Source organism: Vicia villosa, linkage group LG4 (genome assembly GCF_029867415.1).
Source record: "Vicia villosa cultivar HV-30 ecotype Madison, WI linkage group LG4, Vvil1.0, whole genome shotgun sequence".
Taxonomy (NCBI): domain Eukaryota; kingdom Viridiplantae; phylum Streptophyta; class Magnoliopsida; order Fabales; family Fabaceae; genus Vicia; species Vicia villosa.
Genome location: NC_081183.1, coordinates 18,823,061 through 18,895,149, shown reverse-complemented (window position 1 = coordinate 18,895,149; position 72,089 = coordinate 18,823,061). Strand labels below are relative to the sequence as shown.

The window sequence follows — 72,089 nt, the reverse complement described above, 5'->3', positions numbered from 1 at the left end:
GGTCTGTACTTCATCAAAGGATCTTCAATCAAATCATCGCCAATCTGAAGCGACAAGCACAGTTGGAACTCAAAGTTGTTTAGGGGGAATAGTGGTTATTGCTTTCAATGTAGCCTTTTCCGCATAATTACCATTTCCAACTTTTGTAAATACTCCATGGAATCACGCCTTTAGCTGATTTCCATCCTATTAAATAAATTTGAGCCTTGTGCCCCTTTGTTTGCAATCTTTAATTTCTTTCAGCTTACAAAATGACGCTTTAATTGTGTTATTCGCTTTTGAAACAAAAAAAGAAAAAAATAAGTTTTAAATGAATTTAATTTACTTTTCTTTTTCAAAATAAAAGCGAAATTTTCCTTTGAGTTGTGAACAACGGAAGGAACATCAGCAGTCGTCTCCATAGGATGAACAAAAGGATTCTCCCTGAAAAATTGTTGAGACAACGGTATTCTTGTCCCAGAAAAGAATTCTTGAAGCAATTATCCCCAGGGAAGAAGCTCTTCTATCCCTAGTGAAGAAGGTCTTTTATCCCCAATGACGAAGATTTTCCATCTCCAGTGAGGAGGTTCTTCCATCTCAATGATAAAAGATGTTTATCTTCCCCAGAGAAGTTTAAAACATGCAACACCATTTATCACCTGTGTTATCTACACCGTGTTAAAGAACATTTGCCAAGTATCTGGTTGTATTGCGACGTCGGTCCCTCTCCAGTATATACTTCTTTGTCTGTCAGTATCGTCAACATGCATACTACATTCATGACATTCATCATTCATCATATTTACATCATTTATGCATTCTTGCATTTTTCAATGTTTGCTTTAAAATCACTTGTTTAGGATATATTTATCCTTAAAAAAAAAAAGAAAAAAAAAGGAAAAAAAAGAAACAAAAATGGGCGTGTCATCTCTCCAAGTAGGTTGTCACCCATAAGCAGAAAAGAATATCATTCTTTCTCCAGTTCCCCACTGAGATCATTCCTCGTGGAAGAAGGTTGCTTTAGTTTCTCCTCTCAAAACGAAGGAGAAAATCCCCAGTTGAGTTCATTCCTCATGGGTACAAAGTCTTGTTTGACCGTTTCTTTCCAATTCATTCTTGGTTAGAACCTTGTCTTTACCAGAGATTCAAATTCCGATTCCTCAAACAGAGTCGTGAAAAAATAGACAATAAGCAATAGCCTCGTCATCTGAGCAGCTTATGTCTCTTTCAAAAGTTTTTTCCTCTCAAGGAAGTCAATCATGAAGACCATTTGACAATCAGGGCCTTATTACTGTTCACAAGGCTGAATAACCAGTAATTTCCCTAGCAAGATCTCCAGAATCATTTTATCACTTGGCTGATAATTGATCATGTCTTCAAAACCACTATCACAAGGTTGGTAGTCGGTAACCTTTTTGTTCTGGTTATATTATTTAACATGTCTGTCACCATGCTGATAGTCGGTAATATTAACCAAAACTTTAAAACTCTTTTACCTTGTCAAGTCTATCACCATGCTGATAGTCGGTGATACAGTTTCATACCTTTCACCTTCGCATTATTAACAAGTCTATCCCCGTGCTGATAGTCGATAATGTCGACAGGTAAGCTTTTCTTACAAAGCTATCATTCCCCGGTGAAGCATACACTTGCTTTCCCGAAAAGAAAAAACAGATTCTCTTCCTAAAACGGATGGAGACATCCTTCCCGGTCTCTTCTCCCCAGTGGAGTCAGTTCTTGATATCCCCTCGGTAAAGATATCCTTGCATCATTCGCAATTTTGGTATCTTAGGTCCAAAATTCGCGTCTTCTGATATTTAAGTCTCTTCCACCCTATCAAAACGAAGATTTTCAATCTTCATGTCTCAGGTTGAAGAAACTTAAATAGGGGCATCTGTCATACCCCAATTTTTGACCTAAGATACCACCTCATATCATTTGCATATGCATCATTTGCATCTCTAACAAATTGCATAGCTTGTGTTTGCTACTTGTGACTCAGCAGGGTTTAATCTGGAAATCACTCATCAGTACAAGTAACAATCAGTTAGGGTTTTGTTCTCCCTTCATTTCAAATGAATTATCTTCATCAACAATCAACATTTGGTCCTCAGAAATCCATCTCAACAAGCTCAGAGGCTCTGAATCAACCAGATTAGGGTTTTGACTGAAGATAGCATACTCCTGACTTTTGCTCAGAGATTGACCTAATGACTTGGGACATGACCTCAAGACCACAAGTGCATCATTTTGACCTAATCTATTGACTCAAGACATCTCCTACACAAGGATTGATCAACAGAGAAATTTCAAGTCATCAGAATTAGGGTTTTGAACTATCAGGGACTGAAATCAGGGATCACATTTGGGAAACCCTAAAAATCCCCAGGAAGTCAATCAAAGGTTTCAATCATCCTCAAATAATCCCTATGACAACATCCAATGGAAATTAAATTTCAATTCAAGATCCACAGTCATCAATTTCATCTGGTCGACAATTAGGGTTTTTGACCTAATTCATCTGAACAGCTGACTTTTTAATCAGGACAAGATGTCACAACTCAAACTATGATTCAATATCCTCTAATGCCTCAATATGATCCATTCATACCATTCATTTGGTGAGGATATCCTGTTTCATTTGAAATCTCCAGAAACGTGATTCGTCTGAAAAAGTCAACTGTACAAGAACACCATTGACTTCTGGGGAATTTTGGTCAACCATGACTTTTGAAGTTAAAAATCATCAATATATGATATATGAAGTCATTTGTTCAAGAAAAATCAAGAAAATCAATCAAGAATCAAAAAGTCAAAGTTTGACTTTTCATACTTAGAAATATTTCTAAGTGTTTTTCAATGGTTTTTTTCCAAACTTTGGAAGGGAATTTCTCAAAATTTCACCTACAAACTGAAAAAAACTTCCAACATGAAAGTTGTAGATTTTGATCCAATAAACAACTTTGACACATATAATTTTTTTCCATAAGATCAACCATTTAAGAGATATGGAGCTTCAAAGTTGGCATCTTATGAAAATTTCACTTAAAACTTCATTTTCTTCAAAGTTCATGGATCTTTTTCACCCATTTCCTTAAAGGTCTTGAAGACACTTTCAACTAGGCTTTTGAAGTGTGTAACATGAGCTTTCCAAAATGTCCAAGAGCATGAAAAAATATGGAGTGTAGCTATGGTTTTGAATTTTGACATTAGTGAACTTTTCACTTGAAATTTCAAGCCATTTTCACTAAGTTATGAACCATTTTGCCAAATGATCCAAGTAATGATGCATAGATGCAATAATTGGTAGATATTTTCTGATTTGAGATCAGAATGGAAGAGGATAAGAAGCTTGAGAAATAACCATGGTTAAGTCACTTTTAATCATTTGCATTTAATGTGAAAGATTCCATTTTATCTCTTAAGCCAAATCATCATTCTTGATCAACTTGCAAGAGCTTTGTATTCAGAAACTTTGGCCTATAAATAGAGGTTCAAATCACTCTTCAATTCACACCAAAACCTCACAATTATAGGTTTTCTCTCTTCTTTCTTGAATTGCAAGTTTCATAGTTTTCAAAGAGGTAGAAAACTCAACCTCCAAACCCTTGAAGTTATGGCCAAAGTGATGGTTCTAGCAACTCATAAACATCATATGGGATGTGTTTGAACCACTCACACACCCCAAATTACCCCAAAACTCAGATTCACTCTTCAACCTCCACATGAACACATAAAGAGCCTTATCATGCCAATTTTCATTCCAGATCATTTCTGTACAAATTAACACTTCCCACACCTCACATATATCACATATGAACTATCCCAACACTCATCATCAATCAAAAACTTCAGAATCATCAGGCTCGATTCACACTTGGTTCTACTGCAGATCGGGTTCCATGGAATGATCCAGATGTTTTTAATCCACTCCAAGCATCCAGACATGTTCTATAATCATCATTGAAGCTGTTCAGATCGAGCAATAACTTCTGTAACACCTCTACTGAAGAATTCAACCTCCACTTTGGCCGTTTTTGAAGGTAAGTCTCATGAACTTCAAACTCTATCATGCACGCATCATAAATGAAATATTGATATACCATCTTGTTTCTGCACACATGGGGATCATTAACCCTCAATCAATTGCATCATAACTTGCACATACATCATTTCACGATCAAATTCAGTTTTAGGGTTCTTCATGTTCATGTGAAAATTGATAACCTTAGAGCAAAAATAAATGAAATTAAAGGTCATCATCATGTTCCTCGTCCAAAACCGAGTGAGATAGACCCTTTGATCAATCAAAACAACACAGATTTGAAGAATTTCAAAATTCAGTTAGGGTTGTGTTCTTGGCGCGTTTTTTCGTTCAAAGAATTCAAATATTTGTTTTAAAATATAATGCATTGGAAGCGTATTATAAACAAGCCACAAGCGTGGCTCAGTTGGTCCATGTTTTGGTTAGCAAGCGTGGGTGCGTGGGTTCAAGCCCTAGGGGAGACAAAACCAATTTTTTGCAACCTATTTTCTTTCATTTTTTAACAAACTTCACCAATTAATTTAACCAATCAAAATTCATTATTTTCACTTCATTTTTTTTACACTCTTTATTTAATATACTTATTTTGACAATATTAAAAAAAATCACAAAAAAAGATTCATTTAATATTTTTTTAATTAAGTTTAAAATGACATGTTTTTAAGTTTTTTAAATACTTTTAAATATTGTTTTTTACTTGATTTTTTAAATCTAATCACTTGTAAATATTTTTGGAGCAAACCCTAATCATCTAAGTGTTAATTAGAGACAATCTTTTTGTTTATCTTGATTAATTTGACTCCTTTCAAAATTCAAATCATTTTAAAACAAGCGATCACGATTCATTTCAAAGACAATAAACCATTTCTTTTTGAAACTATTGATTAAATCTTTTTAATTGATCAATTGATTTTCAAAAATGATGTGGGGCCTCTCGAATATTAGAGAGTATAAGACCCACTCTTTTTTCTTTTATACAGTTTTTCTTTGTACAGAAAGCTCTTTCAAAACAAACTTTCAAACAGTTTTTTCAAACAATGCGTCTGTAAATAAACAATCAACCATGTTTTATAAAATAAAACACGGGCCTCCACGTAGGTATAAGTCCCAAGCCCCTTTTTACATACCCACTCCAGTACATGAAATTAGGTATTTCACCGTACGCCTTTTGTACATATTTCAATCTGTTTTTTTTTTTAACTTTGAATAACAAACCAAAAACGAAGGTTTCTTTAAATCTTCCCAAAAATATACCACGGGCCTCCATGTAGGTATAAGTCCCAAGCCCTTTGTGAATACCTGTTTACATAGCTTTTGAATAAACTCAAATGGGCCTCTCCCCGAGTATGAGTCCCGAGCCCCCGTGTATGCAAATGGATCATGCTTACAGGTATATTTCCTTCATAAACTCCATTATATACACACACTTTGTCATATATAACTGTTCATATAACAGTTCATATTTGTTCATGTACTTGTGCATATTTGTTTGTACTTGTTCATATGTGTGATATGTGTGCTTGTTCCACTTAGTACAACACTAGGTACCCCATAGCCTCCTATTGGGCTTCGTGCAAAGAATCTCCACTAGTTTAGGTTAGGACATAGAGTATGGTTTCCCGGTGAAATCGCTCTAAGAGCTCAAACCAACTATACCATGCCTCCCCTTGGGCTTTGTACAAACGAGTGACCCTCCCATAGCCTCCTCTTGGGCTTACAATGCAAGGACCCTGGATTGTCCCTCCCATAGCCTCCTCTTGGGCTTACAATGCAAGGACCCTCGGATAGCCTCCTCTTGGGCTTCGTACAAGGACCCACGGGCTTCTTATAAGCATCCCCAATATCCAAATCAAATACCCTAGGAGATTAGACATTTTTCATCTCTATGCTAGGAGTATCTCTTCTATATCATCACAAACAATCAATCAATCAATCAAACTTTTTTGCCACAAGGCTGGCTAATCAATCAAACTGTTTTACCACCGTACTGGATGATTAATCAAAGTTTTTGTCACAAGGCTGACTTCATTGAAACTTTTGCCACAAGGCTGGCTGATTAATCAAAGTTTTTGTCACAAGGCTGACTTCATTGAAACTTTTGCCACAAGGCTGGTTAAACAAAAACATCTTTATCATTCTAAGCACCCTAAGTGGCATGGCCCCGGGCTTACAATGAAAAGATTTTCAAACAAATCAAACAGATGTATATGATGATATAGATTAGATACATCTAGCATTTAGACGACATTTGTCTATTTTCCTTTGCTTCCACTAGCATAAGTGGGAACTACGATTGCTCTGACTTTCTCAACATCCCTTTGAGAATACGTAGGCACAAGGTCGATCCTTGGCGAGCAAAACAAAACACAAAAAAACCATTCAAACCTTAGCACCCGTAGACCCCGAGCTACAAATGCTCTGATTCCCGCTAAGGGATATGTATGCAGAGGATCGCGATGATCTTTGCGAGCATAATCAAACAAACACCTTAGGTCCCACCTCTTTCTCACAAGAACCTCTCAATAACATGGAATGAAAAACAAAGCAAAGAAACCTATAGAGTACTATAGATACGTTGGGTGCTAATACCTTCCCTTCGTATAACCAACCCTCTTACCCAAGATCTCTCCCCCCACTTTTAGGTTATTGCAGCTTTTTTCCTTTTCCTCCTTTGGAAATAATAAAAAGTTTGGTCGATACAAAAGAAAAATCATTTTTTATGAGCACTCGAGCCCAAAGAAGGCATCAGGTGTCTTATCCCCCAAAAAGAGGAACAAAACGATTTTTCGCCCGCGACAATAGGGAAGTGTTTAAACACCCTACATATCTGTAGTACTCTACAGGAACCTTCTCTGTGTCATTGTGATTGTGTTTGCCGCTAATGATTGGGAAAGTTTCTCCTTTGTGTTAGGAGAAGGAATTGAATTGATTAAAGAAAGACAGACAGACAGACAAACTGACTATTTTTGGTATTTTATTAGCTCGCTGAGATTCCTTGTGAACCTCATGCCTACATATCCCTAGTGGAAGTCAGAGCTTAATGTAGTTCGGGGAACTAACTAGGGAAACTAATGATTTTTGGTGCCTTGCTTGAAGCTCAAGGTTGAAGCTTTGAATTAAATCTCTGTTTACAGTAAAGAGACATGAAATCATCTTTACAGAGAGGTATTTGTACTATTCTACCACAAACATTTAAAGGAGTGACAGAATAACTGAATTCATTTCATTCAAGAGGGGGACCTTACTTGTGTAAGTGCAAGTATACCAGTCAAATGCCTCTTAAATGAAAGAAAGATGCTCATCCAAATTAGGGAAAGTTACCACATGTCTGGGTTTTACTGCCAGCTCATGCCTTTCAAAATCCTATATGGGAGACTTGATTGAAATTGAAATTGAAATTGAAATGTTGAAATGTTTGTTTGTTTGAATGTGGTAGAGTAGTAAAAATATCTCTCTATAGAGATAAGCTATGTCTATCTATTGTATAAAAGATTTGACTTTAGCTGGCTTGTATGAGGCCCAAGCTTGAGGCTTTTTGATTGATTTATTAATTATTATTGACTCTTGGAGATGACTCCACTGGAGATTAATTACAGGGTATTTTTGTGTTCTGTACAAAGCCCAGAATTGAGGCTGACTCTATTTGGAGAGTGTTTATTTTGATGGATTTTTATTTGGTGTTCTGTATAAAGCCCAGAATTGAGGCTGACTCTAGCTAGGAAAAACATTATTTTTTGCCTTGTACAAAGCCCAAGGTTGTGGCTGACTCTTAAATAAACTGAGTATGGATGACTCTATGGGGAAAAGATCCTAGGTGTTAGGAATCTTTGACACATGAAAATATGGTTTAATCTGCCTTGTACAAAGCCCAAGGTTGTGGCTACTGAATGATGAAGAACTCACTGGGGAGACTCTATTATCTGCCTTGTACAATGCCCAAGGTTGAGGCTGACTCTTGACAGGGGAGTTTTATTGTTTGGTGCCTTGTATGAAGCCCAAGGTTGAGGCTAACTGTTTTTGTTGGTTTTGACTCTACTGAAGAATTTATTTATTAAAAGACTGTTTTTTTTCTTTGGAAGCTAACCCTTTCCAGGGATTTTAACTCAGCTGGTGAATTTGTCTGTTAAAAAGACTGATTTTATCATGTTTTTGGAGGCTGACCCTTTCCAGGGGTTTTGACTCTTTTTGGGGAAATTATCTCCTAAGAGAATGAATCTTTGGTTTTAAAAGACTGATGTTGGAGGCTAACCCTTTCCAGGGGTTTTTATTGAAATGATAGATTGATTTGGAGGCTAACCCTTTCCAGGGATTTTTATTGAAATGATTGGCAGAAAGATTATCTAGTGGAGACTTCTTGTTTAAAGCCCAAGATGAAGGCTGACACTTACTGAGGATAAGCAAATAAGGATCCTAGACTCTGCTAAGGAAGATTGATGAAGATAAGGGTGACAGAGACTGTCCATGTCTCTCATTCAAAAAATGTACTCAATGTGAAATTGAGACAAACTTAGCTTGTTTAAAGTCTGGTTTAAATTGGAAGAAACTCACCAGGGTAGGCTAAAAGGTGACTAAAGACCTGTTCCTATGATTATAAGAAACCTGATGGGTCCTTGTATACAAGCTCAAGAGGAAGCTGGAAATGCTTTTAGGAAGCCTGTGGGTCCTTGTACAAAGCCCAAGAGGAGGCTAATCGAGGGTCCTTGTTATAGCACAAGAGAAAGCTATGTAATTTTGAACTTATTTTGGCTCTAAGCAAATGGGTAAGAGGTTTCACCGGGAATAATTCCTCTTTGGGTGGATGTGTCCTATATTTTGGATTCTAAGGTTTTTGCCAAGATGTTTCACCGGGAATAATTCATCTTGGGGGTTTGAACTACAGATCTCTAATTAGGAAAGAGCCTTCACCGGGAAGACATTCTCAATCCTAGGTCATATTCCTATAATATATATATAGTTTAACTGTCCTAGGGTTTACACTCAAACGTAGTTCCAAACTAATATATGTACAGTTTATATTTGACAGTAATTTAAATGAAGACTGTAAATGGAAAGCTTGTAAAGCCTAACTTGGATGGAGTGGAGGCCTTTGAAGAAGTATGTACAGAGCCTCAACAGTAATTAGTGGATGACAGTTGAATATATATATGATAAACAGTTAATAGTTTTGAAAACAGAAGAAGTGAAGATGGACAAAGGTCACATAGGTATCTGAAGAGTTTCACCGGGAATAATGCCCTTCAAATACCAGAAGAATGTTTTGAAAACAGAAAGAAGATTTTGAAGATACAGTTTTGAAAACAAGCTAAGAAGAGAAGGTGTTTGGGACTTACACTCTATTACAGGCCCAGTACTTTACAGTACTGGCTATAAAAGCAATTTGAAAATGATTTGAAATGATATAAGGTTTTGTTGTTTGAAAACCTTAATCATCCGTTTAATCGGAGACTGATAACAGCTTTGAAAATTGACAAAAGTCAACTTAATTAAGGTAAAGATAAAGATCTATGCCTAATTAAGACCTAAGCAATTAGGGTTTTATCATAAACTTATTCACAAAATAATTAGGTTAAAATAAAATGAATATATATATTTTAAAGTATTTAAGAAAACACTTAAAACATACTATTTTAAACCTAATAAAAATGTATGAAATAAATAATATTTTTTATGATTTTTTTTATTATTCACAAAATAGATATATTAAATGACAAGTGTGTGAAAAATGGAGTGAAAATAAATTAATTTGATAGATGAATTAATTGTGTGAAGTTATGAGAAAAAATGAAGGAAATTAGTGGTAAAAAAATGATTTTGTCTCCTCCAAGGTTTGAACACACGCCCTTTAGGTCACACACCCAAAACCAACACCACTGGGCCAGCGCGCGTATGGTGATAGTAAACTGACTCCTTTGCAACTCATATGTTATTCAAGTGTATAGAAGCAAAAAAAAGAAAATGAAATCAAAAGGTCTGGGGCGAGGGGGATTCGAACCCCAGACCTTGGGCACGCGCAACACACAAACACTCCTTACCACTGGGCTATAACGATTTAGTCGTTAATGAAACAGGTATCAATCAAAATAAAATAAACTTAACCCTGAATTTGAAATTTGCGCGCCACCACCACTGTCATCTTCAACCTCTAGCTTTGAATTTTTGAAAATCTGAACTCTCTCAACTCTCAACCATTTGCAACGATGTAAACATGAAACTTGTTCTAATTTCACTCACGATTCTGAATATGTAACTAACATAAATTTATATTAACTACATCTAACTAATTTACTAAAAAACGTGAAGAACCCTAAAATTTGAAAATCAAATTAAATGACTATACTGAAAGATAAATGAATGATGATAGAGGGTTTTCAATCCTCTGATGATGCTGAACAAGATAGAATCGAGCTATATCATAAAGAGTGCTTAAATTAAAGAGGTGGAGTTCAGAAACTTACCTCTGAAAATGGAGGTCGTGAGGATGATGGAGAGCAACTGGGCTTGTATGAATGATCCCAAAAGCTTCCTTGGGACTCAGTGATGCTAACTGAATGCTTATTATAACCTTAATCCTCCTGAATTGTTCTATGGACCTCCCTCGATTTGAGCTTCAAGTGAACATGGAGAGTGATGATTCTTGAGTTACAGATGAGCTGCAGCCATCTGAACAGCTTCACTACCTCCTATGGAACGTGCCTGGATGCTTGGCTTTGTTGGAAACCCTCTGAATTGCTCTATGGACCTCCAACTGCAACAGCTCCAAAGTGAGAGCGACAATGGCGTTCCTCCACTTACAGAAGTGATCCAGGTGCTTGGATCACCTCAAATTAACCCCTTTGAGATGTTAGAATGCTTACTTTCCAAAGATAAGCTCTGGTTTGAAGAAAACGATTCTTCTTGCCAAAGAACTTTGAAAAACAATAAGCAATGAGAAGAGAAAGAGAAAGCAAGGAATATGGTTGCTTTGGTGTGTTTTCTGAATGAGAAAGAGCCCTCTATTTATAGGCAATTGGCTCAGAGCAATTGAACATAGCAAGCTTGCTTAGTGTAGTCAGTTTGGTTTCTTAGCCAAGAAGAAAATTTGAAAAGATCCTAAATGCAATGATGCATTTTCGGGCTAGCTTCCCCAACCATTGATCTTGTATGATCTAAGGGAACATTTCTGATTCAGAGGAGAGTTCTAATTGGCTTAGAACAAGATTCCTTGATGATTCATCATTTGCCATAAATTCAAAAATGCAATCATTACATAATCACATGCCTTTGTTTTTGGGAATCTTCTCTAATCCTTATGCAATGATGAATTTGGATGTGTGGTATGGTTTCAGATGTATTAGAGGTCGTGTAGCATCACTTAGTGAAGCAAAATGCACAAAATTGCAAAGTTTCAAATTGTACATGACCTATAATTTCACTTCATGAGGCCAACTTTGAACAAGCATAACTCTTAGCTCAAAATGAATTTGGAGAAGGTTGAACACAATTTGGAAAGCCCTAAACATCTACTTCAAATCATTAGTTTGGAGTTTCTTCAGAATCCTTTGGCAAATTTGTTAAAAATGAGGCCAAAGTTGGAAGAAAACTAGGTTAAAACACTTAGAAAATTTTCTAAGTGTTTATGACCTAAAACATCAAAATTTCCAAAACTCTTAAATGATTGATCTTTTGAAAAAAGTTCCTTTGTAAGATGTTATTTTATTTTGCAAGATCTACAACTTTCATGTTGGAAGTTTTTTGAGTTGTGTAGGTGAAATTTTGAGTTCCCACAATGCCCTCAAAAACCCTAATTCCCGACTTTTTGCTCCTTGAAGATTCTTTTTGAATTACTTTGGTCAAATGACTTTAATATCCATATATTGATGATATTGATCCTTGAAAGTCATGGTTTGACCAAAAATCTCAAAAGTCAAAGGTGAACCCATACAGTTGACTTTTTCCTAATAAAGTGAAAATTTGGACTTTTGTGTAGAATCAAGATCTTCTCCTCAAATGAGTGATGTAAATGGATTATATGGAGGTAGTAGAGGTTCTTGAATCATGTCTTGAGTCTTGAATCCATGCCCTGATTAAAAGTCAACTATCTTGGTGAATTAGGTCAAAAACCCTAATTGTCGACCATATGAAAATAATGACTGTAGACCTTGAATTGAGGTGTAATGTCCAGTGGATCTTGTCATATGAGTTATTTGAAGATTATTGATGTCTTTGAATGATCCCCTGGGGCTTTTTAGGGTTTCCCAAAGGTGATCCCTGATTTTAGTCCTTGATAGGCTCAAAAACCCTAGTCTAGTGACCTGAGTAAACCTGTACTCAGATGACTCGGTGTCTAATCAATCATAGGTGAAAAAATGAAGCTCTTGAGTCTTATGATTGTATTAGAGACTAATCCTTCTATTGATTGATCCTTTGCCTAAGTTTTCTTGTCTTTGAACACCCTTGATTGAATGCCAGATGAAGAAATGACTGCTCTGGGTACTTGTTTTGACCTGATGAAAATCCTAAATATATGTCATCTCAGGGGGGTCAAAAATTAGGGTATGACAGATGCCCCTATTTAAGTTTCTTTTATCTGGAGGGAGAGAGATTGATATCTCGATCTCTCATGCGTAAAAGAGACTTAAATATCAAAGAATGCCCGAATTTTGGGCGCTCCTGAGATGTTGTAATTGATAAAATCCTTGCGTGACTTGATCCCGTTGTCGTACTTGGCGGGGGATGAGGAGACAAACTCCTGTGGAAATACTTGATGTGGATTCTGGCGAATGGATGGCAGTGTAGGATGCGCAATCCATCTTCTTTAACTAAGTGTCGATACTTAGAAAAAGGTAAACAACCTCCCCTTGTTTCGGATGTCCATATCTCGAAACTGGTCTCAGTTGTGTTTGGACAATATCTCAGATAAAGAGAAAATTTCCAAAGATTTGTTTCCTCATCAAACTTCTCATCAGCACTTGGAGATGAGATACCATTTGACGGTAAATAAAGAAACTTCAAAAGTTTGTTTCCTCATCAAACTTCTTACCAGCACTTGGAGGTAAGATACCATTTGACGGTAAATAAAGAAACTTCAAAAGGTTTGTTTCCTCATCAAACTTCTTACCAGCACTTGGAGGTAAGATACCATTTGACGGTAAATAAAGAAACTTCAAAGGGTTTGTTTCCTCATCAAACTTCTTACCAGCACTTGGAGGTAAGATACCATTTGACGGTAAATAAAGAAACTTCAAGGGTTGTTTCCTCATCAAACTTCTTACCAGCACTTGGAGGTAAGATACCATTTGACGGTAAATAAAGAAACTTCAAAAGGTTTGTTTCCTCATCAAACTTCTTACCAGCACTTGGAGGTAAGATACCATTTGATGGTAAATAAAGAAACTTCACCATCTTCCCTTTTGACTTGACGTCTTTGAAGGATCGTCACATGGTCCCGCGCTCTTTTGAGGGGCTAATGACTTTGCTTGAAAGCGGACGAACTATTTTCGGGGTGAAAACCAACATTCATCGACTGATGCCGGGGAACCAACAAACTGTTTTCCTAAGAGGAAAACTGCCATTCGTCGACTCTGAGGGGAACTAAACATCCCAGAAACAGACAAACTCTTTGAAGAAATTGCCATTTGTCGATCTCTTAAGTATTTAACAGACAAACTGTCTTTCCTTGGGGAAAGGCTGCCATTTGCCAATTGCTAGGGGAACAAACTGTCTTCAACTAGGAGACTGCCATTTGTTGACCCTGTCGTGAAAGAAAGTAAGCAAACTGTCTTCTGCTGAAAGAAACTGCCATTTGCTGACTTTGTTGAGGAATCTTTAAGCGAAACGAACTGTCTTCATGAAGAAGGTTGCCATTCGTTACTTTTGCTCGAAAAAGTAAGTGAACTGTCTTTTGCTGAAAGAGACTGCCATTCACTGACTTCGCTGAGGATTATTTGTCAATCTGCTGGGAGATTTTCTTTGACGAAAAGTGGCATCTCTTGACCCTGCTGGGGAAATACCAAATTGTTTTCCAGGAGGAAAAACTACCACTTGTCAATTATGTCGAGGAATCCATATTTCTTAGAGAAGAGAACCGCTCATCGACCCTGTAGGGAATTCCAAAATGCGAAACAGACTATCTTATCTGAAGGAAACTGTCGAGTGTCGCTCTGCGGGAGAATCTCGGCTGAGGAACTCCAAAAGTGAACAAACTATCTCTTTGAGGGAGACTACCATTTGTTGACTTGCTTGGGGAGACCCTTGTGTATGAACTATCGTCTTGAAGGAAAAAGTTTCTCCAGAACTTGCAGGGGAAACTTGAGTCCATACCTTAATGACTCGGGCATTCACATGATCAAAGCCTGACTCGACTATGCAGTTATGATGTAATGTATGCATGAATATTATGACAATTATAAAATGTAAAGTGAATGTGAATAAAATTGTCGCGGATGTAAAATCCTATGATACGACTTGAATTCTTGTTGATCAGAAGATGTCCTCTTCTTGCAGTTCGAACTCTGCCGGGAATACCTGGTTATCAGTTGTCCGCTGTCCGAAGTGAGTAATATGAATTGAAGTGAAGATCCGTCATCGGGAGATGTTCACAAAGCGACCTCATGGGGAAATTTTGATTCCCGGAGTCTCAACCGTTCTCGGAGCAACTGTTTGCATTCTTCCTATTGTTTGTAAACCTCAGAAAGAAATTTCACCTTTATTTTTGCAAGTAAATTCATTTTATTTTATGAAAACATTTGTTTCAAGAAAATGACTGTTTAAATTTAAAATGCATTTCAAGAAACTGAAAAAGACTAGATTGCAAAGGAAAAGCACAAGGCTCAAATTATTATATATGGAATGGTAATCAGCCAAATGCTTGATTCCATGGAGTATTTACAAAGTTGGAAATTGGTAATTTTCGGGAAAAAGGGCTACGATGAAACGTGACGACCGTTATCTTTCCCTTCCACTCCGAGTTGCGCTGTATTCGTGCTTCGTAGAAGATGACCTATTGCTGATGAATACTCCGCTATGGACTTTTGGATGATCAAGTTTGTCCTGAACACAGTTACTTGCCATATATCCCTAACTTTTGCGTAAACTACCCCTTTCGGGTTTTAAGTCTACCGGGATTGATTATTATTTTTTTATGTCTCTAACTTTTGCCTGAATCGCCCTTTCGGGTTTTCGATTCACCGAGACGCTCTTTTTTGCCTAAGTCGCTCTTTGCGAGTTTTCAACTTAGCGAGCTGTTCTTTTGTTTTATTTAGGCGAAGTATTTCTTGACTGCGTCGACGTTCACAGGACGGGTGAATTCTTCTCCATCCATAGTCGTGAGTATTAAGGCTCCTCCTGAGAAAGCTCTCTTGACCACGTAGGGGCCGTCATAATTGGGAGTCCATTTCCCTCTCGAATCTGTGATAAAAGATTGAATCTTTTTGAGTACAAGGTCGCCTTCTTTGATTGTGCGAGGTCGAACCTTTTTGTCGAAAGCTTTCTTCATTCTTTGTTGATATAGCTGACCGTGGCATAAAGTTGTCATGCGCTTTTCTTCGATTAGGTTCAATTCATCGAATCTGCTTTGACACCACTCGGCTTCTGTTAATTTTGCCTCCATCAAGACTCTCATTGATGGTATCTCAACCTCTATTGGTAGGACTGCCTCCATGCCATATACAAGGGAGAAAGGAGTTGCTCCGGTCGAAGTACGTACTGATGTACGGTAACCATGAAGAGCATACGGGAGCATTTCATGCCAATCTTTGTAAGTGATGACCATCTTCTGAATGATTTTCTTGATGTTTTTGTTAGCTGCTTCTACAGCTCCATTCATCTTTGGTCTGTAAGGAGATGAGTTGTGATGTTCAATCTTGAATTCTTCACAAAGCTCCTTCATCATTTTGTCATTCAAATATGACCCATTGTCAGTGATTATCTTGCTAGGAATGCCGTAGAGACAGATGATGTGATTTTTGATAAACCTGACGACAACTTGTTTTGTAACGTTTGCATATGAAGCTGCCTCAACCCATTTGGTGAAATAGTCTATGGCTACCAAGATGAAGCGATGTCCGTTGGACGCTTTTGGCTCGATCATTCCAATCATGTCGATTCCCCACATGGAGAAAGGCCAAGGGGAAGAGAGTATGTTGAGAAGAGATGGTGGCACATGAATTCTATCGGCGTAGATCTGACATTTGTGACATCTCTTTGCGTACTGGTAGCAATCTGACTCCATCGTCAGCCAATAATATCCTGCTCTCAGTATTTTCCTTGTCATGGTATGTCCATTGGTGTGAGTACCAAAGGAACCTTCATGTATTTCTCTCATGAGTACTTCTGCTTCTTTTCTGTCAACGCATCTGAGCAGAACCATGTCGAAGTTTCTCTTGTACAGAACATCTTCATTCAGGAAGAATCTACAAGCTAACCTTCTCAAAGTCTTTCTATCTTTCTTTGACGCCCCAAGAGGGTACTCTTGTTTTTGAAGAAAGTTCTTGATGTCGTGATACCACGGTTTGCCGTTGATGAATGCTTCTACTGTGAAAACATGAGCGGGCCTATCCAGGCGCATAACATCGATCCGAGGAATGTCATTCCAATGATTTATCCTAATCATGGAAGAGAGTGTGGCTAATGCATCAGCCAAGTTATTTTCTTCACGAGGAATGTGATGAAAATCTACCCTGTCGAAAAATGGTAACAATCTTCTTGCGTAGTCTTTGTAAGGAATTAGCCCTGGTTGGCGTGTTTCCCATTCTCCTTTGATTTGATTGATGACCAAAGCAGAATCTCCGTATACATCCAAGTGTTTGATTCTTAGATCCATGGCTTCTTCGAGACCCATGATGCAAGCTTCATATTCGGCCTCATTGTTTGTGCACTTGAAAGTTAATCTGGCAGTAAATGGAATATGGGTACCCTGAGGTGTAACAATGATTGCCCCAATTCCTCGTCCATAAGCATTGACAGCTCCGTCAAAGATTAAACCCCACTGGGATCCTATCTCAGGTCCTTCGTCGGGTAGTGGCTCGTCGTAATCTTTCATCTTGAGGTACATGACGTCCTCGTCCGGAAAGTCGAAACTGGTTGATTCATGACCATTGAGTGGGTGGTGAGCCAGGTGCTCAGCTAGAATGCTTCCTTTCACAGCTTTCTGTGCGTGATACTCAATGTCATATTCTGATAACAACATCTGCCAACGGGCAATTCTCCCAGTTAAGGCAGGCTTCTCAAAAATGTACTTGATTGGATCCATATGAGAGATCAAACAAGTAGTATGTCGAATCATGTACTGGCGGAGACGCTTGGCAGCCCAGGCCAAAGCACAACACGTCTTCTCGAGCATGGAGTAGCGGGATTCACAGTCAGTGAATTTCTTGCTTAGATAGTAAATGGCATGCTCTTTTCTCTTCGTCTCGTCTTGCTGTCCAAGGACACAACCCATGGAATCTTCTAAGACGGTTAAGTACATTATCAAAGGTCTTCCTTCCACTGGAGGAGACAAGATGGGTGGTTCGAGCAGATATTCCTTAATGCTGTCAAACGCTTTCTGACAATCGTCTGTCCAGACGCAACTTTGATTTTTCCGTAGAAGTTTGAAAATAGGAGCGCAAGTTGCAGTCATGAGATATATGAATCTCGAGATGTAATTCAGACGTCCAAGAAATCCTCTAACTTGTTTCTCGGTTCTGGGTGAAGGCATTTCTTGAATTGCCTTGACTTTGTCTGGATCTACTTCAATTCCTCGTTTGCTGACAATGAAACCAAGGAGTTTTCCTGAGTAGACACCAAAGGTGCACTTGTTGGGGTTCAGGCGAAGCTGAAACTTCCGTAAGCGTTGAAATAACTTTGTCAGATTCTGTATGTGATCTTCTTCATTTTCTGATTTGGCAATCATGTCGTCCACATAAACTTCCACTTCTTTATGCATCATGTCGTGGAAAAGCGTAGTCATGGCCCTTTGATAAGTTGCCCCTGCGTTCTTTAGTCCAAAAGGCATAACACGATAGCAGAACGTGCCCCAGGGGGTGATGAAGGCTGTTTTCTCCATGTCTTCAGGTGCCATTTTGATTTGGTTGTATCCTGAAAATCCGTCCATGAACGAGAAAACTTTGGATTTTGCTGTACTGTCAACCAACATATCAATATGTGGTAAAGGAAAATCATCCTTAGGGCTAGCCTTGTTCAGATCTCTGTAGTCGACGCACATGCGGACTTTTCCGTCTTTCTTAGGAACGGGAACAATATTAGCTAACCACTGAGGGTATTCTGAAGTGACGAGGAAACCTGCGTTGATCTGCTTTTGAACTTCCTCTTTGATTTTCATGGCCATCTCCGGATGAGTTCTTCTCAGTTTTTGCTTGACCGGAGGGCATTCTTCTTTTAATGGCAAGTGATGCTCCACTATACTGGTATCCAACCCTGGCATATCTTGATAAGACCAAGCGAAGACATCTGAGAATTCTTTGAGCAGCTGTATCAAGCTCTCTCTGATCTCTGAACTGAGCGAAGCTCCAATCTTAACCTCTTTTCTGTTTCCATCGGAACCAAGGTTAATGATCTCTAGAGGCTCATTGTATGGCTGAATGGCCTCTTCCTTTTGTTGAAGTAATCGTGAAATTTCCTTTGATATTTCTTCGTCTTCTTCTTCCTCTGCCTCGAATACAGGAAACTCAAAGCTTGGAGAAGTCATACGGTCGCACGTTTCAACGGGGTATTTTATGATTAATCTGCATATGTGTGATAAATTTTATTTAGACAACGAGGGAAGATTCGGTGTATGCAGTTAATGGAATATTTTTGATGTTTTGTAAGGATGTTTTTTAGGATTACCAATTTCCGAAAAAAGAAAAGGGAAAACTAAACGAAGGAACAGAATGACATTTTTATTTATTGACAGTCATTTCTTGAAACAAAGACCCTATAAAACAAAGCTCTATTGCTTTGGGCGAAGCAAAGAGGGACATTTTCCTAAGAAATAGTAAAATGCAAAGCCCTATGAAACATCTCTTCACCCTGGGCTATGGTGAGAGGACAAAATAACGGTGAAAGTTCCTACTTAGGAGTGCGAACAACAGTTGAAACTTCAACAGCTGTCCAGTAGTGGCGAACCCCATTGTGCACTAAGTAATCTGGAACCTTAGGCTTAAGCTGGCCTGTGGTAGGTCTTGATTTACCAACCACTGTCTTTGCAACACTCAGACGATCTTCTTCTACTTCAGCAGACTGAGCGGTGTGAGCATACCCATTTCCAAGTGGAGTATGTCGGTTTTTCTTTTGAGGAAACTTCCAATCTTCTGAATGGAGAGACTCGTTGTCGGAGACACTTTCGAGATCATCCTCTTCTGTATTTTGGTCTTGCTCTTCTCCCAAGATGGCATTGACTAGATATGTGAACTCTAAATCCGTAGCCTCGGAAGGTGACTTGGGGATATAATCCTCAATGATGACTTCACCAGTCGATGATGATGAATAGCAAGGGTTATACATCTCTTTTGGCTGAGAGAGGTACTCTTAATCAATGTTCCATCCAGTTGGAACAATGTCTTCAAGAGAGATTCTTGAACTTTCAGGAGCGGAGTATTTCACCATGTAGTCGAATTTTCCACTTGGTTCTCCTAATGTATCCCAAGTCTCTTCGGGGATAGGAGGAACTTCTTCTGGTGAACCATGACTTCTGGTGGTGAAGCTGTCAGTAACTTCATCACTGCTTGGTTGAGTCTTACTTTCAGATCCTTTAGTCGGATAACAGCAAGGTGGATCAGACTCTGGTAGGGAGATGTATCCTGCTCTGTTAAGATAGGATAACCATTCCTCTTCATCGGTGTTTTCCGTACCGATGGTATTGACTGTTTGTTGAACAGGTTGAAGAAAACCTCCACTGCAGAAAGTTTCTTGAATAGGGAGAACTACCTCAATCCCTGGAATAGCTTTTGATGATGTTGGAAAGAATCCAATTCCTGTTCTATTCTTGTTGTTGGTAGGAATATTAATGTGCCCCCAACCACTGGTAGTGCCACCCTTTACAACTTGGATTGCATCTTTGTATGAAGAGATAGACGCTGCTTTCTCCTTTCCTTTGTCCAAGGAAAGTGCTTGGAATTTAGTTCCAACAACTTCTTTTGGTTCTATGTCGGAGAATGATGACAGGTTGCTGACGATTAGAGCTCGTTCTCCACATACGGTTACCAATTTGTCATTTCTTATGAACTTCAGCTTCTGATGAAGTGTTGAAGTAATTGCCCCAGCCTCATGAATCCATGGGCGACCTAGCAAACAACTGTATTGTGCTGGAATATCCATAACTTGGAAAGTTATTTTGAACGTCTGAGGTCCAATAGTTATGGGAAGATCTACTTCTCCGAAAACTGACTTTCTTGATCCATCAAATGCTTTGACGATGACATGACTTTTTCTTAGAGGGTAATCTTTGAAAGATAATCTTGATAATGTTGATTTAGGCATGACGTTGAGAGAAGATCCATTGTCTATTAGGACTCCTGTGAGTGTATCACCCATGCAGCCAACTGAGATGTGAAGTGGAAGATTATGGTCCACTCCTTCTTCAGGAAGATCTTCGTTACAGAAACTTAGGTTAGTTCCGGCGGAGATGTTGGCAACGATGTTGTTGAATTGGCTTATAGTAACACTTGGTTCTACGAAAGCTTGTTCCAAAACTTTCTGTAGAGCTTCCCTATGAGCTTCAGAACTCAATAGTAAGGATAGAACAGAAATCCTAGACGGAGTATGTAGTAATTGATCTACAATGTTGTATTCACTCCTCTGGATTAACTTCAAGATCTCATCATTTTCTTTCGCTTGAACAACATTGGTCGGCTGATTGTCTTGCCTATGTGGTACTTCCTCTGAAGGTTTCTCCACATTTTCTGTTGTTCTGTTGAAGACTCGTCCACTTCTGGTGACTCGACTAACATCAGCAATGTTGACAACAGACAGTAATGGTATTTCCTTACCATTTTCAATGAATGTAGCATTGTACTTGTATGGTATAGCCTTGCTGGACTCATACGGTACAGGACCTGGTAAGTAGATGACTAGTGGAGCAACTGCTGTCTTCCTGCTATCATACTTGACTTGCATAGGTTCATCTTGATTAATTTGAGGAGATACGGTAAAGACTTCGTCATCTTCTCTGTTGGCAAGAACAGTAATGGTATTGTCATCCATCAGCTTTTGAATGTCGTTGCGAACACGCAAACATCCTTGTGAATTTCTTCGACAAATTCTGCATCTACTGTAAGGATGGAAATCCGTTCCAAAGTAGGCAAGTCCATTTAAAGTCTTATGGAACCTGACTACCGATCCTTCAAGATCTTCAACTTTGTAGATTTTGTATTCTCCTGGACATCCTTGAACCATGTTGATGTCATGTTCAGTTCTGACTCGGATATGTTGAATCCATCCTAAGTCCATTTGTTCTTGTAATGCAGCTTGAACTACGGCACATCCTTGATTATTCTTTGGACAAATTTCACATGTGAAGTAGTTGTGAGGTGGTACATGACCGTACCCAGCTTGTTTAGCGTGCATCTTGACAAGATTTTCCCCTATCTGACGAATGTCGTAGATTTGAATGACGTTAGGGTGTTGATCTATCAGATTTACTGAAGCTTCTTTATGCTGCAGCAAAGGATTTGCTTGGACGTTTGGACTAGTATCTTTGAAGGATAGCATTCCGCTCTTCACTAATCGTTGGACGTCAATCTTGAAAGGGAAACAGTTCTCAATATTGTGACATGGTGCCCCCTGATGATAGGGACAAGACTGGTCAGCCTTATGCCATGGTGAGGAACTGTTTGTAGGATTTGGAGGACTTCTTGTCTGAATGAGTCCTTTTGCCAGTAATGTTGGAAATAATTCTGCATACGGCATTGGTATGGGGTCAAAGGCAGGATACCTTGGAGCCTGATTGTTGTAATTTGGAGGTCGAACCTGCTGCTGAGGTTGCTGCGACCTTTGTTAAATTTGTTGTTGCGGGACCTGAGGTTGATAAGCTGGCACTAAGTTAACAACCGGAGTTATTGCTGCAACTTGAGGTTGGAATTTCTTGATTTTGTGCAAGACATTGTTGACATCTTGATCCTTTTTCTTCTGGAAAGAACTTCCATACTTCCTTGGACCAACAGAAGATTCTGGTTCTTTGTTCAAGCGTCCTTCCCGAACTGCTTCTTCTAAACGTACACCCATGTTTACCATCTCGGTAAAGTCACTTGGTGCACTTGCAACCATTCGTCCGTAGTAAAATGGACTCAAAGTTTTGAGATAGATTTTTGTCATTTCTTTCTCTTCCAGTGGTGGACAAATTTGAGCAGCAACTTCACACCATCTCTGAGCGTATTCCTTGAAGCTTTCTCTATCCTTTTGAGTCATGGCCAGGAGTTGATCTCTGTCGGGAGCCATATCCAGATTGTACTTATACTGTTTGACGAAGGCCTCTCCAAGGTCTCGAAAAGTACGAATCTCTGAACCGTCCAAGTTCATGTACCATTTAAGTGCAGCACCAGTCAGGCTGTCTTGAAAATAATGAATGAGTAATTGTTGATTATCAGTCTGAGTTGACATTCTTCGAGCGTACATTACGAGATGACTTTGTGGGCATGAATTCCCTTTGTACTTCTCGAACTCTGGTACTTTGAATTTGTGAGGAATCTTAACATTTGGAACCAGACAGAGGTCTGCAGCATTCTTTCCAAATAGATCTTGTCCTCGGAGAGTCTTGAGTTCCTTCTGCATTTGCAGAAACTGTTCCTGGAACTCGTCCAATCTTTCATACACGCCAGCATCCTCACTTGGAGCGTGATGATATACTTGTCCACCCTGTGGAGGAAAAGTATGCATAATCGGTCGTGGAGAAGCCATGACAGCAGATCTTGGAATCTCAGCATTCTGTTGTGCGAAACCCATTGCCGTTGCTCTTGGAACTTCAATTTCCAGAGGTTTGTAACCCTCCGGTGGACGCATATCCATGGTGACTTTTGGAGCTTCAGAAGCTGGAGGTATGTACCCTTCTGGAGTAAAGTTATACGGCATGCCCCAAGGTCGATCAGGCGGCATGGTATATTGAGGAATAGGAGTAGAAACAATCTCGGAAACCACAGTCCTTTGCGGTTCTTCTGGCGTTGGTCGATTCTGCGCAACTACCAGGGCTTCTACCATACTATTGAGTCTTTCAACAGTACCTTTGAGAGTATTAATCTCTTCTCTAAGTTCTTCATTCTCTTGCTCAAAGTCTTCCATTCTTTTCTTGCGACTTGAACGAGTGTTGTATGGATGAGACAGCTTGAAAGTCTTGGTTCACCTCCTTCTCCTCCTCTCTTTCTGGAGAAAGGAAAGTGACTATTAGATCCGCGACAATTCTCGTGTCAGTGCGTACAACTAAAGCGATGTATGATATGCAATTAAGTTAATATTTTTCAAGGAAGCACCATAATTACGTTATGAAACATCAAACTTTTATTAATTAAGCGAAAACGCCGTTTTTACACACTTTGAAAAAGGAAATACAGAGAAACTGAGAGAAAGGACTCTAAAATTTTGACGAAGAGCCGACTTCACGTTCTAACATCTTCTTCTGTTTCTTGAGCTGAGCGTTTTCTGACGTGAGCTGATCGATGATCCAGGAAGCAGGAGGGATATGATGGGAAAGTGATGATTGTGTCACTTGTCGATCGAGTACTTCAAGTAACTCATCCTTCCTTCTTAGGATGTTCTGAATTTCAACATTTTCCGTGTTGACGATTCGATACTTGTTCCTCCAAGCATTCCTTTCTAGGCATATCTTGTTTAATGCCGCTTGTAGTTTTTCAACATCGGTGGAGAAAAGGTAAATTGGTTCCCTTAGGGGAATAGGTTCTTGATGTTGATATGGCATCCTGAGCTTGAATGCTCTGATGCGTACCCATTGAAGGTAAGGATCCAGGGAGTGCAAAGATGTTTTCCTAACAATCTTCTCCCTTTGCTGTGAACAAGACGCCAGGCTTGGACAATTTCCTTTTTCAGCATGTTGCCATGATCGTCGATGTTCTTGAAGAACAGACCTTCCAATTGGATGTTACTTGGAATATTTTTCATGGGATAACCGTATTGACGACGGGCTAAAGCTGGATTGTAACTTATTCCTCCCTTAGTTCCAATAAGGGGTACGTTGGGAAAACTTCCGCAACTGAAGATGATCTTGGTTTCGTCGTTGTCAGGACTACACCACTCAATGTCCGTATAAGTGAGAGACATGATTTTCTGTGACCAGTAAAGGCCATCCCTCATATTCCAGAAAGTGCTAGACTTTGGCAGGTGCGAAACGAACCATTCGTATAACAACGGTACGCAGCATGTGATTAATCCTCCTTGCTGCAGGTTTCTTGAATGCACAGAGTGATAAGCATCCGCAAGCAAGGTTGGAACCGGATTTCCAATTAAGAAGATCTTAATTGCGTTGATGTCGACGAAATCGTTAATGTTAGGGAACAAAAACAATCTGTAGATAAGCAAAGCCAAGATTTCCTCAAAAGCGCTCATATCTTGGATGCTGACGAAGTACCGAGCTTGATCAAACAGGAATTTGGAGGGCAATCCTTGAATTCCTCCTCTACTCACCATATGAGTTCTGATGTCGACTACGTTCAAAGGAGTAGTTGCAGCAATGATAATGTCGTCAGGATTCTTTTCCAAACCGGAGTACGGATCTTGCGCGTACACGGGTATTCCAATCAGACGAGAGTACTCCTCTAACGTAGGCATGAGCTGATAATCTGGAAAGGTGAAGCAGTGATACGTTGGATCGTAAAACTGTACCAAGGTGGGAAGGATCCCATCCATAATGTTGGTATTGAGCAAAGGCAGAAGTTTTCCATACTTCTCCTTGAAAGCCTGGGGGTTGGCCACCAGTTTTCCGAGCTTTCCCAGTTCCTCGACCTGGGGAATCTTGAAGGTGTATTTCCTAGCTCTCTTTCTTTCGTAATCCATGGTATAGATCCTTAAGTCCTTTCTCCGTTTCTCTCTTTCTATGAAGTTCAAAACGTTCGTTATTTAGTTTCCTTGAAAAACGACTTAAAAAAAGACTTTTTTTTTTGTTTTTAGTTGTTTATTAATGAATGATGCATGAATGCACACACAAGAGTTTTAAACAAACATGGCGTTGAAGGGTATAGTGGTCATGAAGTCAAAACGCAAACCTCGCCCCAATGGTAAACTAAGGATAAGGATTTTTGTACCTGTAGAACGGGTTCTAGGGGTCTCAGAGTTTTTGCTCAACCTTAAAGATACGTTGATTGGTATCTATAAGAGAGTTTCCTCTGAGTGTAGTATCTGCGTGACAATTACTTTCGTAATCACCGCTCTACGTCCTAAAAAAGGCTTTAAGTGGGGTTAATGGGTTTCTAGGTCCTCCTGGTTCAAATCAGTCTCGGAATGCAGTGGCGCAGTTAATCACAACCAGCCAGGCAAATCCCAAGAGTAGATTTGGAAACCAAGATTAGAGGGTCTTCACCGGGAAGACATCCTCCATCCTATCTTATGTTGCACTCAAATCCGGGTATAGGATTTCTCACCACAAGGGGGAATCAAGCCCTTTCCCGATACAGAATAAACAAAATAAACAAATATATATGCAACAATCACATGATATGACACAGAGGTTAGGCAGGACCTCTCTTGTTTGAGGGGGAATTTGGCATCCCTAATTCCTCATTGGGGCTGGACCAGCAACAGGTCAACCATTGGTTTGGATGAAAAACCAAGGTTTTTAACACTTATATCCCCAGCAGAGTCGCCATTTTTACTGTGGTGTCGTTTTTTTTTACCTCCCCGTTTCACTTGGGAGGACGGCACGCTAGACCCTTCACGCGAAATTTGGAAGGAGAATGCGCTCGTGGTGGGATGAATTTTGTTTCAGTTCTTCCTACGATATCACACGAACTTTCTTATTGTCCTACGAGTAGGAAAGGGAAAAAAAGATCTCAACTAAACCCTAAGAGTTTGCTAAGTGTGGGGATTTCACCTAGACTAGAAATTCAGGAGTCCGGGGGGTCGGTTATACATAGGGAAGTGTTTAAACACCCTACATATCTGTAGTACTTGTTGAATGCAGTATAGGGCAAGCAACAAAAAAGATTTGGAAATATTGATCTGGGAATTATCGTCCACAGAGATGGTGAGAATGCCATTCAACAGTTTCTATGGTTTTGAGCTCGGGTTTGAATAACAAAAGTATAAGAACGGAAAAGTAAAATATGAACATAGAAAGAATTCATTCTTTGGAAAGATAAGACTTATCAAGCTTTGCATATGATCTACTTCTTACCAACGTAAACTTGTCGACCAGTTATACTCAACCTACGATACTCATCTATGTTATCACGTATCTCTCACATAAGCGTCCATCTCTGGAGCACAAACGAGATCATCTCACAACTAAGGTTATCTCTAACGCAAAGTCGCAAGAACATCCGTATTCTCGCGTCGGCGATCTCTCGCGCGCCGCTTAAACACGAAAGCATTAAGTACAGATACCCACAGTGAATGCTAGCTCTAAATCTATCTCTAGAGTTCAGAACCAACAGATTATCATCCTAGATAAGGATTCAAGCAGTTTATCTCTAAAGCAACCTAAATCCCCAGCATAGAGCAAAAATCCAGAACAACATCAACACAAATTTGTAAAGCAAGTTAAACATAACATTATAATCGGTAAATATACATAAGATTCAAGTAAATATACAAACAAAACCCAACCAAAGAGAAATACACAAAGAAGAAGAGAAATGAACCGAAAATCTCCCGGTTTGTCAGCTCCGTTCGACGCTCAATCCACCTCCAATCATCCAAATGCAACCTCCGAAGTTGTTTTCTAAGCTAATCTACCCTAAGAATGAAGGTTTGATGATTTGGGAACAATTACCCCAAAACATAACCTAAAAATGTGATTTTTACCCCTATTTAACGAGCTGATATCTGTCATGGTCGCTCAGCGGAGGTACTCCCGCTTAGCGGCTGACAGCAAAAGTGAAATCTTGTTTTCGCCATAAGTTGAGAACCGTAACTCTGAATTGCGCCCGGTTCGAAGCGTTGGAAAGCTTATTCAATGCTCTATCTAATAATGAATGAATGGAAACCAAATTGATGATTTTTATCATCCTCATTTTGAGTCTTTGGAAGTCCACTTGATGGTGGCTAAGCGGGCTTGCACCAAAACTGCGAAATCGAAGTCGTGCCTTTGACACTTTATTCCTCAAGGCTCCAATAAGCATGAATACCTATATAAATAAAGGAAAAACTATCAAATGGTATAAAAGTATATGAAAATACAACTATTCACAAAATATACGTATTTATACACAAAACGGAGAATTATTCAAATGGTATTAACAAAAGTATCGATAAGTGCCACTATTTACATACACAAAATAAGTACATTTTGGCACTTATCAGTACTCTACAGGAACCTTCTCTGTGTCATTGTGATTGTGTTTGCTGCTAGTGATTGGGAAAGTTTCTCCTTTGTGTTAGGAGAGAGAATTGAATTGATTAAAAAGACAGACAGATAGACAAACAAACTGACTATTTTTGGTATTTTATTAGCTCGCTGAGATTCCTTGTGAACCTCATGCCTACATATCCCTAGTGGAAGTCAGAGCTTAATGTAGTTCAGGGAACTAACTAGGGAAATTAATATTTTTGGTGCCTTGCTTGAAGCTCAAGGTTGAAGCTTGAATTAAATCTCTGTTTACAGTAAAGAGACATGAAATCATCTTTACAGAGAGGTATTTGTACTATTCTACCACAAACATTTAAAGGAGTGACAGAATAACTGAATTCATTTCATTCAAGAGGGGGACCTTACTTGTGTATGTGCAAGTATACCAGTCAAATGCCTCTTAAATGAAAGAAAGATGCTCATCCAAATTAGGGAAAGTTACCACATGTCTGGGTTTTACTGCCAGCTCATGCCTTTCAAAATCCTAAATGGGAGACTTGATTAAAATTGAAATTGAAATTGAAATGTTTGTTTGTTTGAATGTGGTAGAGTAGTAAAAATATCTCTCTATAGAGATAAGCTATGTCTATCTATTGTATAAAAGATTTGACTTTAGCTGGCTTGTATGAGGCCCAAGCTTGAGGCTTTTTGATTGATTTATTAATTATTATTGACTCTGGGAGATGACTCTACTGGGGATTAATTACAGGGTATTTTTGTGTTCTGTACAAAGCCCAGAATTGAGGCTGACTCTATTTGGAGAGTGTTTATTTTGATGGATTTTTATTTGGTGTTCTGTATAAAGCCCAGAATTGAGGCTGACTCTAGCTAGGAAAAACATTATTTTCTGCCTTGTACAAAGCCCAAGGTTGTGGCTGACTCTTAAATAAACTGAGTATGGATGACTCTATGGGGAAAAGATCCTAGGTGTTAGGAATCTTTGACACATGAAAATATGGTTTAATCTGCCTTGTACAAAGCCCAAGGTTGTGGCTACTGAATGATGAAGAACTCACTGGGGAGACTCTATTATCTGCCTTGTACAATGCCCAAGGTTGAGGCTGACTCTTGACAGGGGAGTTTTATTGTTTGGTGCCTTGTATGAAGCCCAAGGTTGAGGCTAACTGTTTTTGTTGGTTTTGACTCTACTGAAGAAATTTTATTTATTAAAAGACTTTTTTTCTTTGGAAGCTAACCCTTTCCAGGGATTTTGACTCAGCTGGTGAATTTGTCTTTTGAAAAAGAATGATTTTTGGAAGCTAACCCTTTCCAGGGATTTTGACTCTTTATTGACTGAACTTGGAGGCTAACCCTTTCCAGGGGTTTTGACTCTTTTGGGGAAATTATCTCCTAAGAGAATGAATCTTTGGTTTTGAAAGACTGATGTTGGAGGCTAACCCTTTCCAGGGGTTTTTATTGAAATGATAGATTGATTTGGAGGCTAACCCTTTCCAGGGATTTTTATTGAAATGATAGATTGATTTGGAGGCTAACCCTTTCCAGGGATTTTTATTGAAATGATTGGCAGAAAGATTATCTAATGGAGACTTCTTGTTTAAAGCCCAAGATGAAGGCTGACACTTACTGAGGATAAGCAAATAAGGATCCTAGACTCTGCTAAGGAAGATTGATGAAGATAAGGGTGACAGAGACTGTCCATGTCTCTCATTCCAAAAATGTACTCAATGTGAAATTGAGACAAACTTAGCTTGTTTAAAGTCTGGTTTGAATTGGAAGAAACTCACCAGGGTAGGCTAAAAGGTGACTAAAGACCTGTTCCTATGTTTATAAGAAACATGATGGGTCCTTGTATACAAGCTCAAGAGGAAGCTGGAAATGCTTTTAGGAAGCCTGTGGGTCCTTGTACAAAGCCCAAGAGGAGGCCAATCGAGGGTCCTTGTTATAGCACAAGAGAAAGCTATGTAGTTTTGAACTTATTTTGGCTCTAAGCAAATGGGTAAGAGGTTTCACCGGGAATAATTCCACTTTGGATGGATGTGTCCTATTTTTTGGATTCTAAGGTTTTTGCCAAGATGTTTCACCGGGAATAACTCATCTTGGGGGTTTGAACTACAGATCTCTAATTAGGAAAGAGCCTTCACCGGGAAGACATTCTCAATCCTAGGTCATATTCCTATAATATATATATATATATATATATAGTTTAAACTGCCCTAAGGTTTATACTCAAACGTAGTTAAACTAATATATATGCACAGTTTATATTTGACAGTAATTTAAATGAAGACTGTAAATGGAAAGCTTGTAAAGCCTAACCTGGATGGAGTGGAGGCCTTTGAAGAAGTATATACAGAGCCTCAACAGTAATTGGTGGATAACAGTTGAATATATATGATAAACAGTTAACGGTTTTGAAAACAGAAGAAGTGAAGATGGACAAAGGTCACATAGGTATCCGAAGAGTTTCACCGGGAATAATGCCCTTCAAATACCAGAAGAATGTTTTGAAAACAGAAAGAAGATTTTGAAAATACAGTTTTGAAAACAAGCTAAGAAGAGAAGGTGTTTGGGACTTACACTCTATTAGAGGCCCAGTACTTTACAGTACTGGCTATAAAAGCAATTTGAAAATGATTTGAAATGATATAAGGTTTTGTTGTTTGAAAACCTTAATCATCCGTTTAATCGGAGACTGATAACAGCTTTGAAAATTGACAAAAGTCAACTTAATTAAGGTAAAGATAAAGATCTATGCCTAATTAAGACCTAAACAATTAGGGTTTTATCATAAAATTATTCACAAAATAATTAGGTTAAAACAAAATGAATATATATATTTTAAAGTATTTAAGAAAACACTTAAAACATACTATCTTAAACCTAATAAAAATGTATGAAATAAATAATATTTTTTATGATTTTTTTTATTATTCACAAAATAGATATATTAAGTGACAAGTGTGTGAAAAATGAAGTGAAAATAAATTAATTTGATAGATGAATTAATTGTGTGAAGTTATGAGAAAAAATGAAGGAAATTAGTGGTAAAAAAATGATTTTGTCTCCTCCAAGGTTTGAACACACGCCCTTTAGGTCACACACCCAAAACCAACACCACTGGGCCAGCGCGCGTATGGTGATAGTAAACTGACTCCTTTGCAACTCATATGTTATTCAAGTGTATAGAAGCAAAAAAAAGAAAATGAAATCAAAAGGTCTGGGGCGAGGGGGATTCGAACCCCAGACCTTGGGCACGCGCAACACACAAACACTCCTTACCACTGGGCTATAACGATTTAGTCGTTAATGAAACAGGTATCAATCAAAATAAAATAAACTTAACCCTGAATTTGAAATTTGCGCGCCACCACCATTGTCATCTTCAACCTCTAGCTTTGAATTTTTGAAAATCTGAACTCTCTCAACTCTCAACCATTTGCAACGATGTAAACATGAAACTTGTTCTAATTTCACTAACGATTCTGAATATGTAACTAACATAAATTTATATTAACTACATCTAACTAATTTACTAAAAAACGTGAAGAACCCTAAAATTTGAAAATCAAATTAAATGACTATACTGAAAGATAAATGAATGATGATAGAGGGTTTTCAATCCTCTGATGATGCTGAACAAGATAGAATCGAGCTATATCATAAAGAGTGCTTAAATTAAAGAGGTGGAGTTCAGAAACTTACCTCTGAAAATGGAGGTCGTGAGGATGATGGAGAGCAACTGGGCTTGTATGAATGATCCCAAAAGCTTCCTTGGGACTCAGTGATGCTAACTGAATGCTTATTATAACCTTAATCCTCCTGAATTGTTCTATGGACCTCCCTCGATTTGAGCTTCAAGTGAACATGGAGAGTGATGATTCTTGAGTTACAGATGAGCTGCAGCCATCTGAACAGCTTCACTACCTCCTATGGAACGTGCCTGGATGCTTGGCTTTGTTGGAAACCCTCTGAATTGCTCTATGGACCTCCAACTGCAACAGCTCCAAAGTGAGAGCAACAATGGCGTTCCTCCACTTACAGAAGTGATCCAGGTGCTTGGATCACCTCAAATTAACCCCTTTGAGATGTTGGAATGCTTACTTTCCAAAGATAAGCTCTGGTTTGAAGAAAACGATTCTTCTTGCCAAAGAACTTTGAAAAACAATAAGCATGAGAAGAGAAAGAGAAAGCAAGGAATATGGTTGCTTTGGTGTGTTTTCTGAATGAGAAAGAGCCCTCTATTTATAGGCAATTGGCTCAGAGCAATTGAACTTAGCAAGCTTGCTTAGTGTAGTGAGTTTGGTTTCTTAGCCAAGAAGAAAATTTGAAAAGATCCTAAATGCAATGATGCATTTTCGGGCTAGCTTCCCCAACCATTGATCTTGTATGATCTAAGGGAACATTTATGATTCAGAGGAGAGTTCTAATTGGCTGAGAACAAGATTCCTTGATAATTCATCATTTGCCATAAATTCAAAATTGCAATCATTACATAATCACATGCCTTTGTTTTTGGGAATCTTCTCTAATCCTTATGCAATGATGAATTTGGATGTGTGGTATGGTTTCAGATGTATTAGAGGTTGTGTAGCGTCACTTAGTGAAGCAAAATGCACAAAATTGCAAAGTTTCAAATTGTACATGACCTATAATTTCACTTCATGAGGCTAACTTTGAACAAGCATAACTCTTAGCTCAAAATGAATTTGGAGAAGGTTGAACACAATTTGGAAAGCCCTAAACATCTACTTCAAATCATTAGTTTGGAGTTTCTTCAGAATCCTTTGGCAAATTTGTTAAAAATGAGGCCAAAGTTGGAAGAAAACTAGGTTAAAACACTTAGAAAATTTTCTAAGTGTTTATGACCTAAAACTTCAAAATTTCCAAAACTCTTAAATGATTGATCTTTTGAAAAAAGTTCCTTTGTAAGATGTTATTTTATTTTGCAAGATCTACAACTTTCATGTTGGAAGTTTTTTGAGTTGTGTAGGTGAAATTTTGAGTTCCCACAATGCCCTCAAAAACCCTAATTCTCGACTTTTTGCTCCTTGAAGATTCTTTTTGAATTTCTTTGGTCAAATGACTTTAATATCCATATATTGATGATATTGATCCTTGAAAGTCATGGTTTGACCAAAAATCTCAAAAGTCAAAGGTGAACTCATACAGTTGACTTTTTCCTAATAAAGTGAAAATTTGGACTTTTGTGTAGAATCAAGATCTTCTCCTCAAATGAGTGATGTAAATGGATTATATGGAGGTAGTAGAGGTTCTTGAATCATTTCTTGAGTCTTGAATCCATGACCTGATTAAAAGTCAACTATCTTGGTGAATTAGGTCAAAAACCCTAATTGTCGACCATATGAAAATAATGACTGTAGACCTTGAATTGAGGTGTAATGTCCAGTGGATCTTGTCATATGAGTTATTTGAAGATGATTGATGTCTTTGAATGATCCCCTGGGGCTTTTTAGGGTTTCCCAAAGGTGATCCCTGATTTTAGTCCTTGATAGGCTCAAAAACCCTAGTCTAGTGACCTGAGTAAACCTGTACTCAGATGACTGGGTGTCTAATCAATCATAGGTGAAAAAATGAAGCTCTTGAGTCTTATGATTGTATTAGAGACTAATCCTTCTATTGATTGATCCTTTGCCTAAGTTTTCTTGTCTTTGAACACCCTTGATTGAATGTTAGATGAAGAAATGACTGCTCTAGGTCCTTGTTTTGACCTGATGAAAATCCTAAAGATATGTCATCTCAGGGGGGTCAAAAATTAGGGTATGACAGTATTCAAATGAATATTTTTTATTTTGAAAGATTAATTACTTAAGGTTTAATTATGTGATTAGTCTTTACAAATATATCATTTTTTGATATTATCAATACAAATTTTTGTGTTTGAATTTTGTGTAATTTTCTTTTACTTTTTGTGCTTTGTTCTTTAATTTAAGGTAAAGAACTATTTTAGTATTTTAGTTCCTCGCAAAAATTGGAGAGGTCAAATAAATTCATAAATAAAAAATAGTATTTATTTACTTTTTTGCTAAATTTAATCAAGTCATATTAGTCCTTATGTCAATATATATATTTTTAAATCGTTTTTTTTCTTACTTTTTAACCGTGGCTGAACTCCTTATGTGTATTATTTTTCACTTACGAAGACTTATAAAAGCATATCACTCATGTTACATTCGTTAATAAGTTTCCTTCTTTCACAACAATTTCCTCTTAATCCAAGCATAAAAAATTGCACACTTTCATGGCACAAATTTCCAACTCCTCAGATTCATTGTACAACTTTGTTGTAAGAGATGGAAATGGGATCAAAGGTTTAGTTGACTCAGGTTTATCAGAGGTTCCAAAAATATACATACAACCCATAAACAACAGAATCAACAAACTAAACTCAAAACCATTGTAAATTCAACCTATTGATTTATCAAAACTCAATGGGCCAGAACATGAAAAAGTGGTGGATGAAATTGTTAGAGCTGCTGAGACACTTGGATTCTTTCAAGTAGTGAATCATTGTGTTCCTCCCGAGTTGTTGGAATCACTTAAAGATTCAGCACACTCTTTCTTCAACTTGCCACCAGAGGAGAAAGTTATTTACCGCAATAGTGCGAGTAATACGAGATATAAAACTAGCTTTGTACCTGAGTTAGAAAAAGTGTTGGAATGGAAAGATTATATCAATATGGTTTATAGTTGTGATGAAGATGCTCTTCAACATTGGCCTAATATATGCAAGTAAGTCCAATCTAATATAGCATACATATTAGACATTATAGGTTTTGTTGAATTATTTATTTCTCTCAATTTGTAGGGAAGTTGCACTTGAATATTTGAAGTTGTCATCCAAGATAGCGAGAGACTTATTAAAAATATTAATTGATAAACTTGGAGTGAAACTAGATGAGTCAAAAATGGAGAGTCTTATTGGTACGAAGATGGTTAAAATGAACTACTATCCAGCATGTCCAAATCCAGAACTCACCGCCGGTACAGTGCGTCACTCAGACTCAGGAACTATCACAATTCTTCTTCAAGATGGAATTGGTGGATTGCATGTTAAATCGGAAGATGAGAGTAATGATGAAAAAGAAGTGTGGCTTGAAATTCCTCCAATCCAGGAAGCTTTAGTCATCAATGTTGGTGATGCTTTAGAGGTTTGATATATCTTTAAATCAAAAAATACGACATAGTTAAAATCTTAAAATTTACTAATGTACTTTGCATCATAACTAATAATCCTTTTGTATTTTACTTGAAGGTACTTAGCAATGGAAAATATAAAAGTGCTGAACATATAGTACTAACAACTTCCACACAATCAAGAGTATCAGTTCCAATGTTCACTCTTCCTATGTTTACTGAGAGGATTGGCCCATTTCCAGAATTGGTGAAGAAAGATGGATTTGCTGGTTATAGAGATGTCTTGTGGCAGGAATATATGGACAACTACTTTAGGAGTTCTCATGATGGAAAAAAGACTCTTGATTTTGCAAAAATCAACTCTACTTAATAATTCTATAAAAGAGAGTATGAAGTATGTGTTTAATTTTTTAAATGAGTTTTAATTTAGAAGTCAGCGGACAAATAAAAAGTTCTTGTAGTGGAAAGGCCAAGAGGTTAGTGGTCTTTTAATAGAACTCAGTTGCATTTTAATTCCTAGAATAGTAGTATCTTGGGTCTTTATAAAGACTTTGTTGTATTTTCATTTCAATAAGCAAGAGAGCAATATATAAAGTAGTATTTATATCAACAAATTGGCATTAGAGCTAATCGCGAACGTGATGAGTGAAATGCCACTACCACGACTAACAACGTCTAACTACGAAAACTAGAGTATTCAAATGAACGCTCGTCTTGGATTTTTAGATAAGTGGGAGGTTGTAACACCCATCTAATCACACCTATATAATTCGCATAAATTCTAATAATTAAATTAACACGAATCACAAACTAGAGTGTCACCTTGATAAAAACTTCATAATAAAACATCTTGCTCTGTAACACGGGTTTTCAAATTGTCAAAACAAAATACTTCTTCAATGACAACAATTGTAATTTAAATTCTTATAGCGGAATTCATATTTCAAAACATCTTAAATACCACAACAGATAGTTCAGATCTCAAAACAATTAAAAGAATGACATTGTTCCAATTAAATGACCCCAACCCCGATGCTACGTAAGAGAGCAAGACCATCTTTATTCCAAATAAAGCGCTAAAAGATTTCATGAAACTATCCTCCAAACACCAACGAACTATTCTTGATTACTTGCGCGTTACCCACGTGGAGGTAACATTCAAACAGAAAGGGTGAGTAGTTCATAGTCATTATAGAAGACATAAGGGAGAAATATAGTAGTTATACAATAGGCATCATTAATTATACATATACTAACGCATGTGTATCCTCATACTTCACATATTTACTCACACCTGCACATCATCATCTACTCACAACATCATCACATAATTCAGTCACATTCCTTAATTAAATCTCACTTATTCACGAATTGTCAAACATCACGCAATCAAAAATTATGCAATGTCACAAAGAATGCAATGCTACATGTCATACACCAAATTTGACCGCCTCGAGCATCAACAATTTATTTTCCTTTCCTCTGTGCATTTAAATTAAATTTGTAGGGTGCATATTTAAAAGAATTATGATTTGCTTCAAATATTCAAAATAATTGTTGCTTATGAGATGCATATTTAAGTTGTTAAATAGAGAGGTGTATTTAAAAACAAGTATGTATATAATTGGGCTTAGTAATATAAAATGAGGGTGAGTTTATTTATTTGGGTCTGGGAAGAAATCTAAGAGGGTGTATCTATCAGTGGGCTTAACATTCTAAGATTGTCACCCAATATTAGGTTAAATTAAAATATTATTTTGAAGTTTAATAAATCCTAAACAAATAGTCATTTCTTATTATTATTACTAATATTATCAATAATTATGTTCTTATTTACAAATCTAACTATTTTGCTAAATATCATTGTTATTAATCTAACCATTATAAATTAATATTTAACAAATGTTATTATAAAAGTATTGACTGCAGTCAACAATATTGATTTTTTTGACTTTCATATGTAGATTATTTTAAGAAGGGGCACATGAGTTATGTCATTTATGGCCATATACATTGGATTCTTAAGACAAAAAAATATTGTTGTTAAGGCAGACGGTGCAAAAAACAAAAACAAAAAACAATTTTGGTAAATGAGAATGATCCTACAAACAAAAAATAAGATTGGTAAATGAGAATGGTCCTACAAACAAAAATAAAAAATAATATTGGAAAATGAGAATGGTGAAACAAACAAAAACAAAAAAATTATATAGAGAAATAAGAATGGTGCAACAAACAAAAACAAAAAACAATATTGGGGAATGAGAATGGGGCAACAAACAAAAACAAAAAACAATATTGGGGAATGAGAATGGTGCAACAAACAAAAACAAAAAGTAATATTGGTAAATGAGAATAGTCCTACAAACAAAAACAAAAAGTAATATTGGTAAATGAGAATGGTCCTACAAACAAAAATAAAAAATAATATTGGAAAATGAGAATGGTGAAACAAACAAAAACAAAAAAATAATATTGGGAAATAAGAATGGTGCAACAAACAAAATCAAAAAACAATATTGGGGAATGAGAATGGTGCAACAAACAAAAACAAAAAATAATATTGGTAAATGAGAATGGTTCTACAAACAAAAACAAAATATAATATTGGGAAATGAGAATGGTCCTACAAACAAAAATAAAAAAAATATTAGAAAATGAGAATGGTGAAACAAACAAAAACAAAAAAATAATATTGGGAAATCAGAATGGTGCAACAAACAAAAACAAAAAACAATATTGGGGAATGAGAGTGGTGCAACAAACAAAAACAAAAAATAATATTGGTAAATGAGAATGGTCCTACACACAAAAATAAAAAATAATATTGGAAAATGAGAATGGTGAAATAAAAAAAAAACAAAAAAATTATATTGGGAAATAAGAATGGTGCAACAAACAAAAACAATAAACAATATTGGGAAATGAGAATTGTGCAACAAACAAAAACAAAAAACAATATTGGGGAATGAGAATGGTGCAACAAACAAAAACAAAAAGTAATATTGGTAAATGAGAATGGTCCTACAAACAAAAACAAAAAGTAATATTGGTAAATGAGAATGGTCCTACAAACAAAAATAAAAAATAATATTGGAAAATGAAAATGGTGAAACAAACAAAAACAAAAAAAAATAATATTGAGAAATAAGAATGGTGCAACAAACAAAAACAAAAAACAATATTGGGGAATGAGAATTGTGCAACAAACAAAAACCAAAAATAATATTGGTAAATGAGAATGGTCCTACAAACAAAAACAAAAAATAATATTGGTAAATGAGAATGGTCCTACAAACAAAAATAAAAAATAATATTGGAAAATGAGAATGGTGAAACAAACAAAAACAAAAAAATAATATTGAGAAATAAGAATGGTGCAACAAACAAAAACAAAAAACAATATTGGGGAATGGTGCAACAAAAAAACAAAAAATAATATTGGAAAATGAGAATGGTGAAACAAACAAAAACAAAAAAATAATATTGGGAAATAAGGATGGTGCAACAAACAAAATCAAAAAACAATATTGGGGAATGAGAATGGTGCAACAAACAAAAACAAAAAATAATATTGGAAAATGAGAGTGGATGAGGATGTCGTATATTTGGCCATAGTAATTTGGGGAGAAAGAAAATCTAATTCTTTTATAGGTGAAGAGAAGATGAGATAGTATCGAGACATAGAAAGGTACGAAGAATGATAGCTACTATGAAAGTATTCAAATGAATATTTTTTATTTTGAAAGATTAATTACTTAAGGTTTAATTATGTGATTAGTCTTTACAAATATATCATTTTTTGATATTATCAATACAAATTTTTGTGTTTGAATTTTGTGTAATTTTCTTTTACTTTTTGTGTTTTGTTCTTTTATTTTAAGGTAAAGAACTATTTTAGTATTTTAGTTCCTCGCAAAAATTGGAGAGGTCAAATAAATTCATAAATAAAAAATAGTATCTATTCACTTTTTTGCTAAATTTAATCAAGTCGTATTAGTCCTTATGTCAATATATATATTTTTAAATCGTTTTTTTTTCTTACTTTTTAACCGTGGCTGAACTCCTTATGTGTAATATTTTTCATTTACGAAGACTTATAAAAGCATATCACTCATGTTACATTCGTTAATAAGTTTCCTTCTTTCACAACAATTTCCTCTTAATCCAAGCATAAAAAATTGCACACTTTCATGGCACAAATTTCCAACTCCTCAGATTCATTGTACAACTTTGTTGTAAGAGATGGAAATGGGATCAAAGGTTTAGTTGACTCAGGTTTATCAGAGGTTCCAAAAATATACATACAACCCATAAACAACAGAATCAACAAACTAAACTCAAAACCATGTGAAATTCAACCTATTGATTTATCAAAACTCAATGGGCCAGAACATGAAAAAGTGGTGGATGAAATTGTTAGAGCTGCTGAGACACTTGGATTCTTTCAAGTAGTGAATCATTGTGTTCCTCCTGAGTTGTTGGAATCACTTAAAGATTCAGCACACTCTTTCTTCAACTTGCCACCAGAGGAGAAAGTTATTTACCGCAATAGTGCGAGTAATACGAGATATAAAACTAGCTTTGTACCTGAGTTAGAAAAAGTGTTGGAATGGAAAGATTATATCAATATGGTTTATAGTTGTGATGAAGATGCTCTTCAACATTGGCCTAATATATGCAAGTAAGTTCAATCTAATATAGCATACATATTAGACATTATAGGTTTTGTTGAATTATTTATTTCTCTCAATTTGCAGGGAAGTTGCACTTGAATATTTGAAGTTATCATCCAAGATAGCGAGAGACTTATTAAAAATATTAATTGATAAACTTGGAGTGAAACTAGATGAGTCAAAAATGGAGAGTCTTATTGGTACGAAGATGGTTAACATGAACTACTATCCAGCATGTCCAAATCCAGAACTCACCGCCGGTACAGTGCGTCACTCAGACTCAGGAACTATCACAATTCTTCTTCAAGATGGAATTGGTGGATTGCATGTTAAATCAGAAGATGAGAGTAATGATGAAAAAGAAGTGTGGCTTGAAATTCCTCCAATCCAGGAAGCTTTAGTCATCAATGTTGGTGATGCTTTAGAGGTTTGATATATCTTTAAATCAAAAAATACGACATAGTTAAAATCTTAAAATTGTACTAATGCACTTTGCATCATAACTAATAATCCTTTTGTATTTTACTTGAAGGTACTTAGTAATGGAAAATATAAAAGTGCTGAACATAGAGTACTGACAACTTCCACACAATCAAGAGTATCAGTTCCAATGTTCAGTCTTCCTATATTTACTGAGAGGATTGGCCCATTTCCAGAATTGGTGAAGAAAGATGGATTCGCTGGTTATAGAGATGTCTTGTGGCAGGATTATATGGACAACTACTTTAGGAGTTCTCATGATGGAAAAAAGACTCTTGATTTTGCAAAAATCAACTCTACTTAATAATTCTATAAAAGAGAGTATGAAGTATGTGTTTAATTTTTTAAATGAGTTTTAATTTAGAAGTCAGTGGACAAATAAAAAGTTCTTGTAGTGGAAAGGCCAAGAGGTTAGTGGTCTTTTAATAGAACTCAGTTGCATTTTAATTCCTAGAATAGTAGTATCTTTGGTCTTTATAAAGATTTTGTTGTATTTTCATTTCAATAAGCAAGAGAGCAATATATAAAGTAGTATTTATATCAACAAATTGGCATTAGAGCTAATGGCGAACATGATGAGTGAAATGCCACTACCACGACTAACAACGTCTAACTACGAAAACTAGAGTATTCAAATGAATGCTCGTCTTGGATTTTTAGATTAGTGGGAGGTTGTAACACCCATCTAAACCCACCTATATAACTCGCATAAATTCTAATAATTAAATTAACACGAATCACAAACTAGAGTGTCACCTTGATAAAAACTTCATAATAAAACATCCTGCTCTGTAACACGAGTTTTCAAATTGTCAAAACAAAATACTTCTTCAATGACAACAATTGTAATTTAAATTCTCATAGCGGAATTCATATTTCAAAACATCTTAAATACCACAACAGATAGTTCAGATCTCAAAACAATTAAAAGAATGACATTGTTCAAATTAAATGACCCCAACCCCGATGTTACGTAAGAGAGCAAGACCATCTTTATTTCAAATAAAGCGCTAAAAGATTTCATGAAACTATCCTCCAAACACCAACGAACTATTCTTGATTACTTGCGCGTTACCCACGTGGAGGTAACATTCAAACAGAAAGGGTGAGTAGTTCATAGTCATTATAGAAGACATAAGGGAGAAATATAGTAGTTATACAATAGGCATCATTAATTATACATATACTAACGCATGTGTATCCTCATACTTCACATATTTACTCACACCTGCACATCATCATCTACTCACAACATCATCACATAATTCAGTCACATTCCTTAATTAAATCTCACTTATTCACGATTTGTCAAACATCACGCAATCAAAAATTATGCAATGTCACAAAGAATGCAATGCTACATGTCATACACCAAATTTGACCGCCTCGAGCATCAACAATTTATTTTCCTTTCCTCTGTGCATTTAAATTAAATTTGTAGGGTGCATATTTAAAAGAATTATGATTTGCTTCAAATATTCAAAATAATTGTTGCTTATGAGATGCATATTTAAAATATTATTTTGAAGTTTAATAAATCCTAACTAAATAGTCATTTCTTATTATTATTACTAATATTATCAATAATTATGTTCTTATCTATCATACCCCAATTTTTGACCTAAGATACCACCTCATATCACAGCATATGCATCATTTGCATCTCTAACAAATTGCATAGCTTGTGTTTGCTACTTGTGACTCAACAGGATTTAAACAAGAAATAACTCATCAGTACAAGTAACAATCAATTAGGGTTTTATTCTCCCTTCATCTCAAATGAATCATCTTCATCAACAGTCAACATTTGATTCTCAAAGATTCATTTCAACCAGCTCCAAAAGCTCTGAATCAACCAGATTAGGGTTTTGACTGAAGATAGCATACTCTTGAATTTTGCTCAGGATTTGACCTAATGACTTGGGACATGACCTCAAGCCCCCAAGTACATCATTTTGACCTAATCTATTGGCTCAAGACACCTCCTACACAAAGATTGATCAACAATGAAGTTTCAAATCATCAGATTAGGGTTTTGAACTATCAGGGACTAAAATCAGGGATCACATTTGGGAAACCCTAACAAGCTCCAGGGGATCACTCAAAAGTTTCAATCATCTTCAAATAATCCCTATGACAATATCCAATGGAAATTGTATCTCAATTCAAGATCCACAGTCATCAATCTCATCAGGTCGACAATTAGGGTTTTTGACCTAATTCACCTAAACAACTGACTTTTTAATCAGAACATGGTGCCACAACTTAAACCATGGCTCAAGGTCCTCCAATAACTCAATGTGATCCATTCATACCATTCATTTGGTAAGGATAGCTTGGTTCATTTGAAATCTCCAGAAACGCGATTCGTTTCAAAAAGTCAACTGTACAAGATCACCATTGACTTTTTGGAAATTTTGGTCAACCATGACTTTTGAAGTTTTAAATCATCAATATATGATATATGAAGTCATTTGATCAAGGAAAATCAAGAAAATCAATCAAGAATCAAAAAGTCAAAAGTTTGACTTTCATACTTAGAAAATTTTCTAAGTGTTTTTCAATGGTTTTTTCCAAACTTTGGAAGGGAATAACTCAAAATTTCACCTACAAACTGAAAAAAACTTCCAACATGAAAGTTGTAGATTTTGATCCAATGAACAACTTTGTCACATAATTTTTTTTTCTCCAAAAGATCAACCATTTAAGAGATATGGAGCTTCAAAGTTGGTATCTTTTGAAAATTTCACTTAAAATCTCATTTTCTTCAAAGTTCATGGATCTTTTACACCCATTTCCTTAAAGGTCTTGAAGAAACTTTCAACTAGGGTTTTGAAGTACATAACATGAGCTTTCCAAAATATCCAAGATCATGGAAAAATATGGAGCATAGCTATGGTTTTGAATTTTGCCATTAGTGAGCATTTCACTTGAAATTACAAGTCATTCTTGCCAAAGTTATGCACTATTTTACCTTATGATGCAAGCAATGACATATACATGCAATAATTAGGAGATATTTCTGGTTTGTGGACATATTGGAAAGAGATAAGAAGCATAGCCAATTTTAACCATGGTTTAGGTTTTAACCATCTTGCATTTAATGTGAAAGATTCCATTTTATCTCTTAAGTCAAATCATCACTCTTTGATCCACTTGCAAAGGCTTTGTATTCAGAAAGCTTGGCCTATAAATAGAGGTCATTTCCACTCTTCAAATCACACCAAAACCTCATAAGCATGGGTTTTCTCTTCCTTTCTTGAATTGCAAGTTTCATAGTTTTCAAAGAGGTAAAATTCTCAACCTCTAAACCTTTGAAGGTCTAGGCAAAGTGATGCTTCTAACACTTCCCAAATATCATATGGAAGTTGTTTGTACCATTGAAACCTCCCAAAAACACCAAGAACTCAGAATCACTACCTCACTTCCCAAATATGCATAACACTAGCCTTATCATGCCAAAATCAATTCCAGGCCAATTCTGTCCAAGCTAATCATCCAAACACATTCCATATACCATATGTGAGCTATCCCAATCATCATCTATGACCTGTAACATCAGAATCATCGAATTTGATTCATGCTCCAAGTGACTGCAAATCGAGTTCCACACCTTGATCCAGATGAATTCAATCCACTCCAAGCATTCAAACACCTTACATAAGGTCCATTGAAGCTATCCAGATCAAGAAACAACATCTGTAACACCTCCAAGCAAGGATTCGATTCTCAGTTTTTCCATTTTTAAGGTAAGCTCTCTTCAACTTCAAACTCCATCATACATGCATCATAAATGAAAAACCGGTTTGCCATCTTGTTTCTGCACACATATGGATCATTAACCCTCAATCAATTGCATCATAACTTGCACATACACGATTTCAGATTGAATCATAGAATTAGGGTTCTTCGTGTTCATCATAAAATCAATGATCTTAGAGCAAAAATAAATGAAATTAAATGATACCATCATGTTCCTTGTGAAAAATCGAGCAAGATAGGCTATTCACTTGATCCAAACAATTCAGTTTTGAGAATTTTCAAATTCAAAAAGGATTCATGTTCTTGGCGCCATATTTTTGGTTCTGAACTTAGGAAATTGATTCAAAATATAATCTTTTCAATGCCTTTGTTTATCAGACCACGCGCGTGGTCCAGTTGGTTATGTTTTTGAATGATGAACATAAGGGCGTGGGTTCAAGTCCTTGTGAAGACAAACCTTATTTTTTATCACTATTTTCCTTTCATTTTTTACACAACTTCATCTAATTAATTAACCAATCAAATTAATCTATTTTCACTTCATTTTTTGTACACTTCTTATTTAACACATATATTTTATGAATATTAAAAAAAAATCACAAAAAAATATTTATTTAATACATTTTTTAATAGGTTTAAAATGACATGTTTTTAAGTGTTTTTTAATACTTTAAATATTATTTTTCATTTGATTTTTCAAACTTAATCATTTGTAAATATTTTGTGATCAAACCCTAATCATTTAGGTATTAATTAAGTATAATCTTTATTTTTATCTTAATTAAGTTGATTTCTTTCAAAATTTCAAACCATCTTAAAACAAATGATCAGCGTTTTTCAAAACAAATAAAACTCTTTTCAAAAAGAAACTCTTGATCAAATCTTTTGGGTTGATCAATTGATTTTCAAAATAAGGGGCCTCTCGAATATTAGAGAGTGTAAGTCCCTTTCCTTTTCTTTGTGCAGTTTTTTCTTTAAATAGAAAACTTCTTTCGAAACAAAACTTTCAAACTATTTTCAAACGACGAAACCTCGCGTTTTTAACAAAACAATCAACCATGTTTTATAAAATAAAACATGGGCCTCCATATAGGTATAAGTCCCATTCTCTTACATGAAATTAGGTATTTCATTGTACATACACCTTTGTTGTACATACCTCGATCAATTTGTTTTTTGACCTCGAATAACAAAAAATGAAGGTTTTCTTTGAATCTTCCCAAAAATACCATGGGCCTCCATGTAGGTATAAGTCCCAACCTCCCTTGTAAATATTTGTTTACATAGCTTTGAATAAACGGGCCTCTCCCCTGTTAGAACAAGATTTGTTCTGATCAATATTCTTAGTTTTGATGATAACAAGGATATGAATTTTGTGTGAGATAATGTGGTACTCTAATACATTGCAATTTCCTTTTCAGGAAATATATAAAGAGTATGCATAAATCAGCGCTCAGAAGCTTTGTCTCAGAAGGTTCAGCATGCAACATCAGAACATGGTCTGGCAAGACATCAGAAGATGGTCAAAGCAGAATCAGAACATGGGTCTATGGAAGCATCAGAAGAACTTGAGATCAGAAGCAGAAGCACTGAAGGTCTCATGGTATCACGCTTAGAAGCACTTCAAGGTCAGAAGACAAGAAGATGCTATGCACCAAGCTGTTTGACTCTGATGATATTCAAACGTTGTATACACAAAAATCAGATCAGAAGAAAGTACAGGTGGCAGGCTACGCTGACTGACAAAAGGAACGTTGGAAGCTATTAAAGGCAACGTCAGTAGACACAGTGTGAACAAGGCTCGAGGTAGTTGACAAAAGCGTGAAACATTAAATGCAATGCTGTACGGAACACGCAAAGCATTAAATGCTCCCAACGGTCATCTTCTCAAACGCCTATAAATATGAAGTTCTGATGAGAAGCAAGGTTAACAACTCTGAACCAATTTTGTGAATATTAACTTGCTGAAACGCTGTTCAACTCAAAGCTCAGAAACTTCATCTTCATCAAAGCTCACTACATTATTGTTGTAATATTTTAGTGAGATTAAGCTTAAACGTTAAGAGAAATATCACTGTTGTGATTATAGCTTTTCAGAAGCATTTGTAATACTCTTAGAATTGATTACATTAATTTGTAAGTAACTAGAGTGATCAAGTGTTGATTAGGATACTCTAGGAAGTCTTAGCTTGTGTCTAAGCAGTTGTAATTAGAGTGATCACGTGGTGGTCAGGATACTCTAAGTAAGTCTTAGCTTGTGTCTAAGCAATTGTTCCTAGAGTGATCAGGTTGTGATCAGGAGACTCTAGAAGACTTAGTCGTGGTCTAAGTGGAAAACCATTGTAATCTGTTGCGATTAGTGGATTAAATCCTCAGGTGAGGTAAATCACTCCGTGGGGGTGGACTGGAGTAGTTTAGTTAACAACGAACCAGGATAAAAATAACTGTGCAATTTATTTTTATCGTCCAAGTTTTTTAAACTACACTTATTCAAACCCCCCTTTCTAAGTGTTTTTCTATCCTTCAATTGGAATCAGAGCGCCGGTTATAAGGTGCAAGCACTTAACTGTGTTTAGAAAAGATTCAGGAAGAGAAAAACGCTTTAGTATAAGATGGCTGGTGAAACTCAAACTAATACATCTGCATCTACATCTGGCTCTGATGAGCAATATAATGGTAACAATGGTTATACTAGACCACCAGTATTTGATGGTGAAAACTTTGAATACTGGAAAGATAAACTGGAAAGTTACTTTCTTGGTCTAGATGGTGAACTATGGGATCTTCTGATGGATGGTTACAAACATCCAGTGAAAGCTAATGGTGTAAGGCTTACCAGGAAAGAAATGGATGATGATCAGAAGAAGCTTTTCAAGAATCATCATAAGTGTAGGACTGTTTTGCTGAATGCTATCTCTCATGCTGAGTATGAGAAGATATCTAACAGGGAAACTGCCTATGATATATATGAGTCATTGAAAATGACCCATGAGGGAAATGCTCAAGTCAAGGAGACTAAAGCTCTTGCTCTAATCCAGAAATATGAAGCCTTCAAGATGGAGGATGATGAAGATATTGAGAAGATGTTCTCAAGATTTCAAACTCTAACTGCTGGATTGAGAGTTCTGGATAAAGGCTACACCAAGGCTGATCATGTAAAGAAGATTATCAGAAGCTTACCCAAAAGATGGGGTCCAATGGTGACTGCATTTAAGATTGCAAAGAATCTGAATGAAGTTTCTTTGGAAGAGCTTATCAGTGCCTTGAGAAGCCATGAAATAGAGCTGGATGCAAACGAGCCTCAGAAGAAAGGTAAGTCTATTGCATTAAAATCTAATATTAAAAAATGCACTAACGCTTTTCAGGCTAGAGAAGAAGATCCTGAAGAATCAGAATCTGAAGAAGAAGAAGATGAACTGTCCATGATCTCCAGAAGGGTAAACCAACTCTGGAAGAGCAAGCAAAGGAAGTTTAGAGGCTTCAGAAGTTCAAAGAGATTTGAACATGGAGAATCTTCTGGTGACAGAAGATCTGACAAGAAGAAGGCTGTCTGCTATGAGTGCAATGAGCCTGGACATTACAAGAATGAGTGTCCAAAACTTCAGAAGGAGAATCCCAAAAAGAAGTTTCATAAGAAGAAAGGTCTTATGGCAACATGGGATGATTCTGAATCAGAATCAGAATCAGACTCTGAAGGAGAACAAGCCAACTTCGCGCTGATGGCTACAGAAGATGATGGATCAGAATCTACATCAGAATCAGATTCTGAAGAAGTATTTTCTGAACTATCTAGAGAAGAGTTAGTTTCCAGTTTAACAGAACTTCTGGAACTCAAGGCTCATCTTAGTATCAAATACAAAAAGCTGAAGAAGCAATTTGAATTTGAAACTAAGAAGCTGGAAGTGGAAAATTCTGAACTGAAGGAAAAAGTTTTAAATTTATCCAAAGATAGTGGATCTCCTTCTGAAACAAAAAAATCCATTCCTAGCATGAATCATATTCTGAAAGAATATGACTCGAGCTTCAGAAAGTTCTTATCTAGAAGTATTGGTAGAAGTCATCTTGCTTCTGTGATATATGGTGTTTCTGGAAACAGAAGGTTTGGTTTTGGCTATGAGGGTGATACCTCACATAAATTTGAACCTGTTGATGATCTGAAGATCACATACAAGCCATTGTATGATCAGTTCAAATACGACCATGCTCATGATATTAGGCTCACTTCACATGCACAGAAGTTTAACACTGTTCACACCAAGAAGCATGTGACACATCCTAAGAAATATCATGCTGACAAACCTAAAGAATATCATGCTGTTCCTCCTGTTAAATATTTTGCTAAACCCAAGTTCAATCAGAACTTGAGGAGAACTAACAAGAAAGGACCCAAGAAATTGTGGGTACCTAAGGAGAAGATAATTTCTGTTGCAGATATCCTTGGCGGAAAAGAGGACAAACAGCAAAATGTCATGGTACCTGGACTCTGGGTGCTCGTGACACATGACGGGAAGAAGGTCTACATTCCAAGACCTGGTGCTTAAACCAGGTGGAGAAGTCAAGTTTGGAGGAGATCAGAAGGGCAAAATCGTTGGCTCTGGAACTATAAAGTTTGGTAACTCTCCTTCCATAACTAATGTACTTCTTGTAGAAGGATTAACGCATAACTTATTGTCCATAAGTCAATTAAGTGACAATGGTTATGACATTATCTTCAATCAAAAGTCTTGCAAGGCTGTAAGTCAGAAGGATGGCTCAATCCTATTTACAGGCAAGAGAAAGAACAATGTTTATAAGACAGATCTTCAAGATCTTAAGAATCAGAAGGTGACTTGTCTTATGTCTGTTTCTGAAGAGCAATGGGTCTGGCACAGAAGATTAGGACATGCTAGTTTGAGAAAGATTTCTCAGATTAACAAACTAAATCTGGTCAGAGGACTCCCAAATCTGAAATACAGATCAGATGCTCTTTGTGAAGCATGTCAGAAGGGCAAGTTCTCAAGACCTGCATTCAAGTCTAAGAATGTTGTTTCTTCCTCAAGGCCGTTAGAACTCTTGCACATTGATTTGTTTGGCCCTGTCAAAACAGCATCTGTCTGAGGGAAGAAATATGGATTAGTCATCGTTGATGATTATAGCCGCTGGACATGGGTAAAGTTCTTAAAGCACAAGGATGAGTCTCATTCAGTGTTCTTTGAATTCTGCACTCAGATCCAATCTGAGAAAGAGTGTAAAATCATAAAGGTCAGAAGTGATCATGGTGGCGAATTTGAGAACAGATTCTTTGAGGAGTTCTTCAAAGAAAATGGTATTGCCCATGATTTCTCTTGTCCTAGAACTCCACAACAAAATGGAGTTGTAGAGCGAAAGAATAGGACTCTACAAGAAATGGCCAGAACCATGATCAATGAAACCAATATGGTTAAGCATTTCTGGGCAGAAGCAATAAACACTGCATGTTATATTCAGAATAGAATCTCTATCAGACCTATTCTAAATAAGACTCCTTATGAATTGTGGAAGAACAGAAAGCCCAACATTTCATATTTCCATCCTTTTGGATGTGTATGTTTTATTCTGAATACTAAAGATCATCTTGGTAAGTTTGATTCTAAGGCACAAAAGTGTTTCCTTCTTGGATATTATGAACGCTCTAAAGGCTACAGAGTATACAATACTGAAACATTGGTTGTAGAAGAATCAATCAATATCAGGTTTGATGATAAGCTTGGTCTTGAAAAACCAAAGCAGTTTGAGAATTTTGCAGATTTTGATATTGATATATCAGAAGCTGTAGAACCAAGAAGCAATGTTGCAGAAGCTGGCAGTCTCAGAAGCAATGGATCAGAAGATCAAGTTGTTGCATCCTTAGAGAATCTCAGGATTTCTGAAGAGCCAACAATCAGAAGATCACCTAGACTTGCTTCAGCTCATTCAGAAGATGTGATCTTTGGGAAGAAAGATAATCCTATCAGAACCAGATCATTTCTTAAGAATGACAATCAGAAGCAGTGATCAGAATCTGAAGGCGTAAAGTATATTCAAAAAATTACAGCTGTCATCTATTATCTGATGGTGAACACGTGTATGTACGGTAAGTGCAAAGCGTGCAGTTGAAAAGACGCCGACCTAGGTAACTGTTCTAAATCATTTCATTTACCACATTCTCTCTCCTTACGTCACTCATCATTTAATAAAATTGATTTCTTTTGATTCTGGAACTGTTCAGTTTATATTTTTTATTATTTTCTTTTTCAAATTCGTCTCTATATATTCTTTTCAAATCATCCCATATATCTTTTTCGCTCCCTGTCTCTCTTTCTTCTTGCATACTCTCTTTTGAAATCTTCTTAGTCTCTTCTAAACCCTAACCAAAAAAAACCCAGATTTTGTTCGTCTCTTTTGTTCATTCTATTTCAATGGCTGCTTCTTCATCTCAAAATGTTGGTTCATCTACTACTCTCCATATTCAAGATGAAGTAAATCAGGAACTTACTCCAGTTGTTGCGTGCTCCATTCCTAAGGATGAATTGGAAGTTCTTTGTGAACTCATGGTTGATTTTGATAACATTAAAGAACACCAATTTCATCTCAAAGAAGATATAATTTTTCAAGGATGGACTTCGTTGTTCGCAGAGTTCTGTGGACCAGTCTACCCAAATCTTGTCAAGGAATTCTGGATACATGCAGTTGTCGCCCCAAAATCCATCTTGTCTTTCGTTCATGGAAAGTTTGTGGTAGTAACTGAGAACATTCTGAGAATGATGTTTGATCTGAGAGACCCTGAAGGAGCTTTTGAAATCGATAAAAGAGTTGATTGGAAGACTGTGTTATCTACTCTTTACTTAGATTTAAATAAAACAAAGAGTGTCAAGGACATGAAAGATCTCTACAAAATCTGGACCAAGATTCTTCTTGGATGTTTCTATCACAGGAAAGGGACACGTGCTTCTGACTTTGTTAACAACGAGCAAAAATACATTCTGTATTGCATCGCCACCAAGAAGAAGGTTGATGTTATCTACATTATCTTCAACCATATGTGGAAAGCTGTGAAGGATTCCAGAAACGCCTTTAGAGAAAAAGGTGGCACAATCATTCCTTTTGGTAGAATTATCACAAACCTTCTGGTGCATTCCAAGATTGTTGAGAGCCTGGAATCTGAAGGTATTATTAAAGACCTTGCTGTTACCTCTGGGAGTTGCCTGAGTGCTTTCACTCTAAAGAAGATGAATGTAATTGACTCTGTCATCAAAATTCCTCAACCTCTTGCTGGAACAACAATTAGAAGAGAACCTGTTCTAGCTGAATTTGAAACCTTCTTCAATAGTGAGGTACCAGAAGTCAGAACTAAGTATCTGAAGTCACAAAAAGAAAATAAAAGTTTTAAAGATCAAGACAAAGGTGCTCCTATTAAAGTAAATCGCAAGAAAGAAGAAAGGACCAAAAGAAAGTTTGATCATCCCTCTTTCAATCAGGTGAAGGTTGTTAAGAAAGCTGCTGCTACCACTAAGAAAGAAGTAGTCCCAGAAGAAGTCATTGCAAAAGTTGTTAAGGCTGTTTCTGCTGATTTTGAGAAGAAAAAGAAGGAAGCTGAGAATAAGAAGAAGTCATATAATAATGCTGAGATTGTTGAAGTTGTTGAGAAGAGGAACACCAGAAAAAGGAAGTTGATCCTTCAAGAATCCGATGAAGAAAATGTTGCTCAAGAAGCTGTGAATCAACAGAAAGGTCTGGCGAGCGATAGAAGAAAAGAGATCTCTAGCGGCAAAACAAAGATTGTTGAAGAGCCGAAGAGTAAGAAGAAGAAGAAGACCGAGGCTATGATCCAAGCTCTTCAGAAAACATCCAAAGGTATATGTATTTCTGAACCTGATTCTACTCCTGCTGGTATTTCAGAAGTTGCACCAATAGCGGTTGCCCCTATCCCTGAACCAGAAAAAGACACATCAGAATCACCTATAACTGTCAATGTTCTTACACCTCCATCTTCTCCTGTAACCATTTTTTCTTCTCCACCCACCATCAATCCTGTTCTGGATATACCACCCCTTCAAACTCTCTTTCCACCTCACACAAATATCTCAATCTCTCAACCTCCTCCCCATGCCAACTTTGAACACATTCCTTCCACCTCTCAAAACAACCAGAGTGGTTCTGATCTTCCAAACTCTGCATCACATGAGCAACTGCTCCGTGATTGTAACTACACTCCCAAGCCTCGTCCTGAAGCTGAATTGGTAGTGTTAGATTCTGATACTGAAGCAGAATCTTCTTATAGATTTGATAGAGAACCTCAACCGTATTTTATCCCCAACCCTGCCTCTTCAAAAACCAAAATAAAATCCCGCCCTGTCTACCCTATTGATGTAATTTTTGAAAAGGTAAAGAGGAGTCTCAGAAGTATCTTTGATACCCTCAGAATTGCTGAAAGTTCTGGCCTGAATGATGTCGCTATGAGGAAGTTCTGGAGGATCTTACGCAGAGAATCAGATGCTCTGTTTTTAGAACTTCAGGAAGCCTGTGTGGAAGCTGCTCCACAGCCTCGTGGAATTCTGAGAAGCTATGAGGACTTCTGGTTTGCTCGTCTTGGAGGGAGATATACCCTGGAAGAGAAGCCCTTTGTGGATGAAATAGATGAAGCAAGATTGGCTGCTGCATTGGAAGCTAACCCATGCAGGGAAATTGTGGTCTGGAGACCTCAATATCCAGTTCTGCTCGGGGATTTCAAGACCCTATTTGACTTTCTGAGGGAAAACCCTTCTAAGGAAGACCCAAGCTTGGTCATTCCAGAAGTTGTTGACCCACCAGAAGTTGAAGGTCCTTCTACCCCTAGGAATCTTGCTGCCATTCTTCAGGCTCTTGAGAATGGAGATTCTGAGATTCCGGCTGCAGATTATGGAGATGCTTATATGCAAGAAGCAGATGCAGAAGATCATGTTGCTGAAACAGTTCCTGTTGAGGAAATCCCTGCAAATGATCTCTCAATGGAAACTGCAGATCAAAATGCCATCCCTGTAGTTAGAAGCTGTGAAGCTTCTTCTGATGAACCTTCCCGTCTTGCAAGGACTCTGGAAGATATTCAGAAGAAACAGGATGAGCAAAGCTCAGTCAATGCTGAGTTTAGAGCTTTCATGGAGAGGCAAGATGGATACAACAATGTGGTTCAAGAGATGCTGGCTAAGATCCTGTCAAGGCTAGGGCCATCCTAGATTGAGTCTTAGTTGTTTTGTTTTTGCGTTGTTGCATCTGTTATGTGCATCTGTTCACCTTGTACTTCTGTACTTCTGTCCTTCTAAGCTTGAATGAAAACTATTTTTTTTTCTCTTCCATGTGTTTCTTTGTGTTTTTCATCTGAATCTTTTATGTTTTTTGATGATATGACAAAAAAGGGGGAGAAATATGTGATAAATGATTTGATTTAATCAGTTGCTTTTCTAACAAAACTTGAAAAGTTCTATGTTTTAAGTTGTTGTTGTTGTAGGAATTGAAGATTCTTTTCAAAGATCAACATAAGAAGCAACAAGATGAATCAAGCTCTTGGATTCTTGAAGCAAGCTGAGTGCTATGAAACTTCAGAATCAGAAGCAAGAAGGAAGAATGTTCAGATATTCTAATGATAGAATATGATCTGAAACATTATGTTTATGTGCTCTGACACATACCATATGGCTCTGTTACATATTATGTGTTCCTAGCTCTGATACATATTATATGCTCTGAAACATATTCTATGTTCTGACTCACTCATGTTGACTTTTGTCGTTTAGTTTTGTTCTGTAACATTTCAGGATGTAGAGATGCTCTGATGATGCTCTGGTACATTCAACAATGTTCTGATACAATCTAGCATGAAGTGATGTAAGAAGAAATTCAAGCTCTGAAGCTGTCCTGATGGAAGCAAGAATCAGAAGCTATGGATGTTCTGAATATCTAAAGAAATTCAAGCTCTGAAGTTGTCCGATGGAAGCAGAAATCAGAAGCTTTGAATGTTCTGTGGATCAAAGAAATTCAAGTTCTGAAGCTGTCCGATGGAAGCAGAAGTCAGAAGCTGTGAATGTTCTAAAGATCAAAGAAATTCAAGTTCTGAAGCTATCCCAGGGAAGCAGAAATCAGAAGTCATGAATGTTCTGAAGATCAAGCACTGTGAACGTCTCTACTGAAATACTCAGGGAAGTCTTTTATTATTAAAATTCTTCTAGTATTAATTTCAAGGGGAGATTATTCATCTCAGGGGGAGATTATTAATCTCAAGGGGAGACATATTCACATGCTTATGCTATAGCTGTGTAAATTGTCTTTAGCCGTCTGCTCTTTCTGATCGCAAATTCATATCATTTATATATGTTTTTGTCATCATCAAAAAGGGGGAGATTGTTAGAACAAGATTTGTTCTGATCAATATTCTTAGTTTTGATGATAACAAGGATATGAATTTTGTGTGAGATAATGTGGTACTCTAATACATTGCAATTTCCTTTTCAGGAAATATATAAAGAGTATGCACAAATCAGCGCTCAGAAGCTTTGTCTCAGAAGGTTCAGCATGCAACATCAGAACATGGTCTGGCAAGACATCAGAAGATGGTCAAAGCAGAATCAGAACATGGGTCTATGGAAGCATCAGAAGAACTTGAGATCAGAAGCAGAAGCACTGAAGGTCTCATGGTATCACGCTCAGAAGCACTTCAAGGTCAGAAGACAAGAAGATGCTATGCACCAAGCTGTTTGACTCTGATGATATTCAAACGTTGTAAACACAAACATCAGATCAGAAGAAAGTACAGGTGGCAGGCTACGCTGACTGACAAAAGGAACGTTGGAAGCTATTAAAGGCAACGTCAGTAGACACAGCGTGAACAAGGCTCGAGGTAGTTGACAAAAGCGTGAAACATTAAATGCAATGCTGTACGGAACACGCAAAGCATTAAATGCTCCCAACGGTCATCTTCTCAAACGCCTATAAATATGAAGTTCTGATGAGAAGCAAGGTTAACAACTCTGAACCAATTCTGTGAATATTAACTTGCTGAAACGCTGTTCAACTCAAAGCTCAGAAACTTCATCTTCATCAAAGCTCACTACATTGCTGTTGTAATATTTTAGTGAGATTAAGCTTAAACGTTAAGAGAAATATCACTGTTGTGATTATAGCTTTTCAGAAGCATTTGTAATACTCTTAGAATTGATTACATTAATTTGTAAGTAACTAGAGTGATCAAGTGTTGATCAGGATACTCTAGGAAGTCTTAGCTTGTGTCTAAGCAGTTGTAATTAGAGTGATCACGTGGTGGTCAGGATACTCTAAGTAAGTCTTAGCTTGTGTCTAAGCAATTGTTCCTAGAGTGATCAGGTTGTGATCAGGAGACTCTAGAAGACTTAGTCGTGGGCTAAGTGGAAAACCATTGTAATCTGTTGCGATTAGTGGATTAAATCCTCAGGTGAGGTAAATCACTCCGTGGGGGTGGACTGGAGTAGTTTAGTTAACAACGAACCAGGATAAAAATAACTGTGCAATTTATTTTTATCGTCCAAGTTTTTTAAACTACACTTATTCAAACCCCCCTTTCTAAGTGTTTTTCTATCCTTCATCCCCGAGTATAAGTCCCGAGCCCCGTGTATACAAATGGATCATCCTTACAGGTATATTTCCTTCATAAACTCCATTGTATACACACACTTTGTCATATATATGTGCTTGTTCATATACTTGTTCATGTTTGTTCATACTTGTTCATGTGTTTGTTCATGTTATATATACTTGTTCAACTTAGTACAACACTAGGTTCCCTATAGCCTCCTATTGGGCTTCGTGCAAAGAATCTCCCTAGTTTAGGTTAGGACATAGAGTATGGTTTCCCGGTGAAATCGCTCTAAGAGCTCAAACCAACTATACCATGCCTCCTCTTGGGCTTTGTACAAACGTCTTGTCCCTCCCATAGCCTCCTATTGGGCTTACAATGCAAGGACCCTCGATTGTCCCTCCCATAGCCTCCTCTTGGGCTTACAATGCAAGGACCCTCGGATAGCCTCCTCTTGGGCTTCGTACAAGGACCCACGGGCTTCTTATAAGCATCCCCGATATCCAAAACAAATACCCTAGGAGATTAGACATTTTTCATCTCTATGATAGGAGTATCTCTTCTATATCATCACAAACAATTAAAACTCAATAGGATGCTATGATTTCTCGAGCATTAAGATGAAATTTGTCTCTTACCCTTTGCTTCCAATAGCATAAGTGGGAACTACGATTGCTCTGACTTTCTCAACATCCCTTTGAGAATACATAGGCACAAGGTCGTATCCTTGGTGTCATACCCTAATTTTTGACCCCCCCTGAGATGACATGTCTTTAGGATTTTCATCAGGTCAAAGCAAGTGCCCAGAGCAGTCATCCTTTCATCTGGCATTCAATCGAGGATGTTCAAAGACAAGAAAACTCAAGCAAAGGATCAATCAATAGGAGGATTAGTCTCTAATATAATCATAAGACTCAAGAGCTTCATTATTTCACCTATGATTGATTAGACACCCAGTCATCTGAGTACAGGTTTACTCAGGTCACCAGACTAGGGTTTTTTAGCCTATCAAGGACTAAAATCAGGGATCACCTTTGGGAAACCCTAAAAAGCCCCAGGGGATCATTTAAAGACATCCATCATCTTCAAATAACTCATATGACAAGATCCACTGGACATCACACCTCAATTCAAAGTCTACAGTCATCATTTTCATCTGGTCGACAATTAGGGTTTTTGACCTAATTCACCAAGATAGTTGACTTTTGTTTAGGGCATGGATTCAAAACTCAAGACATGATTCAAGAACCTCTAATACCTCAATATAATCCATTTACATCACTCATTTGAGGAGAAGATCTTGATTCTACACAAAAGTCCAAATTTTCACTTTATCAGGAAAAGTCAACTGTATGGGTTCACCTTTGACTTTTAAGATTTTTGGTCAAACCATGACTTTCAAGGATCAATATCATCAATATATGGATATTAAAGTCATTTGACCAAAGAAATTCAAAGAGATTCACCAAGGAGCAAAAAGTCGAGAATTAGGGTTTTTGAGGGCATTGTGGGAACTCAAAATTTCACCTACACAACTCAAAAAACTTCCAACATGAAAGTTGTGGATCTTGCAAAATAAAACTACATCTCACAATGGAACTTTTTTCAAAAGATCAATCATTTAAGAGTTTTGGAAATTTTGGAGTTTTAGGTCATAAACACTTAGAAAATTTTCTAAGTGTTTTAACCTAGTTTTCTTCCAACTTTGGCCTCATTTTTCACAAATTTTCCAAAGGATTCTGAAGAAACTCCAAACTAATGATTTGAAGTAGATGTTTAGGGCTTTCCAAATTGTGTTCAACCTTCTCCAAATTCATTTTGAGCTAGGAGTTATGCTTGTTCAAAGTTGGCCTCATGAAGTGAAATTATAGGTCATGCATCATTTTTGAACTTTGAAATTTTGTGCACATGACCTCAATTATGGATGCTACACGACCCATAACACATCTGAAAACATGCCATGCATTCATTTTCACCATGCCATGATAATTGAAGAAGATTCCTAAAAACAAGAACATGTGATTATGTAATGATTACATTTGTGAATTTATGGCAAATTGATGAATCACCCAAGGAATCTTCTTACCAACCAATTAGAGCTCACTTTGCATCTGAAATGTTCCCTAAGATCAGATAGAATCAATGGATAGGGGAGCTGGCTCGAAAATGCAATGATCACACTTGGATATTCTTTGAAATTTCTTCATGGCTAAGAAACCAAATTCACTTCACTAAGCAAGCTCACTCTCTCAATCAGTACTGAATCATTTGCCTATAAATAGGAGAGCATACCTCAGTAGAAAAACACACCAAAGCAACCATATTCCTTGCTTTCTCTTTCTCTTCTCATGCTTATTGTTTTTCAAAGTTCTTTGGAAAGTAAGCATTCTAACATCTCAAAGGGGTTCATTTGAGGTGATCCAAGCACCTGGATCACTTCTGTAAGTGGAGGAACACCATTGTTACTCTCACTTTGGAGCTGTTGCAGTTGGAGGTCCATAGAGCAATTCAGAAGGTTTCCAACAAAGCCAGGCATCCAGACACGTTCCTCTGGTCATAGTGAGGCTGTTCAGATGGCTGCAGCTCATCTGTAACTCAAGAATCATCACTCTCCATGTCCACTTGAAGCTCAAATCGAGGGAGGTCCATAGAGCAATTCAGGGGAATTGAAGATACAATAAACATCCAGTTAGCATCACTGAGTCACATGGAAGCTTTTGGGATCATTCATACAAGCCCAGGTGCTCTCCAACATCCTCACGACCTTCATTTTCAGAGGTAAGTTTCTGAACTCCACCTCTTTAATTTAAGCACTCTTTGTGATAAAGCTCGATTCTATCTTGTTCAGCATCATCAGAGGATTGAAAACCCTCTATCATCATTCATTTATCTTTCAGTATAGCCATTTAATTTGATTTTTAAATTTTAGGGTTCTTCACGATTTCTGGTAAATTAGTTAGATGTAGTTAATATAAATCTATGTTAGTTACATATTTAGAATCGTGAGTCAATTTAGAACAAGTTTCATCTTTACATCTTTGCAAATGGTTGAGAATTAAGGGAGTTCAGAATTTCAAAATTTGAGAGCTTGAGGTTGAAGATGATAATGGTGGTGGCGCGCAAAAATTCAAATTCAGGGTTGAAGTTTATTTTATTTTGAATGGTAGTTGTTTCATAAACGACTAAAACGTAATAGCCCAGTGGTAAAGAGTGTTTGTGTGTTGCGCGTGCCCAAGGTCTGGGGTTCGAATCCCCCTCGCCCCAGACCTTTTGATTTTATTTTCTTTTTTTTGCTTCTATACACTTGAACACTATATGAATTGCATTGAAACCAGCTTACTATCACCACACGCGCGTTGGCTCAGTGGTGTTTGTTTTGAGTGTGTGACCTAGAGGGCGTGGGTTCAAATCCTCCAAGGGCCAAAACTATTTTTTAACACTCATTTTCTTTCATTTTTCTCACAAACTTCACACAATTAACTCACCTATCAAATTAAGTCATTTTCTCTTCATTTTTCACACATTTGTTATTTAGCATATCTATTTTGTGAATAATCAAAAAAATCATAAAAATATTGTTTATTTCTTATATTTTTATTAGGTTTAAAATAGTATGTTTTAAGTGTTTTCTTAAATACTTTAAATATATATATTCATTTTGTTTTAACCTAATTATTTTGTGAATAATTTTATGATAAAACCCTAATTGTTTAGGTCTTAATTAGGCATGGATCTTTATCTTTACCTTAATTAAGTTGACTTTTGTCAATTTTCAAAACTGTTATCAGTCTCCGATTAAACGGATGATTAAGGTTTTCAAACAACAAAACCTTATATCATTTCAAATCATTTTCAAATTGCTTTTATAGCCAGTACTGTAAAGTACTGGGCCTCTAATAGAGTGTAAGTCCCAAACACCTTCTCTTCTTAGCTTGTTTTCAAAACTGTATTTTCAAAATCTTCTTTCTGTTTTCAAAACATTCTTCTGGTATTTGAAGGGCATTATTCCCGGTGAAACTCTTCAGATACCTATGTGACCTTTGTCCATCTTCACTTCTTCTGTTTTCAAAAACCATTAACTGTTTATCATATATATTCAACTGTTATCCACCAATTACTGTTGAGGCTCTATACATACTTCTTCAAAGGCCTCCACTCCATCCAGGTTAGGCTTTACAAGCTTTCAATTTACAGTCTTTATTTAGATTACTGTCAAATATAAACTGTACATATATTAGTTTAGAACTACGTTTAAGTACAAACCCTAGGATAGTTAAACTATATATATATATATTATAAGAATATGGCCTAGGATTGAGAATGTCTTCCCGGTGAAGGCTCTTTCCTAATTAGAGATCTGTAGTTCAAACCCCAAAGATGAATTATTCCCGGTGAAACATCTTGGCAAAAACCTTAGAATCCAAAAAAATAGGACACATCCACCCAAAGAGGAATTATTCCCGGTGAAACCTCTTACCCATTTGCTTAGAGCCAAAATAAGTTCAAAACTACATAGCTTTCTCTTGTGCTATAACAAGGACCCTCGATTAGCCTCCTCTTGGGCTTTGTACAAGGACCCACAGGCTTCTTAAAAGCATTTCCAGCTTCCTCTTGAGCTTGTATACAAGGATCCATCAGGTTTCTTATAAACATAGGAACAGGTCTTTAGTCACCTTTTAGCCTACCCTGGTGAGTTTCTTCCAATTTAAACCAGACTTTAAGCAAGCTAAGTTTGTCTCAATTTTACATTGAGTACACCTTTTGGAATGAGAGACATGGACAGTCTCTGTCACCCTTATCTTCATCAATCTTCCTTAGCAGAGTCTAGGATCCATATTTGCTTATCCTCAGCAAGTGTCAGCCTTCATCTTGGGCTTTAAACAAGAAGTCTCCACTAGATAATCTTTCTGCCATTCATTTTAATAAAAACCCCTGGAAAGGGTTAGCCTCCACACAATCTGTCATTTTAACAAAAACCCCTGGAAAGGGTTAGCCTCCACACAATCTGTCATTTTAACAAAAACCCTTGGAAAGGGTTAGCCTCCACACAATCTGTCATTTTAACAAAAACCCCTGGAAAGGGTTAGCCTCCAAAATCAATCTATCATTTCAATAATAACCCCTGGAAAGGGTTAGCCTCCAAAATCAATCCTTCATTTCAATAAAAACCCCCGGAAAGGGTTAGCCTCCACACAATCTGTCATTTTAACAAAAACCCCTGGAAAGGGTTAACCTCCAAAATCAATCTATCATTTCAATAATAATCCCTGGAAAGGGTTAGCCTCCAAAATCAATCCTTCATTTCAATAAAAACCCCTGGAAAGGGTTAGCCTCCAACATCATTCTTTCATTTTAACAACATCAGTCTTTCAAAACCAAAGATTCATTCTCTTAGGAGATAATTTCCCCAAAAGAGTCAAAACCCCTGGAAAGGGTTAGCCTCCAAGTTCAGTAAATAAAGAGTCAAAGTCCCTGGAAAGGGTTAGCTTCCAAAAATCATTCTTTTTCAAAAGACAAATTCACCAGCTGAGTCAAAATCCCTGGAAAGGGTTAACTTCCAAAGAAAAAACAGTCTTTTAATAAATAAATTCTTCAATAGAGTCAAAACCAACAAAAACAGTTAGCCTCAACCTTGGGCTTCATACAAGGCACCAAACAATAAAACTCCCCTGTCAAGAGTCAGCCTCAACCTTGGGCATTGTACAAGGCAGATAATAGAGTCTCCCCAGTGAGTTCTTCATCATCCAATAGCCACAACCTTGGGCTTTGTACAAGGCAGATTAAACCATATTTTTAGGTGTCAAAGATTCCTAACACCTAGGATCTTTTCCCCATAGAGTCATCCATACTCAGTTTATTTAAGAGTCAGCCACAACCTTGGGCTTTGTACAAGGCAGAAAATAATGTTTTCCCTAGCTAGAGTCAGCCTCAATTCTGGGCTTTATACAGAACACCAAATAAAAATCCATCAAAATAAACACTCTCCAAATAGAGTCAGCCTCAATTCTGGGCTTTGTACAGAACACAAAAATACCCTGTAATTAATCCCCAGTGGAGTCATCTCCCAGAGTCAATGAATGATAATTAATAAATCAATCAAAAAGCCTCAAGCTTGGGCCTCATACAAGCCAACTAAAGTCAAATCTTTCATACAGTAGATAGACATAGCTTATCTCTATAGAGAGATATTTTTACTACTCTACCACATTCAAACAAACAAACATTTCAAACATTTCAATTTCAATTTCAATTTCAATCAAGTCTCCCATTTAGGATTTTGAAAGGCATGAGCTGGCAGTAAAACCCAGACATGTGGTAACTTTCCCTAATTTGGATGAGCATCTTTCTTTCATTTAAAAAGCATCTGACTGGCATACTTGCAAACACACAAGTAAGGTCCCCCTCTTGAATGAAATGAATTCAGTTATTCTGTCACTCCTTTAAATGTTTGTGGTAGAATAGTATAAATACCTCTCTGTAAAGATGATTTCATGTCTCTTTACTGTAAACAGAGATTTAATTCAAAGCTTCAACCTTGAGCTTCAAGCAAGGCACCAAAAATCATTAATTTCCCTAGTTAGTTCCCCGAACTACATTAAGCTCTGACTTCCACTAGGGATATGTAGGCATGAGGTTCACAAGGAATCTCAGCGAGCTAATAAAATACCAAAAATAGTCAGTTTGTTTGTCTATCTGTCTGTCTTTTTAATCAATTCAATTCCCTCTCCTAACACAAAGGAGAAACTTTCCCAATCATTAGCAATAAACACAATCACAATGACACAGAGAAGGTTCCTGTAGAGTACTACAGATATGTAGGGTGTTTAAACACTTCCCTGTGTATAACCGACCCCCCGGACTCCAGAATTTCTAGTCTAGGTGAAATCCCCACACTTAGCAAACTTTTAGGGTTTAGTTGAGATCTTTTTTTCCCTCTCCTACTCGTAGGACAATAAGAAAGTTCGTGTGATATCGTAGGAAGAACTGAAATAAAATTCATCCCACCACGGGTGCATTCTCCTTTCAAATTTCGCGTGAAGGGTCTAGCGTACCGTCCTCCCAAGTGAAACGGGGAGGTAAAAAAAACGACACCACAGAAAAATGGCGACTCTGCTGGGGATATAAGTGTTAAAAACCTTGGTTTTTCATCCAAACCAATGGTTGACCTGTTGCTGGTCCAGCCCCAATGAGGAATTAGGGATGCCAAATTTCCCCTCAAACAAGAGAGGTCCTGCCTAACCTCTGTGTCATATCATGTGATTGTTGCATATATATTTGTTTATTTTGTTTATTCTGTATTTGGAAAGGGCTTGATTCCCCCTTGTGGTGAGAAATCCTATACCCGGATTTGAGTGCAACATAAGATAGGATGGAGGATGTCTTCCCGGTGAAGACCCTCTAATCTTGGTTTCCAAGTCTACTCTTGGGATTTGCCTGGCTGGTTGTGATTAAATGCGCCACTGCATTCCGAGACTGATTTGTACCAGGAGGACCTAGAAACACATTAACCCCACTTAAAGCCTTTTTAGGACGTAGAGCGGTGATTACGAAAGTAATTGTCACGCAGATACTACACTCAGAGAAAACTCTCTTATAGATACCAATCAACGTATCTTTAAGGTTGAGCAAAAACTCTGAGACCCCTAGAACCCGTTCTACAGGTACAAAAATCCTTATCCTTAGTTTACCATTGGGGCGAGGTTTGCGTTTTGACTTCATGACCACTATACCCTTCAACGCCATGTTTGTTTAAAACTCTTGTGTGTGCATTCATGCATTCATGCATCATTCATTAATAAACAACTAAAAGCAAAAAAGAGTCTTTTTCGAGTCGTTTTTCAAGGAAACTAAATAACGAACATTTTGAACTTCAGAGAAAGAGAGAAACGGAGAAAGGACTTAAGGATCTATACCTTGGATTATGGAAGAAAGAGAGCTAGGAAATACACCTTCAAGATTCCCCAGGTCGAGGAACTGGGAAATCTCGAAAAACTGGTGGTCAACCCCCAGGCTTTCAAGGAGTAGTATGGAAAACTTCTGCCTTTACTCAATACCAACATTGTGGATGGGATCCTTCCCACCTTGGTGCAGTTTTACGATCCAACGTATCACTGCTTCACCTTTCCAGATTATCAGCTCATGCCTACATTAGAGGAGTACTCTCGTCTGATTGGAATACCCGTGTACGCGCAAGATCCGTACTCCGGTTTAGAAAAGAATCCTGACGACATTATCATTGCTGCAACTACTCCTTTGAACGTAGTCGACATCAGAACTCATATGGTGAGTAGAGGAGGAATTCAAGGATTGCCCTCCAAATTCCTGTTTGATCAAGCTCGGTACTTCGTCAGCATCCAAGATATGAGCGCTTTTGAGGAAATCTTGGCTTTGCTTATCTACGGATTGTTTTTATTCCCTAACATTAACGATTTTGTCGACATCAACGCAATTAAGATCTTCTTAATTGGAAATCCAGTTCCAACCTTGCTTGCGGATGCTTATCACTCTGTGCATTCAAGAAACCTGCAGCGAGGAGGATTAATCACATGCTGCGTACCGTTATTATACGAATGGTTCGTCTCGCACCTGCCAAAGTGTAACACTTTCTGGAACATGAGGGATGGCCTTTACTGGTCACAGAAAATCACGTCTCTCACTCATACGGACATTGAGTGGTGTAGTCCTGACAACGACGAAACCAAGATCATCTTCAGTTGCGGAAGTTTTCCCAACATACCCCTTATTGGAACTAAGGGAGGAATCAGTTACAATCCAGCTTTAGCCCGTCGTCAATACGGCTATCCCATGAAAAATATACCAAGTAACATCCAATTGGAGGGTCTTTTCTTCAAGAACATCGACGATCATGGCAACATGCTGAAGAAGGAAATTGTCCAAGCCTGGCGTCTTGTACACAGCAAAGGGAGAAGATTGTTAGGAAAACATCTTTGCATCTCCCTGGATCCTTACCTTCAATGGGTACGCATCAGAGCATTCAAGCTCAAGATGCCATATCAACATCAAGAACCTATTCCCCTAAGGGAACCCATTTACCTTTTCTCCACCGATGTTGAAAAATTACAAGCGGCATTAAACAAGGTATGCCAAGAAAGGAATGCTTGGAGGAACAAGTATCGAATTGTCAACACGGAAAATGTTGAGATTCAAAACATCCTAAGAAGGAAGGATGAGTTACTTGAAATACTTAATCGACAAGTGACACAATCATCACTTTCTCATCATATCCCTCCTGCTTCCTGGATCATCGATCAGCTCACGTCAGAGAACGCTCAGCTCAAGAAACAGAAGAAGATGTTAGAACGTGAAGTCGGCTCATCATCAAAGTTTTAGAGTCCTTTCTCTCAGTTTCTCTGTATTTCCCTTTTCAAAGTGTGTAAAAACAGCGTTTTCGCTTAATTAATAAAAGTTTGATGTTTCATAACGTAATTATGTTGTTTCCTTGAAAAATATTAACTTAATTGCATATCATACATCGCTTTAGCTGTACGCACTGACACGAGAATTGTCGCGGATCTAATAGTCACTTTCCTTTCTCCAGAAAGAGAGGAGGAGAAGGGGGTGAACCAAGACTTTCAAGCTTTCTCATCCGTACAACACTCGTTCAAGTCGCAAGAAAAGAATGGAAGACTTTGAGCAAGAGAATGAAGAACTCAGAGAAGAGATTAATACTCTCAAAGGTACTGTTGAAAGACTCAATAGTATGGTAGAAGCCCTGGTAGTTGCGCAAAATCGACCAACGCCAGAAGAACCGCAAAGGACTGTGGTTTCCGAGATTGTTTCTACTCCTATTCCTCAGTATACCATGCCGCCTGATCGACCTTGGGGCATGCCGTATAACTTTACTCCAGAAGGGTACATACCTCCAGCTTCTGAAGCTCCAAAAGTCACCATGGGTATGCGTCCACCGGAGGGTTACAAACCTCTGGAAATTGAAGTTCCAAGAGCAACGGCAATGGGTTTCACACAACAGAACGCTGAGATACCAAGATCTGCTGTCATGGCTTCCCCACGACCGATTATGCATACTGTTCCCCCGCAGGGCGGACAAGTATATCATCACGCTCCAAGTGAGGATGCTGGCGTGTATGAAAGATTGGACGAGTTCCAGGAACAGTTTCTGCAAATGCAGAAGGAACTCAAAACTCTCCGAGGACAAGATCTATTTGGAAAGAATGCTGCAGACCTCTGTCTGGTTCCAAATGTTAAGATTCCTCACAAATTCAAAGTACCAGAGTTTGAGAAGTACAAAGGGAATTCATGCCCACAAAGTCATCTTGTGATGTACGCTCGAAGAATGTCAACTCAGACTGATAATCAACAATTGCTCATTCATTATTTTCAAGACAGCCTGACTGGTGCTGCACTCAAATGGTACATGAACTTGGACAGTTCAGAGATTCGTACTTTTCGAGACCTCGGAGAGGCCTTCGTCAAACAGTATAAGTACAATCTGGATATGGCTCCCGACAAAGATCAACTCCGGGCCATGACTCAAAAGGATAGAGAAAGCTTCAAGGAATACGCTCAGAGATGGCGTGAAGTTGCTGCTCAAATTTGTCCACCACTTGAAGAGAAAGAAATGACAAAAATCTATCTCAAAACTTTGAGTCCATTTTACTACGGACGAATGGTTGCAAGTGCACCAAGTGACTTTACCGAGATGGTAAACATGGGTGTACGTTTAGAAGAAGTAGTTCGAGAAGGACGCTTGAACAAAGAACTAGAATCTTCTATTGGTCCAAGGAAGTATGGAAGTTCTTTCCAGAAGAAAGAGGATCAAGATGTCAGCAATGTCTTGCACAAAATCAAAAAGAAATTCCAACCTCAAGTTGCAGCAATAACTCCGGTTGTTAACTCAGCGCCAGCTTATCAACCTCAGGTTTCGCAACAACAAATTCAACAAAGGTCGCAGCAACCTCAGCAGCAGGTTCGACCTCCAAATTACAACAATCGGGCTCCAAGGTATCCTGCCTTTGACCCCATACCAATGCCGTATGCAGAATTGTTTCCAACATTACTGGCAAAAGGACTCATTCAGACGAGGAGTCCTCCAAATCCTACAAACAGTTCCTCGCCATGGTATAAGGCTGACCAATCTTGTCCCTATCATCAGGGGGCACCAGGTCACAATATTGAGAACTGTTTCTCTTTCAAGGTTGACGTCCAACGATTAGTAAAGAGCGGAATGCTATCCTTCAAAGATAATAATCCAAACGTCCAAGCAAATCCGTTGCCGCAGCATAAAGAAGCTTCAGTAAACCTGATAGATCAACACCCTAACGTCATTCAAATCTACGACATTCGTCAGATAGGGGAAAATCTTGTCAAGATGCACGCTAAACAAGCTGGGTACGGCCATGTACCACCTCACAACTACTTCACATGTGAAATTTGTCCAAAGAATAATCAAGGATGTGCCGTAGTTCAAGCTGCATTACAAGAACAAATGGACTTAGGATGGATTCAACATATCCGAGTCAGAACTGAACATGACATCAACATGGTTCAAGGATGTCCAGGAGAATACAAAATCTACAAAGTTGAAGATCTTGAAGGATCGGTAGTCAGGTTCCACAAAACTTTAAATGTACTTGCCTACTTTTGAACGGATTTCCATCCTTACAGTAGATGCGAAATCTGTCGAAGAAATTCACGAGGATGCTTGCGTGTTCGCAACGACATTCAAAAGCTGATGGATGACAATACCATTACTGTTCTTGCCAACAGAGAAGATGATGAAGTCTTTACCATATCTCCTCAAATTAATCAAGTTGAACCAATGCAAGTCAATTATGATAGCAGGAAGACAGCAGTTGCTCCACTAGTCATCTACTTACCAATTTCCGTACCGTATGAGTCTGACAAGGCTATACCATACAAGTACAATGCTACATTCATTGAAAATGGTAAGGAAATACCATTACCGTCTGTTGTCAACATTGCTGACATTAGTCGAGTCACCAGAAGTGGACGAGTCTTCAACAGAACAACAGAAAATATGGAGAAACCTTCGGAGGAAGTACCACATGGGCAAGACAATCATCCGACCAATGCTGTTCAAGCGAAAGAAAATGATGAGATCTTGAAGTTAATCCAGAGGAGTGAATACAACATTGTAGATCAATTACTACATACTCCGTCTAGGATTTCTGTTCTTTCCCTGCTATTGAGTTCTGAAGCTCATAGGGAAGCTCTACAGAAAGTTTTGGAACAAGCTTTCGTAGAACCAAGTGTTACTATAAGCCAATTCAATAACATCGTTGCCAACATCTCCGTCGGAACTAACCTAAGTTTCTGTGACGAAGATCTTCCTGAAGAAGGAGTGGACCACAATCTTCCACTTCACATCTCAGTTGGCTGCATGGGTGATGTTCTCACAGGAGTCCTAATAGACAACAAACCCTCTCTCAGCGTCATGCCTAAATCAACATTGTCAAGATTATCCTTCGAAGATTACCCTCTAAGAAAAAGTCATGTCATCGTCAAAGCATTTGATGGATCAAGAAAGTCAGTTTTCGGAGAAGTGGATCTTCCCATAACTATTGGACCTCAGACGTTCAAAATCACTTTCCAAGTTATGGACATTCCAGCACAATACAGTTGTTTGCTAGGTCGCCCATGGATTCATGAGGCTGGGGCAATTACTTCAACACTTCATCAGAAACTGAAGTTCATAAGAAATGACAAATTGGTAACCGTATGTGGAGAACGAGCTTTGATCGTCAGCAACCTGTCATCATTCTCCGACATAGAACCAAAAGAAGTTGTTGGAACTAAATTCCAAGCACTTTCCTTGGACAAAGGAAAGGAGAAAGCAGCGTCTATCTCTTCATACAAAGATGCAATCAAAGTTGTAAAGGATGGCGCTACCAGTGGTTGGGGGCACATTAATATTCCTACCAACAACAAGAACAGAACAGGAATTGGATTCTTTCCGACATCATCAAAAGCTGTTCTAGGGATTGAGGTAGTTCTCCCTATTCAAGAAACTTTCAGCAGTGGAGGTTTTCTTCAACCTGTTCAACAAACAGTCAATACCATCGGTACGGAAAACACCGATGAAGAGGAATGGTTATCCTATCTTAACAAAGCAGGATATATCTCCCTACCAGAGTCTGATTCACCTTGCTGTTATCCGACTAAAGGATCTGAAAGTAAGACTCAACCAAGCAGTGATGAAGTTACTGACAGCTTCACCACCAAAAGTCATGGTTCATCAGAAGAAGTTCCTCCTATCCCCGAAGAAACTTGGGATACATTAGGAGAACCAAGCGGAAAATTCGACTACATGGTGAAATACTCCGCTCCTGAAAGTTCAAGAATCTCTCTTGAAGATATTGTTCCGACTGGATGGAACATTGATTTTGAGTACCTCTCTCAGCCAAAAGAGATGTATAACCCTTGCTATTCATCATCATCGACTGGTGAAATCATCATTGAGGATTATATCCCCAAGTCACCTTCCGGGGCTACGGATATAGAGTTCACCTATCTAGTCAATGCCATCTTGGGAGAAGAGCAAGACCAAAATACAGAAGAGGATGATCTCGAAAGTGTCTCCGACAACGAGTCTCTCCATTCAGAAGATTGGAAGTTTCCTCAAAAGAAAAACCGACATACTCCACTTGGGAATGGGTATGCTCACACCGCTCAGTCTGCTGAAGTAGAAGAAGATTGTCTGAGTGTTGCAAAGACAGTGGTTGGTAAATCAAGACCTACCACAGGCCAGCTTAAGCCTAAGGTTCCAGATTACTTAGTGCATAATGGGGTTCGCCACTACTGGACAGCTGTTGAAGTTTCAACTGTTGTTCGCACTCCTAAGTAGGAACTTTCACCGTTATTTTGTCCTCTCACCATAGCCCAGGGTGAGGAGATGTTTCATAGGGCTTTGCATTTTACTATTTCTTAGGAAAATGTCCCTCTTTGCTTCGCCCAAAGTAATAGAGTTTTGTTTTATAGGGTCTTTGTTTCAAGAAATGACTGTCAATAAATAAAAATGTCATTCTGTTCCTTCGTTAGTTTTTCCTTTTCTCTTTTTCGGAAATTGGTAATCCTAAAAAACACCCTTAAAAAAACATCAAATATTCCATTAACTGCATACACCGAGTCTTCCCTCGTTGTCTAAATAAAATTTATCACACATATGCAGATTAATCATAAAATACCCCGTTGAAACGTGCGACCGTATGACTTCTCCAAGCTTTGAGTTTCATGTATTCGAGGCAGAGGAAGAAGAAGACGAAGAAATATCAAAGGAAATTTTACGGTTACTTCAACAAAAGGAAGAGGCCATTCAGCCATATAATGAGCCTCTAGAGATCATTAACCTTGGTTCCGATGGAAACAGAAAAGAGGTTAAGATTGGAGCTTCGCCCAGAACCGAGAAACAAGTTAGAGGATTTCTTGGACGTCTGAATTACATCTCGAGATTCATATATCTCATGACTGCAACTTGCGCTCCTATTTTCAAACTTCTACGGAAAAATCAAAGTTGCGTCTGGACAGACGATTGTCAGAAAGCGTTCGACAGCATTAAGGAATATCTGCTCGAACCACCCATCTTGTCTCCTCCAGTGGAAGGAAGACCTTTGATAATGTACTTAACCGTCTTAGAAGATTCCATGGGTTGTGTCCTTGGACAGCAAGACGAGACAAAGAGAAAAGAGCATGCCATTTACTACCTGAGCAAGAAATTCACTGACTGTGAATCCCGCTACTCCATGCTCGAGAAGACGTGTTGTGCTTTGGCCTGGGCTGCCAAGCGTCTCCGCCAGTACATGATTCGACATACTACTTGTTTGATCTCTCATATGGATCCAATCAAGTACATCTTTGAGAAGCCTGCTTTAACCGGGAGAATTGCCCGTTGGCAGATGTTGTTATCAGAATACGACATTGAGTATCACGCACAGAAATCCGTGAAAGGAAGCATTCTAGCTGAACACCTGGCTCACCACCCACTCAATGGTCATGAATCAACCAGTTTCGACTTTCCGGACGAGGACGTCATGTACCTCAAGATGAAAGATTACGACGAGCCACTACCAGACGAAGGACCTGAGATAGGATCCCAGTGGGGCTTAATCTTTGACGGAGCTGTCAATGCTTATGGACGAGGAATTGGGGAAATCATTGTTACACCTCAGGGTACCCATATTCCATTCACTGCCAGATTAACTTTCAAGTGCACAAACAATGAGGCCGAATATGAAGCTTGCATCATGGGTCTCGAAGAAGCCATGGATCTAAGAATCAAACACTTGGATGTATATGGAGATTCTGCTTTGGTCATCAATCAAATCAAAGGAGAATGGGAAACACGCCAACCAGGGCTAATTCCTTACAAAGACTACGCGAGAAGATTATTACCATTCTTCGACAGGGTAGATTTTCATCACATTCCTCGTGAAGAAAATAACTTGGCTGATGCATTAGCCACACTCTCTTCCATGATTAGGATAAATCATTGGAATGACATTCCTCGGATCGATGTTATGCGCCTGGATAGGCCCGCTCATGTTTTCACAGTAGAAGCAATCATCGACGACAAACCATGGTATCACGACATCAAGAACTTTCTTCAAAAGCAAGAGTACCCTCTTGGGGCGTCAAAGAAAGATAGAAAGACTTTGAGAAAGTTAGCTTGTAGATTCTTCCTGAATGAAGATGTTCTGTACAAGAGAAACTTCGACATGGTTCTGCTCAGATGCGTTGACAGAAAAAGAAGCAGAAGTACTCATGAGAGAAATACATGAAGGTTCCTTTGGTACTCACACCAATGGACATACCATGACAAGGAAAATACTGAGAGCAGGATATTATTGGCTGACGATGGAGTCAGATTGCTACCAGTACGCAAAGAGGTGTCACAAATGTCAGATCTACACCGATAGAATTCATGTGCCACCATCTCTTCTCAACATACTCTCTTCCCCTTGGCCTTTCTCCATGTGAGGAATCGACATGATTGGAATGATCGAGCCAAAAGCGTCCAACGGACATCGCTTCATCTTGGTAGCCATAGACTATTTCACCAAATGGGTTGAAGCAGCTTCATATGCAAACATTACAAGACAAGTTGTCGTCAGTTTTATCAAGAATCACATCATTTGTCGCTACGGCATTCCTAACAAGATAATCACTGACAATGGGTCAAATTTGAATAACAAAATGATGAAGGAGCTTTGTGAAGAATTCAAGATTGAACATCACAACTCATCTCCTTACAGACCAAAGATGAATGGAGCTGTAGAAGCAGCTAACAAAAACATCAAGAAAATCATTCAGAAGATGGTCATCACTTACAAAGATTGGCATGAAATGCTCCCGTATGCTCTTCATGGTTACCGTACATCAGTATGTACTTCGACCGGAGCAACTCCTTTCTCCCTTGTATATGGCATGGAGGCAGTCCTACCAATAGAGGTTGAGATACCATCAATGAGAGTCTTGATGGAGGCAAAATTAACAGAAGCCGAGTGGTGTCAAAGCAGATTCGATGAATTGAACTTAATCGAAGAAAAGCGCATGACAGCTTTATGCCACGGACAGCTATATCAACAAAGAATGAAGAAAGCTTTCGACAAAAAGGTTCGACCTCGCACAATCAAAGAAGGCGACCTTGTACTCAAAAAGATTCAATCTTTTCTCACAGATTCGAGAGGGAAATGGACTCCCAATTATGACGGCCCCTACGTGGTCAAGAGAGCTTTCTCAGGAGGAGCCTTAATACTCACGACTATGGATGGAGAAGAATTCACCCGTCCTGTGAACGTCGACGCAGTCAAGAAATACTTCGCCTAAATAATTAAAAGAACAGCTCGCTAAGTTGAAAACTCGCAAAGAGCGGCTTAGGCAAAAAAGAGCGTCTCGGTGAGTCGAAAACCCGAAAGGGCGATTCAGGCAAAAGTTAGAGACATAAAAAAAATATAATCAATCCCGGTAGACTTAAAACCCGAAAGGGGTAGT

General features: G+C 37.7%; 1 protein-coding gene and 1 pseudogene across 1 annotated transcript; both read left to right on the top strand.

Annotated features, from left to right (window-relative positions):
* Window positions 1-33,632: 33,632 nt before the first annotated feature.
* LOC131598927 (scopoletin 8-hydroxylase-like) lies at window positions 33,633-35,218 on the top strand (annotated as a pseudogene).
* Window positions 35,219-38,723: 3,505 nt separating this feature from the next.
* LOC131598926 (scopoletin 8-hydroxylase-like) lies at window positions 38,724-40,272 on the top strand. The gene is made up of 3 exons (XM_058871491.1): window positions 38,724-39,288; window positions 39,365-39,707; window positions 39,813-40,272. The coding sequence occupies exons 1-3, from the start codon at window positions 38,798-38,800 to the stop codon at window positions 40,062-40,064; spliced, it is 1,086 nt and encodes a 361-aa protein (XP_058727474.1). The 5' UTR covers window positions 38,724-38,797; the 3' UTR covers window positions 40,065-40,272.
* Window positions 40,273-72,089: the final 31,817 nt, after the last annotated feature.

Excerpts from the sequence above, each read along its gene's own strand:
- LOC131598926 (XM_058871491.1), top strand. The coding sequence starts at position 38,798 with ATGGCACAAATTTCCAACTCCTCAGATTCATTGTACAACTTTGTTGTA. Across the intron at positions 39,289-39,364 it reads CATTGGCCTAATATATGCAA|GGAAGTTGCACTTGAATATT; the intron begins GTAAGTTCAATC and ends CTCAATTTGCAG. Across the intron at positions 39,708-39,812 it reads ATGTTGGTGATGCTTTAGAG|GTACTTAGTAATGGAAAATA; the intron begins GTTTGATATATC and ends TTTTACTTGAAG.